The sequence below is a fragment of the Mya arenaria genome, chromosome 15 (genome assembly GCF_026914265.1).
Source record: "Mya arenaria isolate MELC-2E11 chromosome 15, ASM2691426v1".
Taxonomy (NCBI): domain Eukaryota; kingdom Metazoa; phylum Mollusca; class Bivalvia; order Myida; family Myidae; genus Mya; species Mya arenaria.
The window spans coordinates 34539271-34611359 of NC_069136.1; the positions used below are offsets into that span (position 1 = coordinate 34539271).

Genomic DNA, 72089 nt, shown 5'->3' on the forward strand with positions numbered 1-72089 from the left:
TGTAATTCTGGCTGTGACATTAGGACATTGTCATTTTGGCTATGACATTGACACTTTGGCTATGACATTTCGACATTGACACTTTGTCTTTGACATTATGACATTGACACTTTGGCTATGATATTTCGACATTGTCACTTTGGCTATGACATTTCGACATTGACACTTTGTCTTTGACATTATGACATTGACATTTTGACTATGATATTTCGACATTGTCACTTTGGCTAAGACATTATGACATTGACATTTTGACTATGATATTTCGACATTGTCACTTTGGCTATGATATTTCGACGTTAGGGATGTACTTGCTTCATGATCAATTTCGTCGAAAAAGACTGTGAATAATGACACCAAATTGAGAAACTACCTTATTTAATCTCAATACAAGGAATAAAATCTTACAATATATTATATTATTATTATCTTATATTATCTTGTATAACAATTGCATTTTTTTTAATTCAATAACTTTAATTTCAAATAAGGCAAATTCATTTCTAAAGCATCCTTTTTAAACAAGAGCAAGAAATAATAAAATTATGCATGAAAATCATGAAAACTTAACTGGCTGAAGATTTTACAGGAGTCGAACATGTAATACAATAATACATCACAGTTAATTGTAATACTCTATTTATTTATATTGAGGACATGTTATTGTTGATGTTTCTCTTATACTTAAGTAAATGCAAAAGTATTATTCTGGAAGTCGTTTCATTGAGAATCTGAGTTCGTATCTAAGTATGGTTTTCTGTCCTAGGTATGTTTCATTTTTGTTTAATCGATTATATTTAAAAACGTTTTTATTTTATAAACATATCAGTACAAGACAAATAAATGTCGTTGTTTCAAAAATACATTGTATAACTACAAGAATCTTATTCACAAACTGTTTACATAGAATGTTCAAATATAAAGTTATATCTACTTTCATAATAAATTATACAAAACACTTGTATTTATTTTTAATTTTAACAAATAAACTTTTATAATAATATTTTAAACAGTTTCATTTTTCTCACGCCTCTCACACAGTTTGTCACGGCCATTATCGAGCCATCGATGGAGACGGCAACGGCGTACGGTAACTTCATGTCGACGTCACATGACGCCAATATGTCCCCGTCGGGCGATATCTGGATGACGGAGTTTGTATTCATACTGCAGACAAACACAGAGTCATCTGGGCCAACACATGTGCCTCTCGGTTCCCGTATCCGGCAATCTTTACCCTCGCTGCCCTTGCCGGATACGGTGTTATACATGTAAACTGTGTGAGCAAACCTGTCAATAAGAACAAGCGTATCCCGGGATTGTATGTAGGTACATTTACTTTCTTCAATCTTATACGTCTTTCCAGGAAACTTCACGTTGTCAAAGTCGCTCTCCGTGCCGTTCACGTCAATCATCCTGGCAGGCCGCGGATTGTTCAAAGTGCTCACTAAGAACGTGCGGTCGTTCAGGGGACAGATGGAGTCGCAGTAGGTGGACGTGGTCAGCGTCTTCATGAGCGTGATCGTGTTGTCAATGTCTACTGTCAGCAGGCAGATGGTTCGGTTATTTAAGGTTACTGCAATAATGTTACCAGAGAAGGAAGACACGTAATAAGGATTTCCTTTAAATTTATAAAATGTGTCGAGCCTCTTCAATATGTCACTCAAGATAAAACATTTACAGTTGTAGCCATCCATGGTTTTCAACAGCTCTAGTCTTATCGCCGACTGTGTTTTTGGCCCTTGTGTTTTATCCAATGAAAATAATGCAACATCAGTGTTTTTTTTTTATTTTTAAAATGTTTTCGTTGATTGTTAGTCCCACTTTGACGGTGTAATCATTCTTTAACAAAGTGCTTAATGTTTGTGATGCCTTGTCTTGTGTTCTTTTGAGAATGTGGTTTAGAATGAATATTTCTGTTTCCGTTCCATTCTCGCGAACACTATCTGACATAGCCAAGTGCGTGTCAAGTTCTTTCTTCAGGTTTTCAGCCGCATTTCTCCTCGTATTTAGACGTTCGACTTCCTGTTTGTTATAGTTAGTCATTTCGCTGACAATTCGTGCCTTGGCTTTCTCAATTTTCATTAATAAGTCTTCCTTGTCAATATCAATTTCTTTTACGATTTCTTCCACTCGCAAAACGTTGTTCAACTGATCATCTTTATATTTCATTATAACTTCTGAGGCCGTAATAATGGATGCACGTATATTTTCCCTTTCATCATCTTTCACATTCTTAGCGACCTTTGCTATTTCGTGGATATAATCGCATCTACGTTGGCGAGAAAAGGCACATATTTCACAACACAAATCTTTGTGGTCTTCTCACTGAAACATGAACGCTCGTTTATGTTCGCAACACTGATCCAGTCCCTTCATATCGACATCTGGCTTGACACAGGCTTCGTGTGCAGCCACGATTTTATGTCCGTCTACGTTTTTTATGTGCACCTTGTGAACATCACAGCAGTCATCGCATATGTAAATTTTGCATGTTTTACAAAACACCGAAGCTTCCTCTGACCTGTCCCGATGACGACAGGGTTCACACTTATTCCCGACTTTTCCACCGACGGCGTCACTTTCACACACTAGAAGTGTATCATCAAATCCACCGGTAGCCATAGTTTTCTAGTTAAGTTATAGTCCTTTTCATGTATATGATACAAGCTTAAACATCCGTCCTCTTTTGAATTCGGAATGCTAATCTTATGTGAAATAGTTTTAACCAACACCAACATCCACCCACTTCCGATTTAGAAAAATTTAATATGTACAATGTTTCAAAAGGCCACACATTTGATAAGTGCATATCACATTATCTATTCAACGTTTAAACAAGCTCAGATTATGAAACTTTACAATCTGCGTGAAATGTATATAATATAGCATACAAGCATAAACGTATGATTGACCTCAGTAAATTAGTCTTCAGTAATTTTACATAGATTATTTAATGATTACCTTAAAATCATTTAGAGTTTACACCCCTTCTCTCCAAAAAACAATCGTTTACTTTTCGCTTGAACATTAACGTTATAAAGTATGCCCAAAGTGTTTCATTGCGTACATGGAACCGTCTAAAAACACATTAAACCAAATCAGTTTCGGAGGGGCGAAAGCGAAAAGGTAACGCCCGTAGGCACTTCAAATCCTGGATCCATCCCTGGTTATTCCATGACGAGTTTCTATGATCTGGGTCAATTAAAGATGACTAAAAATAAAGTGTTGTAGTATATTTGACTGATGTAATTGTTTTAGATTTCTTCACAATATGACCAAAGGGGCATACATTCATAAAATGCAGAAGAAACTCTCATCGATTCCAAAAACCTTATTTGAAATTTGTTTGCCGGGCAATTTAAGAAAAAGGAATTCTTTAAGCTGCACTCTTACAGATTGACAGTTTCGACATGTTTTAATTTTTTGTTTCAGAACCAGCTGTTTTTGGTATCAATGCCATCTATTCACTCATATAAGATGACCCACAATTGAACGTTTCTGAAAATTGGCTGAAATTTTTAGCTATAAAGCATCAAGTATCGACAATAACTATGGAAAATGCGATCTTATCTTTAGTCATGAGAGTGCTGCTTTAAAGTGTTTCTTTATATAATTGTAAGTTAAGCTAGAGACATCTGGTTTAGGGCGTATATTGATCCCTGTTACATACTTTTAACGTTATTATGTAGAGGACAACAAGACGATTCCTCAAAGCAATTATCAAACCTCTTGCCCTTTAAGGTACAATCAATAATTTGAAGTCCTTATATACATGTATGCAAGCTATTTTAAAATAGGGCGGGGCCAAAATGCCTACCAGGCGATAAAATGTACCAATAGTGTAAAACCTATTGGCCTTGTTTGGGAATAAATACTTTTAAGTGTTTCAGCTTATCAAATTATTTCAAATGTTCCTCCCGGCTAAGGTTTCAGGGCAACAATTGACACTAAAATCCTTCCGAATTGGATGATCACATTTTTGATGTGTTAAAGTTTAAGTTATGCAAGTCTATGTTAAACAAGTGACTCACCGGACAGTGACTACGCACATCTGCATTACTTAAAGGTAGTTTGGTATGGATCTATCAGACGATACTTCACAGAAAATACCATGCTCTGTGACTTGGATTTGGTCGAGAAGAATCCCAGGGGCAACTTTAAACCATAGGTACATTTGAAATAATTTTGTGAATAAATATAGTCGTTAGACTAGACTGGTTCATACAAAAAATAAAGCAAGAATATTTGTAATGTATTGGCCGTCATGACAACGAGAGTTCCTCATCAAATCAATTTACATTTTAAGAAATATGAAAGGGGATCACCAAGCGAATTCATGTGCAGTTCGGCGTAAAATACCTCTATGAATGGAAAAAAAAAACATGGGGAAGACGTTACTAATGTTTTTAGAACTTGTGTCCAACCCATTTGCTTTTTGTAATTTTTTGTAAATACCGATCATGTTGAAAGAAAAAAGGCAATAAAATATGTTTAAATCAAATCAATGGACGAACACTCTGTACGGATTTCAAAGACCTTTATTTGTCATGCATTGAGATGTCAAAGAAGACATTTTGTATAACATACATACAGACATAAATCATGTTTTTAAAGAATTATGAAAGTTTAATGACTTAATGTGACGAAATATATGTAATTTTGAAAACACACGAGCGAACCGGATTAAACTGGAGAACAAGTGAGAAAGGCGCCAAAATAAAGAAGGGCGGACAATTAAACATTCGGCGCTGAGAAAGAGTTCCCTCCCTTGATAATTATTAAATTTTCTCAAATTTGTTTTATGGTGCATTTATAAGATACCAGGTTATCCAAAATCATCAAAAAACATTATCGAATACCAATAACTACAAATAATAAAATTACTTTAACAATAAAACTGTAAGCATCAGTACTTCGTTTTTCCAAATAAATAAAATACCACATTTAAATAACATTTTTGACAATGAAAAGGGAATGAGATACAAACATCAAAACAGGCCTTATATAAGAACAGAATCGGGAACCCGTGACCTCCTTCTGTCAAGATATGTGTACAACCGACCAAATTACCGGGCCGATAACTCATCTTCTCAACACCAGCATAGGTAAAGGAACTATGACATACTAACGTATATTTCGTCCCCGAATTTCCAGGATGTAGATCAAGGTACACATGATCCCGACAAAACTTTGGTAGGATATTCAGTACATTTACAGTCACGGTCCCACGTTGAGCGCTAACTATCACCGGTTGAGAAAAAACGTATAGCAAGACCGGGACTCAATCAGGGACCATCCGCTGTCAAGGTGAGTGCGGTACCGAACTGCGCTACCGAGCCGATTAGGCATCTTCACAACACCTGAATAGGTAACGTTACCGTGATAATCGTGTAGTTCTGCCTTAAACCGAAATTGTTTCACTTCTATTAAAGCTGCCTCAATAATCGAAATGAAAATAATAACGCGACGAAACCAACATGTCCTTGAAATTAACTCGCATACGCGCCTTTTCGTGTGGTCCATATCAATCTTTTTCTGACTCACCGCCAACATCGTACGTAGCTCACATATCTGAAGTGTGTCTTTAACACTATGTTTATAAATTAAACACTTAAATATATGATGGTATTTTTTTATTAAAGAAACTAGCTACTTGATGTTTGTATATAAATATCATATGGCTGCATGTTTGACATTGATTTTGTCAACCCGAGGGTAAGATACCATCCGAGGCGTCAGCCGAGAGTGACATTCTGATTCGAGAGTTGACAATATCAATGTCATACATGCTGCCATATGATATTTATTTTATTATACTGAACAAAAAAAGTACAGAACAAGTTTTAAAATATTTTAATTCATTTACTTAAACAAGTTTAACAAGATTAACAAAATATAACATATACAAATAATTATATCTAGAACAAAATTGCATTGTTTACTTACTGACAGTTCATATCATCTGAGATTTAGTGTAAACATTGAATAGTGACGTCACTGTTGTATGTGTAAAACGGAGGCAATTACGTCATGATTTAGCTAAAATATTGAAGCAGTTATTCGCCCTTATATGACATTCAAAATATCACTGTGGTCAAACGACTTGACGGTGAATTTTCGCTTGGTCACCTGTCAAAATATCACTTTTTCGGGTAATGGGATTTTACAATTGTAGACAAAAGTGACGTATAATAAATGATTATATGCCTCCGCTCTACTGATATGTCTCCGCTGCTCATGTAGATTGAAAGGATAATATAGGATAATATGTCTCCGCTGTACATGTTGATAGCAGAGCATATGTCTCCGGTCTACTGATATGTCTCCGCTCTACATTTAGATTTATATAATAATATGTCTCCGCTCTACTTATATGTCAACGCTCTGCATTAAGTTTAAATTAAGTGTTTGGCCAACAGGTTCCAATGGAACCCAACAGAGGAAACTTGATTTTTTATGCCAACGATGATTTTTCTAGCTTACTGTCGCCTCGATATATTTCCTCGATATATTATGTTATTTGCCCTTATATGGCATTCAAAATATCACTACGGTCACATGACCTGACAGTGCATTTTCTCTTGGTCACGTCTCAAAAAGATTGAAAATGTTTCTGATAGTAAAAATATATCTCTTTTTCGGGTAATTGGATTTTACCATTGTAGACAAAAGAGGTATAATCAATTTAGATAACATTTTAACTAAGTGAGTTTATAAAAGAAATAAATTTGGAAAACGTCTTTTAAAACTCGATATGAGTTATAACCTTTCTTATTGATACGCATAAATTAACTTCCTCTTTATAAGTGACAATATCAACATTAGTTTTCTTCGGGTTTTTTCATTTTCTATAATCAATAAAACTGTGATGGCTTTCCTCGCGAACCAAATTTTTTTTTATCCCAGTTAAAATGATTTGATTAAACATCATATATCGGAATACCACGCCAACTCATGAATTATCATGAAAACTATAAACGCCCACACTTTAATTGTTTTTATTGATTTAAAACGTCAGTTGTTAGTTAGGTTTACTTATCCAATATTCTATTAGATTATCAGAACAAGCAGGTTTTGGTTTTTAAAGACGCATGAAAAAGGTTGATACATCATTTAGATTAATAGCTACGTGGCCACATATTCTCTAATAGCGTCAACATATCGCTTATATTTTATCTGTACCTAAATAAAATGCATTTTTTTTTTAATCATTATATTCACAATATATTCAAATCAGTTAAATACGATAATGCATGAAATTTAAAACAAACAAACAAAAAACAACAACAACATTTTACCATCAATATATTATGCGCCTTTAATATTGAGACATATTTAGTCCAAATTCGCTATGTCGAACTCTGAGATCTAGACGTTCTGGTTATTTCGAATTTGTTTCGATTGTGTTGGGTAAAGTAAGACAATATTCGTATTTCGGTTATATCGAATGTTCGCTATCTCAAAGTATTTCTTGAGGTCCCGACTACTTTGACTTAGCCAGTTTTGAGTGCATATACTATTGGATGTATGTTTCTCTTACTACAAATAAAGGCTCATATAAATGTAATTTTATGCTACTTTGTAGACATATCAGATCCCTCGAACTCCACACACTTTGACCAGACCAATTGCGTTCATTCCTCGATAATGACATCACTCCCGCAATTCATTCCTTAAATATCACTTTTCTAGAAATATTTAAATATGGAATGGTCAAATTTGAATATGTTCTTTGAAAACATGCACCACCATCATCATCATCATCATCATCATCATCATTTACATTCAACATCACCACCACTACCAAACCATTATAATCATCATCATCATCAGCAGCAGCAGCTGCAGTGTAGCATCATTATAAACATAGTTATAATCAGCAGCGGCAGAAGCACCACAACTACATCACCACCATCATCACCACCATCACCACCACAAAACACCACTGCGGTAGAGTTTTCTAATTCATGCATTGACCTTATCACTTGTGCATATGACATATATACTGTCTTTGACACTTCGAGTATGACATTTCGACATGGAAACTTGGGCTTTGACATTTCGACGTTTTCATTTTAGCTATGATATTACGATATTGAAACTTTGGCTATGACATTTCAACATTGAAATCTTGACAATGAAATTTCGACGTTACGATTATATAATTGTTTTCATTAATAAATCAATTTCATAGAGATAGACTGTATTTAATGACACCACATTGAGAAGCAACTTTCTTTAACCGCAACACAAGGAAATAACTCGAATAACATATACAATTTTATATTTCAAGTTCTTCATTATTAATAAAAGAAAACAATCTTCTAATTAGTATTAGGTAACTAAATAAACCCATATGCATGATACAAACAATATTAAATGTAAAAAGAGTGACTGCATTTCAAACAGATATCCTATTTACACTTAAGCAAGAAATAATAAAATCGAGAAGCATAAAACTCTTAATTGGCGGGTAGCTTTACAGGAGTCGAGTTATGGATATCAAAATGCTCACGATAACAACCGACACCATCAGCGGCATCAGCATCAGTAACTTCAGCAGCTGCAGAAGCAGCAGCAACAGCAGCAGCAGCAGCAGCAGCAGCAGCAGTAGTAGTAGTAGTAGTAGTAGTAGTAGTAGTAGTAGTAGTAGTAGTAGTAGTAGTAGTAATAGTAGTAGTAGCAGCAGCAGCAGCAGCAGTAGCAGTAGCATCATGATAATGCATAGAAAGTGATGCGAAAGGAGTTACCCGATTAACTGTTTTATATTGTAACAACGATACACTGTAAATGTTCTAGTTCTGTGTTTCTATAATGAGTAATATGATGATAGTATACTTGCACATGCAATGCAATAAAACATAATAGATGAAAACTATCTATTTCTATTGAGAACATGTATTATGTTTGCTAATGTTCCTCTTACGCTTCAGTAAATACAATATTCTGGAAGGCGTTTCATTAAGGAATTGTGTGCGTACCTAAGACCTAGATGTGGTTAATGTCTTTTAAATAAATTATTTAAAAAAAAAATCATATCAACACAATATACTTTAATTTATTTCAGAGCTTTAATAAAACACCTTTATTGCATTATTTTAAACAGTTTCAGTTTTCCCACTCCTTTCACATTGTTGCTCACGGCCATTCTCGACCCATCACTGGAGACGGCAATCGCATGCGGATACTTCATGTCGACGTCATATGACGTCAATGTTTCCCCGTCGGACGATATCCGGAAGACGGACTTCGTGTTCTCACTGCAGACAAACACGGAGTCACCGGGGCCCACACACGCGCCTCTGGGTTCTCGTATCCGGTCATCTATAACCTAACTACCCTTGCCGGTTACAGTGTTATACATGTAAACTGTGTGAGCAAACCTGTCAATAAGAACAAGCGTATCCCGGGATGGTATGTAGGTACATTGACTTTCACCAGCCTTATACGTCTTGCCAGGAAACTTTACGTTGTAAAAGTCGCTCTCCTTGCCGTCCACGTTAATCATCCTGGCAGACCGCGGATCGTTATAAGTGCTCACTACGAACGTGCGGTCGTTCAGGGGACAGATGGAGTCGCAGTAGGTGGACGTGGTCAGCGTCTTCATCAGCGTGATCGTGTTGTCACTGCCCACTGTCAAAATGCAGATGGTTCGGATATCTCCGGCACTGACGGTCACTGCAATATTCCTATAAGAGTAAGAAGTTACGTCCCTAGGAGATGTCTTAAATTTATAAAATGCGTCAAACCTCATCAACGTGTCACTCAAAATAAAACATTTGCAGTTGAAGTCATCCACGGCAACTACCCTCCCGTCCGGCAGGAAGTCCAGCCCAGTAACAAACGGCTCCGTTTTGTCGTCCCCTGTCTTCATGAGCTCCATGGTTTTCAACAGCTCCAGACTCACCGGCGTATGTTGGTTTGTTTGTGTCTCTTCTAAAGAGATTTTTGCTGAGTTCATTACATCGTCTCCATTCAAAGATTGTGTTTTTGGCTCTTGTGTTTTATATAATGAGAATAATGCGACATCAGTAGTTTTTATTTGTAAAACATTTTCGTGGATTTTTAGTCCCACCTTGACGGTGTAATCATTCTTCAATAAAGTTTTCAGTGTTTGTGCTGCCTTGTCTTGCGTCCTTTTCAGAATGTGGTTTAGAATGAATATTTCCGTTTCCGTTCCATTCACGTGAACGCTATCTGACATTACCAAGTGCCTGTTAAGTTCTTTCTTCAGGTTTTCAGCCGCATTTCTCCTCGTTTTAAGACGTTCGTCTTCCAATGTGTTATGGTTCGTCATTTCTCTGACAATTCGCGCCTTGGCTTCCTCAATTTTCGTCAATATGTCTTCCTTGTAAACATCAATTTTTTTAACGATTTCTTCCACTCGCGAAACGTTGTTTAATTGATCGTCTTTGCATTTCATTATAACTTCTGAGGCAGTAATAATGGATGCACGTATCTTGTCCCTTTCAACATTTTTCACATTCTTAGCGACCTTTGCTATTTCGTTGATATTATCGCATCTACGATGACGAGAGAAGGCACATATTTCACAACACAAATCTTTGTGGTCTTCACAGTGAAACATGAATACTCGTTTGTGTTCGCAACACTGATCCAGTCCCTTCATATCGACATCTGGCTTGACACAGGTTTCATGGGCAGCCACGATATGATGTTCATCTACGTTTGTTATGTATATCTTATGTCCATCACAGCAGTCATCGCATAGATATTCCTTGCATGTATTACAGAACAACGAAGCCACCTCTGACCTGTTCCGACGACGACAAGGTTCACACTTGCTCCCGATTCTTCCGCCGACGATGTCACTACCACATTCCTGTACGTGTTCATCCATTCCTCCGGTAGCCATGTTTTTATTGTTAAGTGTACAACCATTTATGTATAAAACTTGTATAAATCTTCCGTTCCTGTTTATCCGCTATGATTATACAAATACTACTTTCGTTTTAGTATAGTTCACTGTTCATTCACCTTAAGGTAAAATATTACCAATCGAAAGACTATTATCGATTAAGATATGTTGACTGTGCAGTGACGTTTCATGTACATGTACTATGTTTACAGGTCGGTTGTGAGAAAGCGTTAAATATCATGTACGTTAATAAGTATATGATCAATGAAATTTTCATTTGACGTAAAATTGGATCGCATTGACGTTAATATTATATGCATTATGTGTTGTATGACTTTGAAAATATTGTAAGCTGTACACGGAAAAGAAATGTACTTTTTTATGTGCGTAAAGCAATTCAATTGTTTTTATCATTAGTTTCATAACGCCCACATAATATGCATTTCCTTGAAAGTTTATTCAAGCAAGAACGTTAGCTTGCTAGATTTATACCAATTTCGAATCGAGATGTCGTGAACATGAACTATCTTGAACGCCCCCATAAACAGTATTGTATTGCTAACAAGGCCTATAAAATTGGAACTTGAATAACAATAAAATATATATTAGGATAGAGTATGAATATTTTTTTCAGAGAAATGGAAGGCTCAATGTATCACTTTCGAATCACAGCTGGGAATCGCAAGCCAGGAGTACTTAAAACATTCAGAACAATTTATTTACTATAACTAGTACATCGATTCACGCTTTGTAATCTTTCTCCAGAAAAAAACCCTCAAATCATTTAAAAATATATCATCTTTTTCGAGTCACGCATTGGAATATCACTCCAGGAACACACAAACAATTTATAATTATCTCACCGCTATCCAATAATGCCCGCTTATCCCGCGTTAAAATATATTTATATTTAAGTTTACGTTTGTGCAATGTTACCTTAAGAAAATAACAATTATATAAAAAAAAAACTACAGAGAGCAGTCCAGTTGTCAAAAAAAGAAGATTGCCCTGTAAAAAGGCCCAGAGTCAATGCCAAAGGATGATCCCAAGGTTGACAGGAAGCGTACAAAACAAGGCAGGAATGTCACGTAATGGAAATGTGTACATGTTTTTTTTACTTAAATAAAACAACATATAAGTAGTGTAATGTTATCAGCACACAAGAGCTTAGTATAATATGATGTTTTGGTTTGGTTTAAACAGCAATTTATCTGCTGCCATTGTAAACTAATTTAGACAGAAAGATTTGTTATCGCATTATAAATCATAAATGACACACATTTTAATTTACAATATCCTATGCTACCGTTCGATCAAAGCTACAGAAAACAGGAATGAATACTGGTCTGGGGACGACTGCAAAATCTGAAGATGAGGAATTAGACGACCAAAGCGCTGTAGGAGATCAAGCAATGTAACCATTTATGTTGAACTGATTCATACTATATTAGTCCGTCATGGTGGCATGCATGCAGTTTTGTAATTAATGTGACGCATACCAGTTTATAATACTTATGTGTACATATGTTTCATTGAATGAGATGTAAATCTATGATTAAAGGGTTGGTCATGAAGGCTTTTTTATATTAAGAAAAAGCAAACAGACTATGCCAAACTTTAAAGTTACCAAAGGGGAAAATTATCAGGATTTAGCAATAAATGCATTTGTTGGTATAACACAAAATGTTAATTACTCATATGATGTTTTGTCGGAGCAAGAGGGTTTTAATCAGATGAGGATGAAGAATTACCTGTGGCGACACAATCGAGGTCATTGAGGGCATTATCTTCATTTCCCCGAACAGTTACACGCATCTGTACGGGTATATACCCTTCCAAATCCTTTGTTTAATAGTAAAAAAGGAGGGAAAGGAGGCAGGCGCAGTTGGCTGAGAGCGCAGAATGAAAAACTAACAATCTACAAGATATCATACCCTAAATGTTTAATGCTGGATTTTTTTCCTTATATATTGTTCAATGAATTGATTCTTATATCTAGTCTTATTTTGTTGTTCATTTATACACTGACAGTTAAATAACACGTCAATATACTGTCAAAAAGCACATTAATCTCAACTTGTTTACTTCTGTTTATATTTTTATTCAGTTCATAATTCAAAGAATATTATTATTCAAGTACTTATTAACTTGACATATGTTGAGATTTGAAAATGTACTGTAATATATATTTAATTCATTTTAGTCTGAATATGTTGCACTTAATTTTACTGTTGAATATCTTTCAAGCCTTTTTGTGTTTTACTTTCATAATGTGATTCAAACACTTGTTTTATTAATGAAAATTGGTTATAACTGTAACATAGTAATGCTTTGTTGAACATTCATAATATAGTTTTGTGAAAATTATGAAGCAGATATTAAGATTTCAAATAGATTTAGAATTCCAATGTTTTCATAAAGAACATGATAAATCTGTGTACATTATGGCATGTATGTATCTTATAACGTGGACATTTTGATGATTCATTTGGCCATGTGGGATTATTATCCACATTCTGTTAAAACACTATTTGTTTGACTATTTGAAGCAATGATAATAACAAATTGTATTAAATATCAAATTGCTTGTTTTCTTATGTAGGAATTGAATATTGGCATAATGTTGGCCATACCTCGGCGTTAAACCCTTATGCCGACATCGGCCCCATGTTGAGCCGTGTTGCATATCCGGCATCGGCCCGATAAAAATACCAATGTCGATGAAATGTTCCATATCGGCCCGACAGCGGGCCAACATATGTGTGCAAGGATGTTCTTACCAGCACTGTACGTATTTTAAATGTATTGAAGGCAAATCAAGCTTTCAACAAGATCTGACCAAAGCTACCCTTATTGCAATTATATTGAAGGTCAATGTTGCTTTGAACATGTTCTGACCAACACTGCCCATATTGCAAGTATATTGAAGGTAAATGTAGCTTTGAACTTTTTCTGACCAACACTGCCTGTATTGCAAGTATGTTGAAGGTTAATGTAGCTTTGAACATGGTCTGATCAACACTGCCCGTATTGCAAGTATGTTGAAGGTAAATGTAGCTTTGAACATGCTCTGACCAACACTACCCGTATTGCAAGTATATTTAAGGTCAATGTAGCTTTGAACATGTTCTGACCAACACTGCCCGTATTGCAAGTATATTGAAGGTCAATGTAGCTTTGAAAACGTTCTGTCCAGCACTGCCCGTATTGCAAGTATGTTGAAGGTTAATGTAGCTTTGAACGTGGTCTGATCAACACTGCCCGTATTGCAAGTATGTTGAAGGTAAATGTAACTTTGAACATGCTCTGACCAACACTGCCCGTATTGCAAGTATAATGAAGGTCAATGTAGCTTTGAACATGTTCTGACCAACACTGCCCGTATTGCAAGTGTATTGTAGCTAGCTGTCGCTTTGAACTGGTTCTCACTAATACTGTCCTTATAGCAAGTATATTGAGGGTCAATGAAGCTTTGAACACGTTCTGGCGAACACTGTCCGTTTTGAAAATCTATTGAAGGTACATGAAGCTTTAAATATGTCCTGACCAACAATACCTGTATTGCAAGAATATTGGAGTTAATTGCAGCTTTGAACATGAACATATTCTGACCAACAGTGCCCCATTTAGGCTCATCGAAAATGTAGCAGTTATGTAGATACCGATGTGTCCGACAAGGCCTGTAGTTGAGTTCAACTGTAATATGCGGTGCAGTGCAACGATTACTTTTGTAAGACCCTTGATTACCTGTCAGTGCTCGCACATTTCATAACAAAACCCCTCGCACGCACGCAAAAGAGGCATTCATTTAGTCAAGTCAATTTGAATTTGCTGATATTCTTTTCGACGTTTTATAGATTGGATGCATAGTGAAACGATTGATACAGCAAACATCCGACTAGTATACATAGTCCCATTACCCTATAACGTATACCCTTATTTATATCTAAAAAAGCCTACATCAAAAATGGTACATAATTGATTTTAGATATCCCAAAGTAATTATTTCCCATCATATTACAAGTCGTCACTTCTTCAAAGGCTTTAATTGAATATATCCAAGCAATAAAAAAAGCTGAATCACGCCAAGAAATACAGGCGAAATTAACCACTTTGAGTTTCAGCTGCACATAAGACCCTAATTTGTCAAAAGCTGGATCATGTGTCTATTCACATTATCATTCCTAGATATTATTTTGTTTGGTCCGTTTTATTTGGAATGCCAATAACTCCTCTATTGGATAATTTGTAAATCTGGCCGTTTTAAAAGTCACATTATATTTAGGGAATGCTAAACTGTTGATTCTTAAATGTAAGATTAATTGCGTAATTTGTAATAAAAAAACACAACACAATTATAACCGTTTGAATTTTCTAAACAATAAACCAACCTTGTTTGCTAACGTTAGTTAAATTTTAGCTAGGTATTGATATTTAGAATTTTATAAAAATTGCCAATTTAGATACTGATGTTCTTATATCATTTTTTAAACAAAGAGTAATTGATGATATATTGCAAAGATGGCATGACAAAATGAATGACAATCGTGTGCTGACTTTATATGTTCATGTCAAAAGTTCACTTGATATTAAACCGTGCTTTGAAACTATTATTTCAGGGCACCTTAGAGTTGCCCTTACAAAACTAGGCCTGTCTGCTCAAAGACCACGAGTCCATACAGGAAGGTATGGCCACAATAAAATAGAAATATATTTGCGTGTAATCCACACTATGCTATATTTGTAATGCAAAGGTTACTGAAGATATGCTCCATTTTATCTCTATTTGTCCTTTTTACAAACAACTTAGAGTGAAATATATAAAGCATTACTGTTCACCTCGACGTAATTTGTATGAACTTTTACAGTTACTGTCACAAGAAACTAAATCTGAAACATTTATACTAAGCTACAAAGACATGTGCATTACATTTAATGCAGTGATATATTGTATCTAAGATTTATGCCACTATTTATTACTTATGTCTTGTAGATTGGTTTGTTCAAATGCATTTATATGGCACAAAAACTAAATTGTTAACGTGAACAAATAAACTGTTCTGTACTGTAAAAATTATTCCTTATTTCAACAGAAGACAATACAAGACGTTTTTTTAGGCAGGATTTGACAATTCATTGTACAACATTCTTATCAGATAAGAGGAAGCAAAGTTTTTCAATATCATTATACGGGTTGAACATGGCATTAACATTACTAGCTTCTTGAAGGAGTAACTGACGAATTTCAGCTAGTGTCGAATAATCAAGTAACACGTGCATTTTTATCTTCTATCCCAATATATCAGAATGGACATGTTCTATCACAAACATCTACTCTTTCATATAAACCTGTCTTTAGCATTACTGCTGCATTTTGCAGTCTATAACTAAACGGCAATAATAGATTTACATAGTGTTCAACTTTTCAATCAAATTTAAGTTTTTGGTATGATCTTAATTTGTTTCCATCGTGACCAGGTTAAGCCAAACAACAATTTACTGATACACGCCCCTCATCTACACACACTTCCATTGCAGCATTTGACAGCGTATTTAAAAGTATATTCTTGTACAACGGATTATTGCAGTATACAAATTCTTACAATACAACTTACACAGAATATTTTCACTCTTGAATTTCTGTTTCTACAGTTCCTTTCAGCAGATAAAAGACATCGTGAAATCTTGAAATCAAGTTTCGACTGGTTCCAATCCTATACAACAAGCAACAGTATATTTCGGTATCTAGTTTTCAGTTCCCGGAGAGAAAAAAAACACCACTAGGTTTCTACTGCTTCAAACGATACCTACTAATTAATTACCCTAATTAAAGTGTTTAAATTAATTTGAGACACATTTCTCACTTTACGACGGTAATAAGTTAAAGTTGTCCACCTCTTTACTCAACAACGTGGTAATTACGGATGTCCACGTGAAGTGATGATTACAATCTCGTGACAACTGACACAAGTAAACGTACTATATATTCAAGGGAGTTTTTTTTAAAACATCAAACATTAATATTTTAGCTTCAATATCACAATTCAACAGGAGTTCTCCCTGTATTTCATTAAATATTTATTTTGCAAAGAGCATAATCTTTATTTTTTCTATAAAATGGCTGACATGCGAAATTCCCCACGAGAGGTTGCTTCATATCTGAGAAAGGTTGGTGTTTTATTATCTGTACACACATGTCATGCCGATTTCATTGTTTTCAATGAAATAAATACAAACAGAACTGCACAATTTCATTTATATCAATCAGATTTATTGGCATATCGGCAAATTTGCCTTGGGTCATTTACAAATATTACCATAAATTATGGCCAAGAAGTACAAGTAACATGACAAACAATAAACATACAAGCAAACATAAATAAAATTAAATAAGTAATACAACATTAAGCAAAAAAATCTTTTGTATTTACATGATTAACATTATAATTTTACTGGTCTATATTAAAATACTCTACACGTTAAATTTTTATTTATTAAGAAGCAGCTAATTCTTGTAACTTTTCATTTCTTAGTTTCATAGCATAGAAAACAAATTTTGCAAGATCGTTAACCTGTTTACGGTTTCTATTTAACATAATGTGCCTGAGATGGCCAACTTGACCTTATACAATATTTAATTCTTAATTCTGAGTATGCACTGCAACATAAAAGAAATTGATATTCTGATTCTAAAACATTTAGCGTACAGAGTTTACATAATCTATCATGTCTATTTACATTATCATATCTACCAGGTTCTATATACAGTGAATGCGATGAAAGTCTAAATCGAGATAGTTCTTTTCTATATTTTTCGTTGGTTACAATATCTATGTAATATTCATGCACAAAGCTATTTTCATACATACAAAAATATCTCATCTTTGGTTGATTTGATAATGTATCATGCTTCATGCTTAAAGTCATCAAGTATATTTCCAAAACCGAGATTATTCAACAGCCTTTTAAGAGAGCTATAATACACATTTGCATTAGAATTTACAAAAACGTTCCTATGACTTTCAAACATCTGGTAAATTAATGAATCAGGGTTTCTCATTACATTAGTCCAAAAATTTTATGATCTTACTTAACATATAACTGACAACGGAAAACGTCCAAGTTCACAAAAAAAGCCACATTAGATGTTTGTGGTTTAACCCCTAATACAAGCTTACAAAACTTAAGATGTAGGTTATCTATTTCTTTATAACCATATACGCCCAATAATTCCGAACCATACGTGAGTATGGGCAACACGAGTGAATCAAAAAGAGCTAGCTTAGTTTTAACATCAAGAGGGACTCTACTAAAAACGGAAAGTAAGCTAGTATATGCTCTAAGAGCCTGCTCACTTAACTTTTTGCAGCAAAACACATGTTGCGCGTGTTTGTAAAATTGATACCTAAATAAGTGAAATCCTCAACTATTTCAATAACTTCGTCATTGATCATCCACTGGAAATTGCATTGACTTTTTCGTTTCTCAAAGATACATATCGAGGGCTCAACGCAATAGTGTCGTAACTCCATTTTTTTTTACAAAATGATGTTTTTGCATTTTTCACATGCTTTAACAGTTTTCCATCTGTCATAAAAATATTTTTGAAAAATATTGATTTTTAAGTACTTAAAATGAAAAGTTGTCCGAAAGTCGTATTTTAATTTGACTATTTACATTTATGCAACACTGTACTAACTTGAGTTACATAAAAGTGTTGCACTGAAAACTAGGCCAAGTTTGATTTAAAAAAATAAATATGCAACACTGTAGTAACTTAATGAATTTCATTAAAATGATGTCATAATCACGATGCCATAGTGCTGTGATTTCACTTTTCTCAGAAAAGAAAACAACAACAGTAAACATATACATGTACATGTTAAAAATGATGAAATGCAAATAATTTTGTAGATTTATTTGCGCCACATCTGAAGATAACAGTTTTTAGGTGTTTTTATTTGTTCTGTTTTTTTTAAATACTTATGAAATATTCCTTATCCTAGTTTTGTATTGTAACTTGTTCTTAAAGAAGTAAAATGATTACCTTAATATTTGATATACTTACTACAAGCCTCTGAATATAGCGTACTTAAAAGGGGGTTTCTGCCTCATAGCAATCTCCATCAGTATTTAGGTACCATCGTGAACAACCTCATTAAAACCCCAAAACATGCATCGACAGCGGTTTCTCAGTATCACTTGTTTATAACAGTAATCATTGAAACAGTGTATACATATACATACATAAAAACCTTTGCTATATTGTATCCTTTTTTATTTCCATATTGAAACCTTTGCTATGACATTTCGATATTGAAACCTTTGCTATGACATTCCCATATTGAAACCTTTGTTATGACATTTCGATATTGAAACCATTGCAAGACATTTCCATATTGAAACCTTTGCTATGACATTTCCATATTGAAACCTTTGTTATGACATTTCGATATTGAAACCATTGCAAGACATTTCCATATTGGAACATTTGCTATGACATTTCCAAATTGAATCATTTGCTATAACATTTCCATATTGGAATCTGTGCTATGACATTACCATATTGAAACCTTTGTTATGACATTTCATATTGAAACCTTTGCTATGACATTCCCAGATTGAAACCTTTGCTATGACATTTCCATATTGGAACATTTGCTATGACATTTCCAAATTGAATCATTTGCTATAACATTTCCATATTGGAATCTGTGCTATGACATTACCATATTGAAACCTTTGTTATGACATTTCCATATTGAAACCTTTGTTATGACATTACCATATTGAAACCTTTGTTATGACATTCCCATATTGAAACCTTAGCTATGACATTTCTGTATTCAATTCTTTGCTATGACATTTCTATATTGAATCCTTTACTATGACATTTCCATATTGAAACCTTTGCTTTGACATTTCGATATTGAAACCTTTGATATGACATTTTGATATTGAAACCTTTCCTATGACATTTCCAAATTGAATCCTTTGTTATGACATTTCCATATTGAAACCTTTGTTATGACATTTCGATATTGAAACCATTGCAAGACATTTCCATATTGAATCCTTTGTTATGACATTTCCATATTGAAACCTTTGCTATGACATTCCCAGATTGAAACCTTTGCTATGACATTTCCATATTGGAACATTTGCTATGACATTTCCAAATTGAATCATTTGCTATAACATTTCCATATTGGAATCTGTGCTATGACATTACCATATTGAAACCTTTGATATGACATTTCCATATTGAAACCTTTATTATGACATTTCCATTTTGAATCCTTTGCTATGACATTTCCATATTGAAACCTTTATTATGACATTTCGATATTGAATCCTTTGTTATGACATTTCCATATTGAAACATTTGTTATGACATTTCGACATTTGCACTCTAGCTATGACATTTCGACGTAACGATTATATATTTGTTTTCATTATCAAATGCATCGAATTAGACTCTATTTAATAACACCTCATTGAGAAGCAACTTATGTTTATTCGCAACGCAATAAAACAATTCTTATATTATTTACTTATCTTTTATTTCATTAACTTTAAAATCAATCGAAGCAACAAAATACATCCATATGCATGACACGAGCAATTGAGTAAAACAAAAAGTGACCATTATCCAAACAAACTTTCTTTATATACAAGAGCAAGGAATGAAAAAATCGTGAAGCATGAACAACTTAACAGGCGGGGTCTTTACAGGAGTCAAATTCAGGAGTAAAAAGAAGGAGCTTATCAGCAGTAAATTCAGGAGCAAACATGTTTATAAATAAAACAGTTATCGAGATTATCACGACCACCACCGACATCATCATCATCACCAGCAGCAGCAGCAACAGCAGCATAATGCATTGAATATGATTGGAAAGGACACGTTATTGAATGGTTGTTCGATTAACTGCTTTTGCATTATATTGTCACAACGAATAATTGTTGAAAATGTTCTCGTTTGTAATAACTGTTCTGTGAGGATAGGTACTAATAGTTTAATATTTTGCGTATATATACTAAATATACATAAAGTTTTAAACTATTAGAATATTCGAATATTCGATCGAAAAATTACCACATTTTCGAATATCAATTTTGCCAATCGTTTGCATTCCTAATATACAAGCTTAGAATATTGCCCTGTGCAATTTTGTTAAATAAATGATATAAAAGATGTTCATCGACATGACATTATTATTACTATCATAATAACATGATATTCAGCTATAAAGCTATAAGCAATGCACCTACTACCATGGTGATTGAAATAATACACGAACACGAAGCGCGAGTTTTACATAATTTTAGTAGCAACATCAGCAACGACTCGCACAGGTAAACTAATAGTATATGTACACATACAATACAATAATAATCGCAGTTTTATACTATTTATTTCTATTGAGGACATGTATTTTGTTTGTTGAAGTTCACCTGACGCTTCCGTAAATACAATACTCTGGAAGGCGTTTCATAAAAAATCTTAATCGTAAATTGTGTTCGTACCCAAGTATGGTTTCTGTCCTAGGATTGTTTTATAATTTTGCAATCAATAATATTTAGACATATACTTATTTTATAAACATATAACTACAAGACAAATAATCGTTGTTTTAAAAATACATCGTAATACTACACGAATCTTATTTACAAACTATTCACATACAATTTTAAAACAGAAAGTTATAATTATTTACTTTCATAACATATAATACATTACACTTGTATTTATTACTAATCTTGACAAAGTTTCGTTTATTGTTTTATTTTAAACAGTTTCAGTTTCATACCGCCTATCAAACAGTTGGTCACGGCCATTTTCGAGCCATCACTGGAGACGGAAACGGCGAACGGATATTCCATGTCGACGTCACATGACGCCAATATCTCCCCGTCGGACGATATCTGGATGACGGAGTTCGTGTTCTTAATGCAGACAAACACGGAGTCATCGGGACATACACAGGTGCCTCTGGGTTCTCGTATCCGGTCATTTTTTACCTCCGTGTTGTTGCCGGTCACGGTGTCGTACATGTAAACTGTGTGAGTATACCTGTCTGTAAGGACAAGAGTATCCCTGGATGGTACGTAGGAACAGAGACTTTCCCAATTTTTATAGATTTTTCTCGAAAACTTCACGTAATCAAAGTCGCTTTCATTGCCGTCTACGTCAATCATTCGTGCAGGGCTCTGGTCGTCATAAGTGCTCACTAAGAACGTTCGGTCGTTCAGGGGACAGATGGAGAAGCATTTGGTAGACGTGGTCAGCGTCTTCATCAGCGTGATCGTGTTGTCACTGCCCACTGTCAAAAGGCAGATGGAACGGATATCTCCGTCACTGACGGTTACTGCAATATTCTTATCACAGTAAGAAGTTACGTCACGAGGATTTGTCTTAAATTTATAAAATGTGTCGAACCTCTTTAATGTGTCACTCAAAATAAAACATTTACAGTTCATGTTATCCACGGCGACCATTTTCCCGTCCGGTAGGAAGTTTAGCCCAGTAAACAACGGCTGCATCTCGTCGTCTCCTCTCTTGAAGATGTTCATGGTTTTCAACAGCTCCAGACTCACCGCCCGTTGTTGAATCTTGTTCACATTTTTAGAGTTTTCTTGTGTTTCATTTAATGAGAATAATTTCACATCAGTAGTTTTTATTTTCAAAATGTTTTCGTTGATTTCTAGTCCCACTTTAACGGTGTAATCATTCTTCAACAAAGTGTTCAGAATTTGTGATGCTTTGTCTTGCATCCTTTTAAGAATGTGGTTAAGAATGAACATTTCCGTTTCCGTTCCATTCTCGCGAACGCTATCCGACATTGCCAAGTGCGTGTCAAGTTCCTTCTTCAGGTTTTCAGCCGCATTTCTTCTCGTATTTAGACGCTCATCTTCCTGTGCATTATGGTTAGTCATTTCGCTGACAATTCGCGCCTTTGCTTTCTTAATTTTCGTTAATAAGTCTTCTTTGTAAATATTAATTTCGTTAAAGATTTCTTCGTCTCTCGAAACGTTGTTCAATTGATCGTCCTCGCATTTCATTATAACTTCTGAGGCAGTGATAATGGACGCACGTATATTTTCCCTTTCATTACATTTCACATTCTTAGCCACCTTTGCTATTTCGTGGATATTATTGCATCTTCGATGACGAGAAAAAGGCACATATTTCATAACACAAATCTTCGTGGTCTGCACAGTGAAACATGAACACGCGTTTATGTTCTAAACACTGATCTAGTCCCTTCATATCGACATCTGGCTTGACACAGGCTTCATGGGCAGCCATGATATCATGTTCATCTGCGTTAGTCATGTGTCCCTTGTGTACATCAAAGCAGTCATCGCATAGATATACCTTACATGTATTACAGAACAACGAAGCCACCTCTGACCTGTCCCGACGACGACAAGGTTCACACTTGCTCCCGATTCTTCCACCGACGGCGTCACTACCACATTCCTGAATGTGTTCATGCTTGTTAGTTATCCACTTATGTATAAAACTTGTAAAAATTCTTCCGAACATGTTTATCAGCTGTGACTATACAAATATCAATCTACTTTCGTTTAAGTATAGTTCACTGTGCATTCGCTTCCAGGTAAAATATTATTACTCGAAAGATATCTACTTTCTATTCAGATATGTCCACTGTGCAATGACGTCTCATTTACATTTACAGTGTTTATAAAGGTCGCTTGTGCGATAGCGTTATTTATCATGTGAGTTTATATATGATATGATCAATAAAAGGATCAATCTGACGTAGAATTGTGACAAATTGAACATGTAAATATGTGTTTTATGCATTGTAAGACTTTCAAAAATATTTCTAGGTATAGTCGGAAAAGAAATTTAAATTCTATATATTAAATGAGGGTAACGCAATTCAAAATTGTATTCGTTAATTTCAATAACAACACAATATGCATGTCCTTGAAAGTTTATTCAAGTAAAATTAGCTTGCTTAAATTTCACCAGTTTCAAAACAATATGCTCCGATAAAGACCTACACAATTATAAGCATAGTTTATGAAGATGTTTTCAGGGAAATGTGAAGCTCATCTTTAGACAAGTATATTAAAAACGGGTAAAAACTATGAAATTGTTTTATCAGTTTCTTAAGCAGGGGTAGATCCGGGTTTGAAGGTTGTGTGTGTGTGGGCGGGGGGAGGGGGGGGGGTCACTATCGAATCACTGCTGGGAATGGCAATCCATGAGTACTAAAAACATGCAAATCTTTATTATCACCATCAAATCACGGCCGGTAATCGCGCTCCGGTTGTACTCTCAAATTTAAAAAAAAAATTAATTTCTATGGAATCACGCCTTGGAATCTCACTCCAGAAATACTGAAATCTTTAAAACATATATCATTATTATCGAATCACAAATTGGAAACTCACTCCTGGAACACTCAAAACCTTTAAAGCTAACTATACATTAGTAGGTCACGCCTTAGAATCTCACTCGAGGAACACTCAAAACATTCAAAGCTAGATCATTACTATCAAATCACGACTGTACATTGTGTTTTGCAACATATTAATCTATATTAAATTGTATGTTTATGCAATTTGAACTAAACAAAGTATCATGATTACAATGCAATCTAAAGGGAGAACCCCCGTAGCCAAACAATAACAATGAACCTCCTAAAAGGCCAAACGTCAAAACAGTACATTTGTACTACATATAAAGCAACACAGGCGTGGCATGTACAAAACCATACAATAATATCACATACAAGACAAGACAGTCATACCACATACAGACCAACACAATTATGCCGCATACAGAACAACACAGTTATGTCGCATACAAGAAAACACAGCCATACCATATCCAGAACAACACAGTCATGCCAGATACAAAATAGCACAGCTATACGACACATAAAACAACACAGTCATACCACATACATACCAACACAGCCATACCACATACAAAACAACACAGTCATGTCACATACAAAACAACATTGTTATGCCACATACAAAAGAGCACAAGTATATCACATACAAAACAACACAGTCATACCACATACAAAACAACAGCCTGATATCCCATACAAAACAGCACAATCTAATCACATACAAAACAACACAATCATACCACATACAAAACAACACAGTCATGCCACAAACAAAACAACACAGTCATACGACATACCTAACAAGACAGTCATACCACATGCAAAACAGCACATTCATACCACATACAAAACAACACTGTCATGTCACAAACAAAACAACACAGTCATACCACATACAAAACAACACAGTCATACCACATACAAAACAACACAGTCATACGACATACATAACAACACAGTCATACCACATACAGAACAACACTGTAATACCACAAACCAAACAATACGGTCATACCACATACAAACAACACAGCCATACAAAATACAGAACAATACTGTCATATCACATACAGAACAACACAGTCATTTTCACTTACTAAACAAAACTGTTATGCCACATACAAAACAACACAGTCATGCCACACACAGAACAACACAGTCATACCACAAACCAAACACCACAATCATGCCACATACAAAACAGCACAGCCATATCACATACAGAACAGCACAGTCATACCACATACATAACAACACAATCATGCCACACACAGAACAACACAGTCATACCACATACAAAACAACACAGTCATACCACATACAGAACAGCATAGTCATACCACATACAAAACAACCCAGCCTTACCACAAACAAAACAACACTGCCATCTCAGAAATGAATCGGAACATATTTATTTACATAATGATGGTCATCGCCTTGGAACAATCAGTGAAATGGGAATCCTGTATGGGTATGAATTAGTTGATCAATACTTATCCTCGCACTTTCATGATTCACATTAGAATATTTACACGTCAACTTCCACTCCTTTAATGAACTGCCTTTCGGCAATTACGAATATTTTCGACGAACGCAACATCTTTGGATATGTTCGGATAGCGAAACGTTGCTTATTTTTATAGATGTGAATTGAAAATCGTTGATCTTGTAATTGTTTGTATTGTGTCAGCAGGCAACGAGAACTTAATTTCACATGTTGTTAATATATGATAGGTTAAATGAATTGCTGTCATTAGCATTTCAATGTTACGTTTAAAAGTGATTTAAGTTTGAGCAAAACTGATCCTGTCACCGTCACAATTGAATATTGTACAATTCTGTGGCCCGTCCTAATGTTTAATGGGTCGAATACGGAAGTGGTCAAGAGTTATGCACATAATGTCAACTATGTGTCCTCAATATATACAATTATTCACGTTTTTAAAAATATATACATTATTGATTTCAGGAGATTGGTTCAAGTACCCGTGGTATTTCAGTATTCAGGTGGTTTAGTTTGGCGGGACACTAGCAACATGATTTCCTCGTGTTTTTGTTGGTTATATGGGGAAAACTATTCTGTTTTCGTCACTCGAGGTTTTGTATTTGGTGACATTAAAAGGTATTTTACGATGTCTGAAAGTGAAGATATAAATGTGATCATATTTCCCGCCCATCACATCCCTATTTTCAGGTTGAATTTGCTGTATCATGTGTTCTATTAATATGTATATTTATTTCATTTACAGAGTTCAACTGTGAGTGTCTTACATAAGTTAGTAACTTATTTGTTACGTTTATGATTTGAGCTTCACCGTATATTCACTTTCGTTCCAGTTGCATCATGATGTTTTCCAAGATTCCGTTAAAGTTGTTGCTGACTCTAGAGGCGACGTGGCCACGATTGACCAAGGTTACGATTCAGATGTGCTTAGACGCTATTACCAATCTTCCAGCATCGGAATACTGTCTTTTCCTGTGTACATGTTCACCAAATACATTACCAATTCCTAAACTGTTTGTGTTGTTGTATTTTGAGATTAATGAATAATTAGTTTACTCACGTATTGAGTGAGTAATCTACATTTCACCAAGATATTTTGAACCAAGGACAGATTTTGACTCGTGACCGTATGAATATCAATGTCGACGATAATGTCCCCTTTTACGAAATGAGTACAAATATTAACGAATACTGTACGGTTTATTACGCCTGTGATCCGCCTAGCATGGCTCTGTTACTCCACGGACATGGGCGTTGAGTAGTCGTATTGTGTATTTTAGGGACTTGAACTCTCGTCGTAGAATAGAACGGGGCCAGATATATTGATAGTCGTTCATATGTCGCTGTTACTCGCATTCCTGCCGTGGATAAACCGCAAGTCGTTCAAGCCATTTTCTTCCTATTCCTACCGATAAACGCCTCAGGTGCAAGGATCAACACTCCACTGGTCTTTTATTCACAAAGTATAATATAAAGTAGCAAATTCTTGGTTCATTCGTGACGGCATCAGCACGAAATTGTACTCCTGAAAAATTAATATCACCTCTTGTGTTTAAGCGCTGCAATAATTAAAATGCAATGTTTGGCTTCAACAATGACGATATAATCCCCCTATATATAAAAATAATTGTTATAGTTTTAAACTTACAAAAAATAAAAGAGAATCAGGCAAATTTCAAATTACCTGATTTAAGTATAAAATGAAACTATATACAACGAAGCAGGCAAAATAAAACTCACTGAATTTATTGTTTCAACGCACAAACCATTCAAGTAGAGTTTTTAAGTGTTTCATACTTTGTTTGTTTAAACTTGATTTCGCATTCGCCAAGCTTTGAAAGTTAAATGATCTAGATAAAACTTCATTTGAAAAGAACATCTCATGCGTCCTTCTTATTTCAGCACTGTCGGAGTTTAAGAAGCCGGAAGCAAAACAGACGCGCGCCCCATCTATAAACTCCTTATACTACGTTTAACAGTCGTTTTTAAACATAATGAAATCGAACCGCTGAATCACATCATAAAAAAATTGTCAGTAACCCCCGATACTTTTCTACAATATGGTTCGTTGAGTACCGTGGCAGATTTTCCTGAAACCGCCATTTTATTGGTACACACTCCATTAGCGTTACGAATTATTAATTGCTTAACTATGTTTACATGTTTAGGAGACGATACAATAAAAATCCTACATACCTCCAGCCCAAACAATTGCCAAAACTGGTGAAATGTAGAATCCACATGAAGAACATGTACGAAATGAAAACAGTTAAACATGACACAAGAAGGAGGCGGAAAAAGAGAATCGGGGACCATCCACACGTGTTCATTAACATTGAATATACCAACGGTCAATCTGATGGAAAGGCGCATGAATTCTTTGAACATGTTATACATATAGTAATTTATGTTCTAAATTATCATATATGAGTTATGTTTAGTAAAGAAAATGGTTGAAACTCATACCAAATCTGTATAATAGTAATGTGATATGAGCGTGCACATCTGGCATTAGAGTAAATAAAAGTAAAATTAAAGATGCTCTCTTACTCCAAAATATGATTACGTTGTATTCTTAATATGAATGTTTTAAAATAATGTGGTATTTTAATTCTTTTAAACCACATAATCCCATACGTCCAATGTAGTAACCCCGGAACATTAAAACATTGAACGCTTTTCGGATAATAAACACCTGCAATAAAAAAAGTGATACGCAATTAAACATTTTATCAATTTAAACTATAAACGTAATGTTATTCTTCCCACTCGGGCAATAATTAATCAAAAGCCATGTATTATTTTATAAATAATGCATAAGTGTCTAGACGTTGTGGCAACGTTACCACCAACGTTGTCATGACGTTAACTTTATTGGTTATATTGTCCCAACGATAGGAATGTAGAGATTCCTCAACGTTTTTACAACGTTATTTTGACAACCAAAGCACAACATTCATGAAACTTTGTAACAAGCATTGGGTGCGGTAAACAAAACAAAAACAAATCGTCTGTCAAATGCAATCGTTACAATAAAAGCACACACATAGCTGATATTGTATTACCTTGGTTTATCAAATCACGTTTCATTGTTTTATTGCTGGTTTGGTAGATGATTTATTCTAATAAAATTGCATTGATATTTATACCATTAACCAATATAAAACGCACATCATATCAGCTCATGATACCCTTATCTCATTGCGACTACACGTAATCATCGCTTTTTGGAAAATCCGTATTTATATTCCTGTTTGACATCTTTTCCATCGTGACCATTGCTCTTTGGAATATAATAATTAATCATTTAGATTGACAATGGGGAAAACTTATAAAAAAGGTTATCATTTTTAATCGTACATCAAAGTATTTAATTTCATTGGTTTAAATCGAGAACTAGTCCTATATGGGCATCTGTTTTAATAACAACGTAAAAAAACATGTACATATAAAAGGAACTTAATTCTTACAACACAGTTTGAATAATGATATTCGAATACATATTTGCATCAACTTCATTTATGAAAACCATGACTATTTTACAACACCAATAGTGTGGGTCCTAGTGACACAATCTGCGCAATTATTTTATTGCCTGGGGAGAATGTTTACAATTTGTCCCACATTATATATATATTAGGTTTGATCCCATTGGGATTCTAAACATATCTCTTTACAGCACGGACTTGGTCATCAATCGTAATCTTGAATAACAGTGTCGCGTCTACCAAAGCAAACAAATACATTTTCTTTACTCCACTGCGCAGGGTTATCAAATTGGGCTGACAGACTACTTATATTACAAACACGATCAGCTCATGATTAGACTATACCTAAAAATAGTTGTTTCCTTATGTTATCCTTGGTTATATTCCTGTTAAACACCTTCTTAATCGTCACCGTTGCCTTTTGGGATACAATCTTTATTTCTTTTCAGATATGGGAAAAGCACAGGGTAACCGTACCAGTAAATATTTTATTTTACTGATGCAAAGGGGAGGGGCGTAACCCTCCGACTTTTTTTATTTCCATATGTCATTCTCCGCTCCGACTGCCTTGTTACTTTATGCTTTCCATGTATTTTCTAGGTCGTTCCGTACGCAAAGAGAAACCCAAGTCAAAATGCAAGGGTGAAAAGAAAAAAAGGTAGGAATAGTTAAAACCAAAAGTATTATTTATAAATTGTTTCAGTGTAAGTGAGTCAAATCGTTAAACAATTAAACTCAAAAAGGACAGTCTAGTGATATAAGTATCTGCCTCTCATTCAAAAGGTTCGAGCCACACCAGAGACTTACCTTTGGCCTATAAATACGGACAGTTTAGGACAGGTTTCTACCAAGGGAACGGACCGAAGGTTGATTTATGTAAAAAAAAATAGATTGGCCACACACAAGTTGGACGTCATACGTTTACAGATTACAAACGAAGTTGAAGAAAAAAAGAGAAGAAATAGCAGCATGCATATTATGTTAAATAGTCCAAGTTTAAATGTTATTGAGCTTAACGATATTATAAATCCTTATTTATTTATATGTGTATATATATTCCTACTCGTGACCGTTGCCATGTCGAGAAATAGCGTTTAATCTAGTCTGATTGATTTTTTAGCTGTTTAAAAACAACGAAAGGCAAACAAATTGAGAGAGTTAGGCGCGGGGGTGGAAAGTCTGTGTCATAAAAGCAAAAAGGTAGGGACAGTAAGCACCATGATAATTATTAAAGTCAGACCACTAAGTCAACTTCTTAACAATAAGTAAAAAAGGTTGTCTAGTGGTTAAAGCTACTAAGCAGGAAACGGCCCGAAGGCGCGGGGGTGGAAAGTCTGTGTCGGAGAAGAAAAAAGGATCGACAGTAAGCACCATAATAATTATTATAGTCAGACTACTAAGTCAACTTGTTAACAATAAGTAAAAAGGTTGTCTAGTGGTAAAAGCTACTACGCAGGAAACGACCCGAAACGTGGTACATACATTTCAGCATATAGATCGAACACATTCGAATTAATAGAGCTATTTTTTAATCTGAAACAACAAATTAATTCTAGCATTCACATTTTTATGAATATTTCACATTTAAATGCTATTTGTACTAAGCGATACAACTAAATCATTTTTAATGGCCTATGACATAATGCACGTTTTAAAATAAACAATATTTATGTGGACATTACACATATGATATATTATTGAGTCATATTTCAGAGTCCTTCAAGTCGTATGCGCAACCATATAGAGCAACGTCGGGATCACAGTCCGATTCAGCTGATGTTTTACTGAGCGGAGTTAATCGTCCTTCGACTAGTCTGCTGAAACCGAACTGACCTAAATCGTTCTTCGGTTCTCGGTGAAGCCCTTAAAAACATACAAATTTATCCAGATACTGATTTGCCTTTCTCCAAAATAATTTTGAATACATGTATGTCAGACATTGGTATTTACATTGTATGCGTTAATTACAATGCATATACATATCGACATATTTCATTTCATATATTTATGACTATTTATCGCTGTACAATGTGTAAGTCAGAATTAAACTGAATTTTATATGGTCAATGCAATGATGTAGGTTGTTATGTGACTGCGTCGACCCAAATGGGAGTATCTGTGTTGTTTAATTGGCAAGCATAATTCACAGACAGAATGGTAATACTGGAATGAGCTACGTTGGTTCATTAACGTGTCGTATTGTATAACGTTGACACACGAGACTTACATTCACTGTCCCTCCAGACGATTAGACGTGTTAGTAGTGAGCTATGAAATAAAACAAGCCCTAGGATGAAAGACATTTGTTCTGTTACTAGACCAAGGATTCTCAAATTTTCCCTTTGTGCGTAAGTGGGCTGAATATTGTTTTTATCTCGGAAACAAAACAAACTCAGACGGGTAAACAGAAAGCTCTGATTATTTCGAGCAATACATATTTTCGAACATAACTCCCGTAACTGCTCCGGTTTGACTGAACTATCGTTGATTCTAATGGAAACGCTGTTACCTCAAATAACATTGGCCTTAGTAGTAAAAACCAACACTGAAGAAAAGTTCAACGACATCGAAAAACCAGTAAAATTACATGTGCCTTTATTGTGGTCGTTTACTCTCCAGCAATATACCTATTTTCTAACGATTTGTCAAAAGATAAACATCACTTTAAAACAGTTTCCATTCTGGATAATGATCCTTCGAACACTTTAAATGCATCAAAAGTATAAAAAAGCAGATTCTATTTAAGCGAGACTGTTTATTGTCCACAATGGCAAGTGCAAAAGTGCTAACCACGCCCGCTAGTGTATAAAGCAGCTGTCTCAGTTAAATCGAGACTTTTCATTGTCCGCAAGGAAAGCACTGACCACGCTCGCTTGTGTATAGACCAGCAGCATCGGTTTGATTGAGACTGTTCATTGTTCTCAAGGATAGGTGCAGCACTGACCACGCCCGCTAGTTTATGAAACAGCAGCCTCGATTTGATCGAGACTGTTCATTGTCCACAATGGTAAAGGCCGCACTGACCAAGACCGGTAGTGTATAAAACAGAAGCCTCGGTTTGATAAAGACTGTTTATTGCCCACAGTTGTAAGTGCAGCACTGATCACGCCCGCTACTGTATAAAATAGCAGCCTCGGTTTGATCGAGAATGTTCATTGACCTCAATGGTAAGTGCAGTACTGACCACGTCCGCTAGTGTTAAAAACAGCAGCCTCGGTTTAACTGAGACCGTTCATTGGCCCCAATGGTAAGTGCAGCAATGACCACTTCCGCTAGTGTTTAAAACAGCAGCCTCGGTTTAACTGAGACTGTCCATTGGCCCAATGCTAAGTGCAGCAATGACCGCGCTTTCTGGTTATGAAACAGCAGTTTTAGTTTAATCGAGACAGTCCACAATGGTAAGTGCAGCACTGACCGCTGGTGTATGAAACATGTGTATAAATAGCAGCCTCGGTTTTATCGACTGGTCATTGGTAAGTGCAGGCTAGCATTGGCTTTGGAAATTAAACAACATTTAAATTACATATGGCTACACACGTGATTTTAAGGATTATGTACAATTAAACTATCAGTTGCTATTAGTTTGTATAAGCCTGGGCCCCGTTTCAATAAGATATGTAAGTCGCTTAAGCACTACGGCCTGAAAGGCCTTGCAGCGTCGACCGTCGACCTGCTATTAGATTGTCCTCTCAAGTAAGCTGGAAATTGTGGTCGACGCTTTTCCCGCCATTTTGCAAGAGGACAATCATTTATAAATAAAACACCAAATGGTAGGTGTAAGGGGACGGACGGTGGTCCTTTTTCCCTATAATTGCTATGTTTAAAAGCGTTAAGTTACGGTCAGAAAGGAAATTTTATCGCAACGCAGTTTACGCAGAAAATGGTGTTACGCCTGGAAATTAACGGTCATAAGACTTACAATATGTATCTAAACGAGGCCCAGCACAGTTACTTTGCTAGTATCAATAAACGAGTAGCTAAGTTAAATCCAATGTTCCCTGAATACCTGGGGCCTGTTTCTCAAAAGAACTAGAACACATGAAAACATTTTCCCGCCTGAAATCCTATAGTCCGATTAATATGTTTAATATGTAATGAGGTGACCGAAAAAGATTATCTTAGTTTGTTAGATTAATCACTATTTAATGATTGAATTAATGCATACACTTAAATGTCCATTCCACCATGCACATTATGTTGAATATTCCAAATTTATTTGTTGTCAACGCTAAAATGATAAAAATACAATTTAAAAGGAGTATTTTATCGAGCAGGTTTTTAAAATAAACCCTGATTCATGGGACATAACACATACCATGATAGTCAATGGTCACATATTTAAAGGAACCATAAACCTGATGGGCTCCCGGAGTAACACAGGTCTGCCGCTGTGCCTGTTCCCTCTGCCTATATATTAAGAAAAAGGCGAAACGACATATACAAGCTGACATTTAAATAGTAACTTATTCCAAGAAACGTCAGATAAAAAAACTAATGGACACATGAAGCAAAGACAATTAAATGATGAAATTAACTAGTATTCTACTAAAGCAAATTAATAAATCTCTCCTCTTTCAATTCAGGAATGTCACAAGAACCTGACTTATTAGAAAACTACCTTAATAATGAAAGTAAAAGTGAACTTTTATATTAATGCTAGCCACACTTATAATAAGTTATTTAGAATATGTATTTTCATAATTATAATATTATAAGCTTTTTCAGAGCAAACGCCATTCTTAGTCAACGACAATTATACTTAAGTACGGCAGCGAAATAAGGTATCTTAGCTACACCTAGTTTGCATGGCGGTGTATAGAAAATGTTTTTGGTATATTCTGGTAGCCTAGACCTTTTAATACAATAATCCGATTGAAGACCTCGCGCACCCTTTGGTGATTTATTTCATATTAAAGATGGTGTCCAAGATGACCGCTGAGTGTTACGAAATCGACAATCTCATTTAATTGTGTGTTAATGATTTCCTCATTTTTTTTGCAAAACTATGATTGATTAATATGAACCAATAAATTCTTATTAAATTCATAACATATTTCAGCAGTCAAAACAAGCAAAACAGAATACTTGTTATGTTTTGTTGCAAATACCGTTTTTAATGAAAAGTTATTTTTTTAAACACTCAAAGCCCATTGGTACAGTAGCTCTTGCACATAATATAATCCCGACTTCAAATAAACCAAAATGGTGTGCATTGGTTATGATATTTTGTCAGAAATCAATATATGGATTAATATTTAAAGGTACTTGTTTCCAATGTTATATTTAGTGTTTTAAGACTTACTGCGATGTAGATTTTTCCATCATTTTTTTTCTTAAATATTTACTTATACATAAAATATACTCATATTTTCTCACAAACAACGCAGATTTCAACTATAGTTGATAGGTTAATGTTTGTCTGAAAATAAATAAAAAATATCAGCTCACATTTTGCTACGCATTGGGCACGTCTTTAAAAGTCGTTCAGGGGTTTCCTTAAGGTACGATTTAATACGTCAATTTTCTTGAATATTCTATCAATACCCAGCTACTCGACGATATATGACGATGCCTTCACGGTTTATCATGGCATTCTCATAGCAGAAAGGTACCGGAAGAACATCAGTCCAGATTTTGAACGATTCGATACGCTTTCTTGATCCTGTGAAAACATAATCATTCGAACATTATCGTAGTAGCAACACGTGCCAGCGTATCAGTAGCAGCGTTGTCGATCTTGAAAATAATCGTAGCTGATCATTTATTATTTTGTGTATTCAAGATAAATTTCATAGAAGCCCAATCTGAGGTCGCGTCTTAACCTTAGCCAAACGTTATACATCGTGTGAAACTGTCTTTGAGCAACTCCCTTCCGCGTAGCGAACTCTTACCCCAGTATATCGACCAAGCATGGCTCTGTTATGGAAGTTTTTCGTTAACCCCACGGTTAAAGACGTCGAGTAGTTGTAGTTTGTCATGTATAGTTGGGACTTACACTATCGTCGTGTTATGGACTGGGACCATTGTCGTGACATATAAATAGTCGTTCATACATTGCAGTTATCGCATTATCGTCGAGGTAAAACCTCCTGCAATTCATGACATGTTCCTTCTATTTCACCCGATGAACACCTCACTACAATTGTGTCGCTAGAGTGGCAACGATCGATCCTCTGCTGGTATTCTACTCACACAATCTCAATGTAAAGGAGCAAATCGTTAACCCAAAACTGACGGCATCAGCATGAATCTTCTGCAGTCCTTTCAGAACATGAACTACTAAGATTGCAGATAACTTTTAAAATATCTTTAGAAAGACTGTATTTCAAGGCCAATCGATGCGAAATCTGTATAGTGTGAGTCATGCTTAAATAGTCAACAAATTAAAATAAACATATGCCTGTCTTTATTTCTATCACCATACTATCTCAATGTTGCCATCTTACCATTGTTTATTACAAAATTATAATTACTTTAATATGTCATCTCTTAAAGGGGGTACAATGAAGCTTATTACATTTGGCTTTAATGATCAAAGCAAAACAAATGTGCAATGTCATATTAGAGCGTCTCGGTTACATAGATATGCAAAATCATTTCCTATACAAACCGCTGCAGGGTTCTTAACTTCGGCTGCCGGACTTTTATCATATACCCATTCAAACGCTTATCAGCTAATGATACCCTAATCCCATTGCGACAATACGTAAACAGCGCTTTTTAGAAAATCCTTATTATTTTTCTGTTTGACATATTTTCAATATTTTTATATAATTGACATGTTTCGTTGCTTGTTAAATTATAGTTTTAATCTAATCATATGGATTTATAGCTGTTTCCCAACTATGGGAAACACATCCAAACGAGGTAACTTTTCTTATTATAACTTTAAGTATTTTATTTTGCTGGTGCAGTGTTTTCATAACAAAACAAAACAGCATGAACAAAAAAGGAACACGAGTAATTTAACACAAGTTAAAGAACGATATTTGGATACAACCAGTTCTCCAACGACTAGGAATCATCAACGAGGGATCCCAATGCCGTATCACACAACCTGCGCATTAAAAAAAGTATGCTTTTAAAATAGGATAACAATGATACTGAGATTAGTTTACTCAGAATTTAGTTATATGTGGTAGAATGTTTATTTTATGTCCCAGAAGATACTTGTACTACATTCTTCTTTACGGTGATCAAAGTTATACATTTTCTGAAAACTGAAATTTTGTGGGATCCCATTGGGTTTCTACACACATCATTTTATACCACAGGCTTGATAATGAACATTGATGATTCATTTATAACTATAAAGTTAATGTAATGAATTCATACACGTTTTCTTGGGGGGAGGCTTGTGTTGAGTTTGGCCAATCATTAAAATACCGGGTTAAATATTAAAATCAATCTGCATTAGTGCGAGTAGTACAATTCCAGTTCAAACTAAGATATCGTGTAGTATCGACATTTAGCATTCTAAATGTTAGGGACTAGGATGTCAGGTTTAAATGATGAAACCGCTCCGACTACATTGTATAATTTTATATTTGAGTTTTCCGCTTCGATTACATTGCTTGTTTATAAGCGTTTTTATTTCTTTCAGATGCAGGTAGATCCGTACGAAAAAGGCTTCCTAAATCAGGGAGAAAGACTGATAAGAAAAGAAGAGGTAAACAGATTAAGCCAAAATGATTTTTAAACTATTGTAATAAAATGGATAATTGCTTTTTTTCCGTGTTAGATCGTAATATATTTAACCAAGTGAGCACCAACAATTTTATTCACGAGATGAAATATATTGCAATCTTACACTAATAAAAACTTAAAATAGGAGTTTAAAGTCATTTACTAGCAATTTTAAGAAAAACAAGCGCCACACATGCACACATAACGGCATTTATAAAATGACGTCGTTGAAATTTTGTCAGAGCCCTTTGGACGCTGACGTTTTTGATTTGGAACTGAATGCGGGATACAATTTCAAAACATGGAACAATATCAATTTGGTATTTTCACTGTTTCTAACTTTGAAATATCAATTCTATTTCACTGGCAAATCTATATAAACCACCGGAAAAATATGATAAATTGTTATTATAGCGTAAGTTTACAGCCTCTAATTGTCGAACATTTAAACCAAAAGGTTGGTCTAGTGTTATAAGTGTCTACCTCTCATTCAAAAGTCTCGAGCCATATCATGGACGTTTTCTTGGCTTCTAAATAACGTCAGCTTAGAAATGGTTTCTACCACGGAAACGGACTTAAGGTTCTGTAAGCTAATTGATGGTTCACACTCGAGCTGAAATAAATAAGTATACAGTTCCAAAAAGAGGGGAAAAGGAACAATATCACTATGCAGATTGTGTTAAATATTTGGCAAGTTGAATAGCTCATTTGTATTTAACGATATAATGATAAAATACGATGTTCATGAGCAATCCATTAAAGCCGGTTTTAAAACATATCATGTTTCAGACTCCACTGCACATATCATCTTAGCCAATGTTCAAATATTTCAGGGACCAACAAATCTGATGCGGTCCCGAAGCGACTCAGGTCTGGTATTGAACATGTTCCCTTTGCCGATATATCAAGACGAAGATCTAAACGGTATATTGAAATGTTTTGAATAGTTACTTTGTACCAGGGGTATAAAATGAAAAACAAATGTATGCATGAGGCAATGACAAATAAATGAAGAATTCTGCCAAAATTATATCCAATCCTATATACCTCACCCTTTCTCTCTGCAGTGCATGCGGTTACGGGAACAATAGTTTTTTTTTCCCTTTTGGCTTCTCAAATTAAAGTATATGTTTTTATTATTTTCATGTAGGACACACTTATATAAAATCATGTATCTTAATAATTATAATATGTATAAGTTTTATCGGAGCAAACACAAATTTAAGTCTACGATAAATATACTTCTATCATAAACACATATAAACGTGTATAAATCTTATCATGATACATACATTGAGACGACACTCAAAGATAGCTTTATGGGAAATCGTTATTTATATAGTATATACACTTTCACCAAATTGACCATTGCATTGTATTAAATAGTGTTCAAATATTCAAATTTGTTTTAGCTTTGTTCCAACTATTGAAAAGAAAACCGCAAAACGAGTTGTCCTTTCTGACCGTAAGTATTTTATTTACATGTACAGACTTTGTTGGATATACTGAATGCATTCCAAACATATTCAATTATATTTAAGATGCCCTAATGGAATCAGTTTTAAAACCATTGTTCAAAAGGGTATCAGCCAAAAGGAATTTGAGCATTTCAACACAGTTTAAAGAATGAGTCAACTTGCACCAATTCGTAAAAACACCAATATTGTTAAAAGCACTCGGAATTTCAGTGACATTACAAACACCTTGCGTATTAAAGAAGAAAAGCGCGTTCAAAAAGTATAAAATAGATACTGAGATGAATGTATACTTGTCGTTTAATTTTATCTGAGAGTATGTTTATTATTTGTCTCAGATTATATTTACTACATTCTTTCACGGGAATCAAAGTTGATAAATTTTCTGAATGGGATCTCGTTTGGTTACAAAACCTATATATTTGAATCACGTGTTTCGAAATAAACGTGGATAAGCATAAGCATAGATACGCTCCGAGTGAAAGTAATTTGTGATTTGCGATGTGTATGACAAAAAAATTAAATATCAAAATAAATTTTAAGATATATCTATGTTATTGCCAACAACTTTAACTCTAATTAAAACAATCACTTTGAAAAAAATCAAAATTCCAAACACTAAAGTTAGGGACTTCTCCAAAGAACGCTCTCTCTTGCACCAAGTCCCGGAAACGCTCCGACTACTTTGTTTATTAAAAATCAGATCATCAGTTCATATAACTGTTTTAGATGAAGGTCGTTCCGTACGCAAAGCACAGTTCGCGTTAAGGCACGAAAGGGACAAAACGACTGAGTCAAATTATAAAAACACGAAAAGGTTGTTTTGTGATACACTTGTCAGTCTCTCACTCGAGATGTTCGAGACATACTTTTTTGGCTTCTGTGAGGACACCTCGGTACTGGGGTGGTATTCAATACACGACATAAGTTGATCTTATGGTCACACATAATTGACTTAATTCACACAGTTGGTCAGTTATTGAAAATATTTACTCCGATTACCTACATCGTTCTTAGATCCAATTAGGACCAATAATGAATACCAGTCCAGACTTCTACTAAAACAACGGGCCCGAAAGCGATTCATATCAGCCTGTATATGGCTTACAATCGAACTGAACTGAATTAATACATAAATATAGTAAACAACAACCAAAAACTCATTCAGCCATGCACATTTTGATAATATAAGTTTCCATTGATTTTCGTGTTAATGAAGTCATATAAAACTCTCCGATTTTCAAGGTATATAAAATTAAAGAAGGTCTGAAAATCATCCATGATTCAGAAACATCAGACAAATCATAATAGTCAACGTCCACACATTTCAGGGGACAAAAAATCTGATGCGACCCAGAAAAGTCCACCGTTGCTTAAGTTTGTTTCCTCATTCGACAAAAGAAGAAGACAAGCCAAACGGAATACGTAAGAGCTGACATTGTTTAATAGTAACTTTGTATGCAAATCTAATGTACGCATCAAAAAGCACGTACATTAAAAAGATATATTGCAACTGTACTTAAAACTACTATTCTTTTTCTGGCATGAACACGAACCATTTTTTACCTGAATCATGAGGAAATCTCTTATGTAAGTGTAGGACACAATTATGTAATATATTTATAATCTTTGTTTGAGTACATACCAGTATTTTCATTTTAAATAATATCATATTTTGTGGTATAAGTATATGCAATTTCCCCATCATGACCATTGTATTGTTGGAATACAGTTATTAATTTGTTATTGATTGGATTTTAGCAGTTCAGTAACCACGCAAGGCAAAAAATCTCAACGGAAGGGAGGTTAGTATTTTATTTTACTGGTGCAGAATTTGTTTGATAAACATGACGTCTAAAAGGTTTAAGTTATAATCAGGACTAGGCAACCGTTTTGAAAACAAAGTTCTGAAAGCCATGAACGCACAGGAACATTAATATAACAACACCGTTTAAAATGATGTCCAGAGGCACATTTACATCGACTATCACGACAACACAAATATTTTTACAATAACAATTGAAGTATAACACAACATGTGCATGAAGTAAAAGACACGTTTAAATGGTATAACTTGTATAATGAGGAAGAACTTAATGAACTTGGTTGGAGGTTATGGTCCAAGGGTACTCTATCCCTTACGTCAAATCCCAGAACCACCCCTACTGCCTTGTTTATGTTTACATTTCACGTTGTTCTTATTGATTTAGGCCAGTCTCCCTCCTTTTCGACGTTTGCTGAGGCGTTCAAATCAGAGCACCAACAGCACAAGAAAAAGACAGGTAAGAACAGTTAAAACCAGAATTACTGCAAATAAATTGTTCAATTGTTAAGTTGGTGTACAATCAAAGCTCCAAAAGGTGGTATATTGGTCTTTATAAAGGGTTGAGTCGTACCAGGGAGGTTATCAAGACCTCTATATATGACCACACTGTACCGGTTACTACCAGAAACAAACCCGAGAGTGACGCTTATCAGCCTATAGATGGCACACAATCGCGTGGAAAGTAATTCAACCATGCACTTTGTGTTGAAGAATCCACGTATTTTATTATTTGTAGTTAACGATATTTCGAAAAATCATCCGATTTTCATAAAATATTACATAAAGCAGTTTATTAAATAATCAATGTTTCAGGCGACAACAAAACATTTAATGCTTGTCAACGTTCACACATTTCAGGGACTAAATCTGATGCGGTCCAGAAGAGTTCCCTGTTGCTTGAGTTTGTTTCCCCTGTCGAAGAAAGAAGAAGGCAAGTCAAACAGTATACATAAATTTGAAGCTGATAGTGTTTAAAAAGTAATTTAGAATGGAAAAATAATGCACGTTTCATGCAAGAGCACCTTCATAAAATTGTACACTGATATTTGCCTAAATACTACATTTTTGCCATGTACAGGACACAGATTTAGTTTTGTTTTCCTTAATCATGACAACAAAAGTTTGATATAGGTGTAGAACACAATAATATATATAGTTTGATCAGAAAGTATTGAGAATTACGAGGGGGAGTCAATAAGTTCGTGAACGACCCCTTTTTGTCGCTTATTGTACATCTTTTTTTTCTTGAATTGTTTTCAACATCATATTTCACATGTGATTTAATAAATATGGAAATTAATTACTAACTTATTTCATATTTTAAATATTTTATATTGATTTGTTATTACACACTGTCAACAACGCGGCGCACTTTGAAATGGCGCTGTATCTAACATAACAATGTTATATAAAGTACGTCATTTTTGCGGGAAAAGAGCGTGTGATTCAGGCGAGACTTTTACTGACGTCACTTTGACTTTGACGTATATACGAAGTTTTGACGTCATACCATAAACAACAACGGTGCGCTGACCTTTTAAAATACCCACACTAGGATTATCTTTAAGTAAATGACGTCAATGGATAACGTTGAGAAGCGAGCTGTCATTAAGCATGGCGTTAGAGTCGGAATGACGCCCACCGACACGCTCAAGTTCATGAATCAGGGAAACACCGGACAATCATGTAAGCGAAGTTTAGTTTACAAGTGGCACGGGAGATTTTCAAATGGGAGAGAGGACATCAACGATGACAAAAGAGTAGGAAGACCGGTAACCAGTGACTCATTGAAGCTAGCTGTTGCATCCGAGCTTTCTACCGACAGACGAAGAAGCATCGACGAACTTGCAGATATGTTTGATTTATCGCACGGCACAATGCATAAAATAATTACAAACGATCTGGGAATGAGGAAAGTCTCAGCACGATGGGTGCCGCGACTTTTGTCGGAAAATGAAAAAACGTGCGCGTGGAAACGTCACAGTGCTTTCTGGCACGTCACGCTAGAGAAGGCGACCATTTTTTAAATAAAATCGTCACGTGCGATGAAACATGGCTACACTTCTATGACCCTGAAACAAAAGCTGAGTCAATGGTATGGAAACGACCCTCTTCACCGCCACCAAAGAAAGCAAAGGTCATCAAGTCAGCGAAAAAAGTGATGTTCCTCGTCTTCATGGATCACCGGGGCATACTCCTGTCACATGCCATCCCCACTGACAAGACCGTCAACGCGGGTTATTATCAGAAGGTAAACAGTATTAAAAGTCTAAAAATATTGTTTTATTAGTTGGATTTAAATATTATATTTTAAATAAATGCTTATTTACAAAAATAATAAAGTGTTTCATGTTTGTTTCTTTTATGATTAATTCCCTAATTTTATTTTAATTTGTTCACAGGTTCTGCGCCGTGATCTCGTTCACGCCATCCAGAAGAAGCGCCCGGATCTTGAGATCGAGAATCTCATCTTTCACCAAGATAACGCCCCGGCCCACCGTGCACAGGAAACACTGATGACGATTGACTTTTTAGGATTTGAGCGTCTCAATCATTCGCCGTACTCACCTGACCTCGCCCCTATGGACTTCGCGATTTTTCCAAGACTGAAGGCCGATCTTCGCGGGAGACGTTTCGAATGTCTGGCAGAGCTCCGCAGCGCAGTCCAGTCATCGTTCGCGCCCCTGTCCGAGACATGGTTTACAGAGGTGCACCGGAAATGGGTCGTCCGCCATCAGAAATGTGTCCAAGAGAGTGGAGAGTATTTTGAGAAACAGTAACGCCCATAACGTAAACGTCATGACATTGTTCCGAAGTGCGCCGCGGTATTGCAGATGGGTATTTTGTATTTTTTATTTATATTAGTAATTGTTATTGTATTCACTTTTTTTTGTACATGTTTTGAAAACATATTTGTTATTGTGTATATTAAATTTCATTACACGCAAACGCGCATTTGTTTTTTTTAAAACGCTCGTTCACGAACTTATTGACTCCCCCTCGTATGTTTTTGTACATAAAACTAGAACTGAATATAGCATCAATTATTTGTTTATATCATGATATTGAACATATATTCACAATATAAAATCACCAGCTTTCAATATTTTGTAAGTCCGCCTTCCTGAGTAATACATGCTTCAATCCTCCTGGGCATACTCCCTCTCAACGAAGTTATCAAATAAGGGCTCATAGTGTCCCAGAAACTGACTACCTCTTGCTTCATAGCATCTATGGTAGTTATGTTTTTCTGGTTGATATTGTTCTTCATTAACCCCCAAATGTTCTCAGTAGGATTCAGATCAGGACAGCCACTCCAAAACGTTGACATTTTCCGCTAAATACCAGGATTGTGCATGTTTGGCAGTATGTTTTGGATCATTATCTTGGTGCAAAATCCATGCATGTCCATACAAAACCTGGGCTGTTGGAAGCAAATGTCCATGAAGAATGTCTGTATACCGCTCACTGGTAAGATTACCCTTGAGGACACACAGTGGCGTAACCCGAAAGAGACATACCCCACCCCACACATGGAACTTGGGACTGTGTTTTGGTCGCTGGTAAAGTGGAGATTTGTCGTCTTTAGTCCACATTTTCATGGCATTTTGGTAGAGCCAAACAGAGCTTTCATCAGAGAATATCACATTATTCCAGTTAAAGTCTCTGTGACGCAAACATCAATTCAACCTCTTCTGTTTTTGCTCTGGCCTCATGAGTGGGGATGACATTGCATTCTTTTTGTCCCAGCCTATGGAATGGAGCTCTTTCCTCATGGTCTCCTTGGATACTGGCACAGTCCCTCTGTGAATCATTTCACCTCTGATCTTGGAAATACTCCATCTCCTGTTTTGGGACTACACCCAACCTCCTCCGATCACCAACTGTCAAACTTCGAGGCCTTCCTGCTCCCTTCTTATGCTCTATTCCCTGTCCATTCTCAATATTTCTAAAAACCCTATATACAGTAGATAGAGAAATGTCTGCAGTTTCCGAAATGGTGCTTGTAGTTGTAATTCCATCACTCTAAAGCTCATTAACAATCTTTCTTTTCTCAGAAGTTCATTTCAACACTCAACTTTCAAGGACGTCTGCTCAAATGTAAAGGGAGATCACTCTAAAAGACTACTGGAAAATTTAAGGAAATAGTTTCATCCCCTTATATAAAAAGAAGTTAATTGATGTTGAGCACAAAACAAATATGTTGCCACATCAAAGTTGTTAATAAAATTCTCAATAATTTCTGGTCAAACTATACATTAAGATATTTTGAAGATTTTTTAGTAAACCCTTATAAATGCACATAAGTATGATATTTCTACCAGTCTGAAGGTGAACTTCATGGTACAGAAAACTCCTTAAAACAATTCGTTAAATTTGCTGTTGGGGAAATCCTTATTCATATATACGCAATCGTAAACAAATGATAGATGAATTATAGTAATAAACTTAGTCAGATTGTATTTCCAGCAGTTCAGGACCCAATCGGGCCAAAATGTTTCCGCAAGTTTCTTCTGATTGTAAGTATTTATTTTACTGATGCAGATTTAGTTATACAATTATTCTGAACAGTTTCACATTTAAGCAATAGCTTGACTCATACGGCCATCAGTGATAATAACAAACATGCACCAATTTAATGGAACCTGATTATTACAAACAGTTTTAAGATTAATATTCCGATACAGCTTGCATCAACTTGATTCGTGAAAAACACCAATACAGGTAAGGAAACCTCAGTACTGGTTACTATCAAGAAAATGGTATCTAAGAGTGATTGATTAGCATATACATGGCTCAGAATCATCGAGCTTTAGCCATGTAATGATTAAACTTCTACTTCTATGAACTATTACATATAGCTTGTTCTAAAATTAAAAAAAGGTTCAAAAGGACACCACGTATTTCATGTTAGTCAATGTTCACATATTTCAGGGACGCATGTAAACGATGCGGTTCTGGAGATACCTAAATTCAATGCTGAGCCTAGTCCATCTGGGGAAAGACGAATGGTCACACGGTATGCATTAAAGCTGATTAAATGGTAACTTATTGCGTGAAGTGTCAAATGAAAAACTAATGCACACATTAGGCAAATAATTAATAATAATGAAAAATAAATGGTATTCTTCTAATAACTTCCTTTTCTTTAGGCATGAATAGGAACAAAACATTATTATTTCCTTGGTCTTAATCATAAACGTAAAAACATACTTAAGTTTGATATTAATATAAACAATAATATCAAGTAGTTATAAACTTTTTGGGAACACACACATTTCTTTGTAGACGGCAACACTATTTATATAATATATTAAAGCCTTATTAATGCGTATACATCTAATCAACTCATGATAGAGACATCTATTGAGACAACATTCGTATTTATATATGTTAATATCTTCACCATCGTGACCATTGGATTGTTGAAATGTACTGTTTAATTTAATATTAGTCTGTTTGGTGTTTTAACAGTTCAGCAGCCAGGAAAATCAGAACGGGTGGACTATTTTGCGTTCCTGATGGTATGTTTTTTTATTTTACTGATGCAGATTTTGTTGGATATACATGTATTCTTAACAGTTTCAGTTTTAAGGAAGAACTAAGTCTTAAATGGGCACAATTTTTAATATCAAAGTACAAAAAGGCATTGACACAAAGGCACATAAGTATAACAATACCGTAAAAAGAATAGTATTAATTCGGATACATCTCTGCGTCACTTTTATTCATGAAAACCTCAAATATTTTTACAACAACTAGGACTTCAAGATAAATATTACACACCCTGAGCACTAAATGAAAGTACGCTTTTAAATGGTATATCATGTATATCGAGATAAACTTACTTTTCATATAAATAAGTTCGGGGGTATGTTTTTATAGGTCAAAGTTTATATACTCACCAAGGCGACCCGGGTTCGATTCCCGGGCGCATGTGAGTTTGATTTATGATCACCAAGTCGGACAAGTGGGTCTCCTCCGGTTAGTCAAGACTCCCTTACAACACAAGACCACAATCTCGCGACACATCGTGCCAACGAGAGTGATTAATAAATATTGCAAAAGCTTGTTTCACAATCGTTGTAGAATAAAAAAGTTTAAACTAAAAAATAAACTATTGTTTTCAAAGTTTATTCAAGTTTACTTGGCCGTACTTTGATAAGATTCAGTTTTTTTATATAAATTAGGATGTTCGTCTTTATAGCATGAACTTTGAAGTCCACTTTGATAAAATCGTTTAATAATGTAAATTATTATTTCATAAATTTCGCACGCGCTCAACGGGAGTATGAATAGGGGTCGGGCGCATACATCATATTTGATTGAGTATCTAGATATTTCTGGAAAAGTGTGATATTTTAAATTCAAGTTCAAACTATAATTTCGTAGAATATCAAAATTTCAAATTATTCTCACGGTTAAGGGCTACGGTTCAAGGGTACGCCCTCCCTTACGTCGTTTCTCTGAGCCGCTGACTACTTATTCATTTTAAGATTTGTTTATTGAATTGTTTTCGATCCAGATGATTTCTTTATGGTCGGGGCTGGGTGGCAAAAGCCATCGGACGCAAAGGACAAGAAAACAATAGGTATAAACAAGGCAATCCAGAATTGTTTATAATATTGATATATTGATAGTATACTGAGTCAATTCAAGTTGTAAAATAAACAATCACTTAAGGTGTGGTCTAGTAGTATAAGTGTCCGCTTCTCACTCAGGCGGTTCGAACCGTACCAGGGTCGATCTCATGGTTTCTCAATAGTGACTCCTCAGTATCCAGTAAACGGATCCGAGAGTGATTAATATCAGCCTACAGGTACTCTCAATCGAGCTGAAATAAAGAAACTACTAGTAAAGATAACAAAGAAACATTTAACAATGCATATCATGTTTAATTTTCCAAGAGTTATTGCTATTTGATTTTAACGCTATAATAATAAAAAGGAGCCAATGTTCCCATATTTCAGGGACCTCTGATGCGCACCCAGACGAACCGAGATCAGCCGTTCAGCCTGTTCCAGCTGACGAAATGCCTGACGGAGTAGATCAGCCGGCAGGCCTTCCAGATCCAAACTACCGTTCACTCGAACAAAAACTATCTTGAATACAGCTAATTCAGACTTTTATTAACATTTTTTAAGTTTGTTCAAACACAAACTGAACAATTGAAAAACGGCTCGATCTTACTAACAGCCTGAGAGTAGAGCGTGAATTTAAAGAAAAGGAAGATTTTATCAAGATTGGAAAACGGCCATATTATATTTCCAACAGAAATGGAAATTTTATTCAAATATGTGTTAATGTCGTTATAAATTGGCAATCAATATCATTTTTTTCAAATATGCTTAAAGTTTGTATGATATAAAAATATGATTGTTTTTTCAATTACGAAGATAAAGTCCAACTATCTTATACTTTTGCATGTCATTAAAATAAGTCACAACCTTAGGCGCACATTATGCTTAAAAACAAAGGAAAACACAATCAGGCGCACACTATGTTTTATGATAAATCACACACTGAGGTGCTAATAATGTTTTCAAATAAAAATCACACCTTGAGGCAAAAATATGGTTTTAAAATGAATCACACCCAGAGTAAAACATTATGTTTGAATATAGATAAAATCTCCAAGACGCATATTATGTAACCTGAGACGCACATTAAAATCGATGTCGGTTCTGATAACACCTCGATCTGTTTTCATCCTTCCAATTGGTATCACCAGGAATTATCTAATAAAGAGGCAGGCTCATACCCCCGCAAACTTCCATACATGTACAGTTTACATTCAATTCACTTAAATAGATTACACCTTAGACACAGGTTATGATTTCAACTCACTGGGAGAAGGCCAAAGTATTTCCATCTGTTTTCAACCCGTCTCCTGCTATCACCAGGAACCCACTAATGAAGAGATGGGCTCATACTCACACAAAGCATACATTCAGGTTCAGTTTATCTTCACTTATGAAATCGAACCTTGAGCCGCACATAATGTTTTAAGTCTGTTGTGACACTAAGTTAGTGTGAACATATGTAAACCAAGTGGCATACACGGTAATTCAACGACGTCACTGTCTCTTCCGTTTTGGTTGCTATGGTAATTGAAACGCGGTCAACGCCTAACACAATTGGCCTAAGTAGTAACAATACAAACATATAAGTAAAGTCCAATAACATCAAGGACCAGAATTATTTACATGTACCTACATTGTGGACGTTAACGCCCCTGCAATATCATTTTCGCCAGTTTTATAAATATATAAAACACATGGTCAAAACGATGTACATTCTGGATAAGAGCTCCCTTGATGCACTTAATGCATCCAAATTATAAACCAACAGCCTCGGTTTGATGAAGACTGTTCATTGTCCACAATGATACAATGCAGTACTGACCACACGTGCTTGTGTATCAAACAACAGCCTTGGTTTAATCGAGACTGTAAATTTAACGCAATGATAAGTGCAGCACTGACCACGCCCGCTAGTGTATAAAACTGTAACCTTTGTTTAAACGAGACTGTTAATTTACCGCAGTGGTAAGTGCGGTACTGATCTCGCCCGCTAGTGTATAAAACAGCAGCCTCGGTTTGATCGAGACTGTTCATTGACCGCAATGGTTAGTGCAGTACTGACCACGCCCGCTAGTGTATAAAACAGTAGCCTTGGTTTAAACGAGACTGTTAATTGACCGCAATGGTAAGTGCAGTACTGACCACGCCCGCTAGTGTATAAAATAGGAGCCTTGGTTTAAACGAGACTGTTCATTGACCGTAATGGTAAGTGCAGTACTGACCACGCCCGCAAGTGTATAAAACAGCAGCCTTGGTTTAATCGAGACCGTAAATTGACCGCATTGATAAGTACAGCACTGACCACTGCCGCTAGTGTATAAAACAGCAGCGTTGCTATATTCGAGACTGTTGTATGTCCACAATGGTAAGTGCAGTACTGACTACGCCCGCTAATGTATAAAACAGTAGCCTTGGTTTTAACGAGACTGCTAATTGACCGCAATGATAAGTGCGGTACTGACCACGCCCGCTAGTGTATAAAACAGCAGCCTTGGTTTAATCGAGCATGCAAATTGACCGCAATGATAAGTGCAGGACTGACCATGCCCGCTAGTATATAATATAGCAGCGTTGCTATGTTCGAGACTGTTGTATGTCCACAATGGTAAGTGCAGTACTGACCACGCCCGCTAGTGTTTAAAACAGTAGCCTTGGTTTAAACGAGACTGTTAATTGACCGCAATGATAAGTGCGGTATTGACCACGCCTGCTAGTGTATAAAACAGCAGCCTCGGTTTGATCGAGACTGTTCATTGACCGCAATGATAAGTGAAGTACTGACCAAGCCTGCTTGTGTTTAAAACAGCAGCCTCGGTGTGATTGAGACTGTTCATTTTCCACAATGGTTAGTGAAGTACTGACCACGCCCGCTAGTGTATGAAACAGCAGCCTCGGTTTGATCGAGACTGTTCACTGACCACAATTGTAAGTGCAGTGCTTACTAAGCCCGCTAGTGTAGTAAACAGCAGCCTTTGTTTGACCTAGACTGTTCATTGATCACACCGGTAAGTGCAGCACTGACCACGCCAGCTTGTGTATAAAACAGCACCTTTGCTTGACCGGGAATATTCATGGACCGTAATGATAAGTGCGGTACTGACCACGCCTGCTAGTGTATGAAATAGCAGCCTCGGTTTGATCGAGACTGTTGATTGACCACATTAGTAAGTGCAGTACTGACTACGCCAGGTAGTGTAGTAAAAATCACCTTTGTTTGATCGAGACTGTTGATTGACCACATTAGTAAGTGCAGTACTGACTACGCCCGCTAGTGAAGTAAACAGCACCTTTGTTTGATCGAGAATGTTAATTGACCACAATGGTAAGTGCAGTACTGACTACGCCAGCTAGTGTAGTAAAGAGCAGCCTTTGTTTGAGTGAGACTATTGATTGACCACAATAGTAAGTGCAGTACTGACTTCGCCCGCTAGTGTAGTAAACAGCAGCTTTGTTTGACCAAGACTGTTCATTGGCCATAATGGTAAGTGCAACACTGACCACGCCCTCTAGTGCATAAAACAGCAGCCTCGGTTTGATCGAGACTGTTGATTGACCACAATAGTAAGTGCAGTTCTGACTACGACCACTAGTGTATAAAACAGCAGCCTTTGTTTGACCGAGACTGTTGATTGACAACAATGGTAAGTGCAGTACTGATCACGCCCGCTAGTGAAGTAAACAGCAGGCTTTGTTTGTTCGAGACTGTTCATTGACCACAATGGTAAGTGCAGTACTGACTACGCCCGCTAGTGAAGTAAACAGCATGCTTTATTTGACCAAGACTGTTCATTGACCCCAATAGTAAGTGAAGTACTGACTACGCCCGCTAGTGTAGTAAACAGTAGCCTTTGTTTGACCGAGACTGTTCATTGACCACAATGGTCAGTGCAGTACTGAACACGCCCGCTAGTGTATAAAATAGCAGCTTCGGTTTGATCTTGTTTTGTTGTGTAAAGCTGCTTGTAAATATTGCTTGTTGTTGTTACATACAGAAGGGAACTAAAATAAGAAGTTAATCTACTTGGCAAGTCTATTTTATTTTTTTCTGCCAATCATATATATAAATGTATCAAATTATGCCTAAAATGAAGGATACATGTTCTTTATGTTCCTACTTTTAATTTCTCTGCTGTATCAATTTTAACAAAATCAAATATCATTTTTTATGTATGTACACCACTGTGTGGGAATGGACACCGGATATAGCTCGAAAAATGATCAATCAATAAGCATTTGATTCTGACACATGGTAAGTTTTTTGTTATTATTATTTTATTTTATAGTGATATTTATCAAATTCGAAGAGCTTCGAATAGATCGATCCTGTGCAATACACGACTATAATGGAAATGTGTCTCCTCTTTTCTATAATAGCAAAATTCTCGCCGAATGTTGCATGATCGCTCACAAATGTTCAGTAATGTGGTACGATTTCAAACATAAAACAACAAATAGAAAATAAGAATGAAAACTGAATCGAGCGATTTCATTATAATTACAGCATCTAATATTGTGTATGATATCAATACGATATGTTTTGTTGTTATGGAGATATTCATCCTTTATGATGACCTGAAGATGTACCGGGGATAGCTGAAGCAAATAAATAACTGCACAGGGGATAGCTATTAACTGTACTGAGGATAGTTACGATGTATTTATATTAACGAGACTGTGATGATGGTTACGTCTTCTTAACTCTATGCAAGCTCAGTGAAAATTGTCCAATGTTGTCCATATCGAGAAATTAGAGCAATAATGTTACTGTTATATGTATAGTATACCTTACATAAATGTGTCCCTTGTTTGTATATATAAATAATGATGATCGGTCCGTATGTCTTTGCATTCTAATGAAAATTCTGTTTTATATCATCAGCTGTCCATATCATAAATATAATATTGACCGGTGACGTCATACAACTAGTAAGTGCGGCTTGCTATTTTCACAACGACGTAGAAAAGTCGCAAGAAAACTGCATTAGCTTTGTTTAATAAAACACACCTACAGCGCTTTAAAAGTATTTAATGGTAATATAAAAGGTTCGGTATACTATAACAAATATTTACATTACACTTCGGGCACCAGTCAATTGTAACCACGGCCCCACAGGTCCTGGGGTATACCGGGGATAGCCGGGGAAAAGGGCCGTGTTTTTACTTTCCATGTGCCCCCGCAGGGCCGGGTGACCGCGGTGGTTTTGTCATAGCGCCAAATTTAGCGGAGATTGGGCATTATGTAGAGTCTCTGGGGTGCGGGGGGCATTTGGCCGGGGTTTAACCATCAGTTTGTTCCAGCAGGGCGGGGATTTTACCCGTGGTTGGCTGGACCGAAAGTCAAGGTCCCGGCTATTTTTGCAACGTTTTTGCACACTAAGTCATCTATAATAAATAATATATTGTGATCAAATTTTGTTCACTTGAAGCTGTTTCTAAGCTTGGATCGATGTTGCTATTACTTAGAACAGGAAATGGTCTCAGCTCGTTCACTTCACCGAGAAACTAAGTATTGTGACCAACCTTGAAATATAAGCAGCATGCATACACATGTATACGTTCATTTAGGAGGACATGTACCAAACTCATTGATAACTTAACTTTATTCAATAATTTGTCATTATATTGTACTCTCACTTTTGCAGATAATTTGAAAAATGGATTTGACGGATGCATCCATGGATTTGTCAGCGGTAACGGTGACTGAGGATAATGGAAAAAAGTTTGTGTGCAGCATATGTACCTATTCAACTGACTACAAAAGCAACCTGAAAAGGCATATGAATGTACAAAGAGACATACCAAGGACCAGCACTCCAAAATCTAAAGAAAAGGCGAATTAAATATCGAAGCCATTAAATATTATGTGTATTGTATATATACTGTTATTGTGTTACGATCATCTTGATCCATTTTTACATGCTATCCCCAGTACACATTGCTCAACTTTGAAACTATCCCCAGTACACAAAACGGCTATCCCCGGTACAGTATCGTGAACATTTGTAAGGGCATAACAGTTTAAAAGTTACATTGCCAGTTTTTATAATAAACATAGTTTAGCTTATGCTTGTAAAATCCTTCGATTCAGATTTCTTTATTTATTCGATATATTTCCTAAGATTACAATACTTGTCGAAATTCTGTGAGTTTTGAGGTGATCATCACAGATTTAAAGTAACATTTTTCATGGTCTGCTAATTTTTAAGCATTATAAAGCACCTCATAGGCCAAATTTAGCATTCAGCTATTATTTCAAACACGTGTTTCATTTGTGGATACGGTAGATAATCGTTAACACGGCAAGATCTTACCTCTGGTCTAGAAAAACAACAGCATATTGGTATGTTTACTTATCACTTTTTGAGCTATATCCGGTGTCCATTCCCACACAGTGTACACATTAACCGTAAACAAAGCAACATTCTACCATGGGCGCCATACATTGTCTTCGGACACTTGACGGACTGCATCATCGTTACTTCGGTAAAATGAAAAACAACCATCTGACCCCAAATATTCAAAACGATTTTGGGATTGACTGTCAGTCGAATGTCGAAATTGGGAAAATCAGAATCGCTACTCTCGAAACTCAAACCGGAAGTGATTGAATAATGTATGGTGACGTCGTCGTGGCCTTTTGTCATCCACGAGATCGGCGAACATTCTAGAATACTCATAGGAATATTGTACTTTGACTAGTTAATCCACTCAACCGTTCGTCCGATCTTCTCGGCGTTGACATGAGAGCGGCCTGTGGGTTTTGGCCTTGATGGCTATATGCATAAGGCGCCCGATCCTCTATATGCGGAAAACGATTCTCAACTTCCTCAATCCGTCCTTCAGCAGCCTCACTGCTAATCTGCTTATGTGCATAGACGCTCCTCAAATGTCCACTCACATTGATCGCAACTACCGGATCACAAGCGTCGTCTAAAGCTATGTATGTGACCGCCTCCCGTTTGCGATCCCGAAAACCGCTGTTGTAGGACGTTGCGGAGGAGGCTGTTTCTGTGGCTTAAGTGGTATCTGCTGATGCTGAAGTGCCTCGTGAGATGGAACGCGGTGAGCTCCAGGATGTCAGTTTTGTCAACAAGCGTCATTGGTGACACCTAAAATAGAATATAATCTTTAATTTTTAAAAACCTCACATTTCCAATCAATTTTGATAAACTTACATGATGAGGTTTTAGACTTATTCCACTTTTCTTATTGTTATATTTAGGTCATCTTAATTAGCAATGTAAATAAATAGGACGCATACAATGCATTTTGGCGAACTAAATTGGAATTGAAAGTGCTAGCAGATGTAACAGATGAAACACTAACAGTAAACTACATTAAATAAAATCATTACTATATGGATTTGTAATAGAAACAGTGCAATATCAGATTGTTTAATCGCTTTTAAAACATTTCATGTCGAGGCGGTACCTGTTGTCGAATGGTTTCCGTGACAAGGAGCTTGAGGCGGTCAATGCTTGCGTTCATCCTCTCACGGCCTTGACGCTCAACTAGGGGCTTGCGTACCTACAAAGGACACAAAATGAAATGAGAAATACATGTAGTTATATAATTTCATATAATGGAAGACATGATATGTTCATTTTCTGAAGGCCTTGTTGGTATAATTAGACGGCTTAGGCTATCGGTGATTATATTCTTTACTTTCAGAAACTTTGAATTTTCTTGAAAGTATTAATGAATATTTTTCTTTAATTTTATCATTCGTTTTTATTTGTGTTGATGAAACTTACACATGAGTTAATTTAACTTATTAAAACTTAATTATGTTATTTTGATTACGTTTAAAAGTAAGCTTTGAGATATCTCTTGTTGGGATTAACTTAGAAGAGACTAAAGCAAATATGCAAAGACGCATATTTCATTTTCAAGAACATGCTTTAGATAATAAACTGATATAAACAAATATATGATGCCATTCAGCAAAATTTTGATATGAAAGTAATTATGCTTTCTGTTTTATTCATGTAATAAAAAATACAAGTCCTAACATTAGGATAAAAAGGAAAAAGACACAAACAACAAACAAATTCTCAGGTATGAAGCAACGTCCCCTAAAGAATTTTGCACGTCTAGATCTATATGTTCTCCGTTCTTGCAAAATGTAAGGGTTTAATGAATCAACTCCTTGTATTTGTGATAGTAATTGTTAAGGGCTTATGTCTGACGGTTGGAGAGTTTTGCGTGTATATAAAGATTGGGTTTCACGTGTCATTTGGCACGAGATCGTAATTATATCTTCACGTGGACATCCTTAATTGACGCGATTTTTGAGTAAAGTGGTGTGCAACTTTAAGTAACTGTCAATCTAATTGTTATATTATTATTATTTGATATTTAATTTACCTCATGTGCCCATGCATTAATTGGAATGAGTGAATAAAGGAAATAAGGCTGACACTATTTGTTCATTATGTAATTTACTACCAGACCGCATTGTGTATTAATGGTAAATCGTTAATAAATGATATTTACTAAAACTAAGCTCATATTCATATCAAAACTGAAATATTGAAAAATAATCAGTGGCAAAACAGCGTATCGATGGTCAGTGCCCAAAAGTTAAGTATGTTTATGTAACGAGCGTTTTGATTGATCGAAGATGATATCAGAAAAATGATCTATTTATAGTTTTGCACTCGATTTTGCAAAGAATGAATCAGAGGTTTAACATTATCCAACCTTTGATTATGACAATGGACTTCGGCTGCCTTAAAGAAGACAAATAAACATATGGAAGGGCATAGAAGAAAAAATACATCTTCACTTACTGATTATACATCTTGCATTCTGAGGTGAACATCTTGCATTCTGATTTGTACATCTTGATTCCTTACATGTTCATCGTGCTTAATTGCATCCTTGTTGTTTGATAATATATTTATAGCAGTTGATATTTTAAACCTTATATCAAGTTTTTTGTGTTAAATTCGCGTAAAATATGATCAATCGATTAACAATTCCTAGCAAAATCTTCGTTCTGTTTGAGTGAAAGTTCTGAAACTCGAACAGAAATAAACGGAAGGTTTCGACATAATATGACAATCGGAACTCCTCGGCCAAAATAAATCTATCCCGTTTTCTGGAGATGGCTGAGTTGTTACGATTGTTAAAACCTATTTTTTAGAAACTCACAGAAATGACCGACACTGTAAGCTTTTTTTAAGCGTATGGCTATGTTGAATTCGTCCTGGCTTGCTGACATTTTTTATTCATGCTTAGGTTTGAGAAACTAAGCCAGCATAAAAGATAAGCCAAGAAGTAAGCTACACATGTATAAAGACAGTTAGACTTAAAGATACCTTAAACACGATTATAATGGAGAGTAATAAGTAAGAAAGCAGGATGTTCAAGTAAAAACGCAAGATGTTTTATTTGCTTTAATGTCCTTTAATAAAAAATAAACGCACATAAATGTCATCAGCTCGTCATACTCTTATCTCATTGCGACTAAAGGTAAACAATGCTTTTTGTAAAATCGTTATTTATATTCCTGTTGAACATTTTCTCAATCTTGACAATTGCTAGTTAAAATATAATCTTTAATCTAAACAATGCTTTTTGTAAAATCGTAATTTAAATTCCTGTTGAACATTTTCTCAATCTTGACAATTGCTAGTTAAAATATAATCTTTAATTTATTTAGATTGGATTCTAGCTGTTTCTAAATTATGGAAGAAACATCCAAACGAGGTGACCTTTCTAATCATACTAGTAAGTGTTTTATTGTACTGATGCAATATTCCTATATGATCTGATGTAATAACAACGTAAACAAACACAAGAACACAAAAGCACGTTAGTATTACAACACAGTTTTAAAGAATGATATTCGGAATCTAGGGATCGTCGTATAACACACACTGAACATTACACAAAAGTACGTTTTTAAATATTAAACATTACTACTGATCAGAATTTACTGATCAATTAATCATACTTGGGAGTATGTATATTGTTTGTTTAAGATTATTGTTTACTTCATTTCTTAACGTTAGTCAAATTTGATTCATTTTCTAAAACACATTTCGGTGGGATTTCGTTGGTTTTCTACACACGTCTGTTAATTGCACAATCTTTGCGATGAACATTGATGATTAATTTACTTTTATGAATATATTTGCAAAAAGCTACAGAAACATGCTCAGTAGCAAAAAGTTTAAACATAAACCCGGTTTAGTGGCAATGGGCAAACGCCAAAGACAAAGAACACAAAATCACAAACAAGAAACATAGAACAGCACAAAACTCTACAAACAGCACAGTGCATAAATACTATGTATATATATAAAAGTATATAAAACCCACATACGCTCGTTTTGAGGATGATTTGTTATGGCAAGTTGTAATACCAAGATAAATATCTAAAACCATTTGTAATAGTTTGATCAATTTAAATCCCTGGTAAAACTATATAGCAAACTATCGACATTTAACATTTAAAATGTTGAGAGCTACGGTCCCACGGGATGACCCCCTTCCTTCAAATCCAGTTACCACTCCGAGTGCCTTGTTTATTTTCATATTTCATTTTTTTCCGCTCCTACTGCAAATTTTAAAACTTTTATTGATCAAGGTTGTTCCGTTAACAAAGAGAAGTCTGCGTCAGAGCGCGAGAGGGGCAAGAAAAGAAAAGGTAGGAACCTTTAAACCCAGCATTTATGTTTAAATAAACAGACCCGAAAGTAATTATTATCACATTGTTGATGACCTACACTCGAGCTAAGATAAATAAGTATATAAACTTAAACATAATTTTATCATGCACATTGTGCAAAATTAACCACGTTTTCTTGCTATTTGCATTTAGAGAATAATGGTAACACATCCGATTTTCATGGACTTCAGACGACATCACACTTATCATGTTTGTCAAAGTTTACATATTTCAGGGTCCCACGAATCTGATGAGGTCCCGAAGAGATCTCGGTCGGGTGCTCAGGCCGGTCTTTCTTCCGAGAAAGGAAGAGAAAAGGCCACAAGGTATACATAAAGCTGAATGTGTTTTGATAGTAGCTTATTGCAAAAAGTGTCAAATAAATAAACGCAAATACACACTTGAAGCACAGGCGCATTAGTATTAATATGGAAACCTAACACTACTCTCCTGAAATTAATAATAATACAGTTTATTAGTTTTATCGGTTCAAAAACTCTTTTTTTTGTAGACGAAAGTTACTTTTTTTATCAAAAACTCGTGTAAACGCGTATACATTTTATCAGCTCATGATACAGACATCTCCTTATTTTGATATATATATCATTAAATGTATATTTATTCTCAATCTTCCTCATCATGCCGGTTGGAATGCTGAAATAGAATGTTTAACCTAATGATATCGGATTATTTTCAGTTCAGCAACCACGGAAACCAACTTGACTCAAAGATATGGCCGCTATCGGCGTAAGTTTTTTAATTTACAAGTTGGATGTTCTCATTTAATGCAAGATTTCAGTTTTAAAAAATGATAGGGGCACTTGTGCTAATAACAAAGTACAAGAAGGCTTGAACACAAAGGAACATGAAAGAATAAAACAGCTTAAAGAAATATATTCGGAGACATATTTGCATCAAAATGATTCGCGAAAAAAACTAATAGTGAGGGATCACGAACCCTGCGCGATGTATAATGAACACTTTTAAAAAGTATAACATGAATTCCAAGATGAACGTATTTTATTTGATAATGTATGGGATTATGTTTGTAAAAAGTTCCAGATTAAATATGGTACACTTTTTCAAAATGATCAAAGTTTTTACATTTTCTGGACTTTCGATGTTATTCAGTTGGCTTTCTACACATAACTCCCGATCGTTGTATTTATAGCACGGACTTGAAAGTCAACACTCATTTATCATTCAATAATGGAAATATATTTTTACAAGTTGGAATGGGATTTTGTGTGTGTGTTGGAGGGGGGTTGCGGGTAGTAACCAATCAAAATATCAGATTAAATAGCTAAATACATCTGCAATAGTACGATCTATTTAAGTTCTAGTTAAAACCTTGATTTTTTAAAATATCAGAATTTCAAAATCTAGTCATGGTTAGCAGCTACGGACTCAGGATATCCTTACGTCAAATCCAAGAGCTGCTCTGACTGCCTTGTTTATTTTAATACTTCACATATTTCAGATAGGTACGCTCCTTGGGTGCCCGAGGATAATAAAAGAAAGGGTAAAAAGTCGCAATAATTTTTATTATATTATTCAATTGTTATATTGATACAACATCGATTTAAGCTTTAAAATAATTAAACACAACAAGGTGTGCTAGTGGTATAAGTGTCCGCCTCTCACTCAGGATGTTCGAGCCATACCAGGGACGTTCTTATGCCTCTAAATAAGGACACCCCAGTACTGTTACTTACTCGGGTAATAAACCGGAGAGTGATTCATATCAGCTTAAAGATGGCCAACATCGAGCTGAAATGAATTTGGATATTAAACTAAACAAAGAACAAAAACAACTTTTCACCATGTATATTGTGTTGAATAATTGGAGTCGTATTGCTTGATTAGAAATTCCGATGATAAGGACTATTTAAACTCGTATCATGTATGTCAATGTTTCAATTTCAATGACATATTTCAGGGACACCTAGTGCGCTTCCAGACGGCCCCAGGTCGGGTGTTGAGCCTGTTCCCACTGACGATGAGCCAGACGGAGTAGAAAAACCTTTGTCTGGCCTTCCAGACGCCAACCTACGGAAACCCAAACGATAATCAATCGAAATCGTTTTGTTCCTTTGGTGAAGTATTTGAATAAGGTGAAATCACATCATATGAATTTGCTGAAAATAATTGTGAATACAGCTATGTCAGACATTCGTTAGATGCAATAATTTTGGTGGAAAATACAAACTGAACTAATAAAAAACGGCTAAATCTTGCTAACAGCCTAATGGCAGAGCCTGTATTAAGATATGATTGTTAAATAACATTTGAAAAAATAATGAAATAATATCAAAAGATCTGAAGAGCTGATTGAAATCTTATTCATTTAAGTGTTGATGTCGTTTTGAATGGGAAATAAATAAATTTTCCAATATGTTGTCAGATTATATGATATAAAAGCATTTTTTCGAAATAAAAATAATCTTATACTTAACCATGTGATTAAGGTAAATCACACACTGAGAAGCAGATCATGATTAAAATAAATCACACCCTAAATCGTGCTTATAATCACCTGAGAGGCACATTTAAACATCAACATTGTTTTTGGTGTGGAAGGAAGGATTTAATCTTACTAAACAAAATTTTAAACATAACCGTTTTCCAGCCATTTCCTATAATAATTCAATATACCAAGTATAGATAATAACAGCCTAAAAGTTAATCATCGATGACCTAGAAATGTTGTTTTCAAAGCGCCGCCTTCGTAAAGCGATGTCTCTCCTTGAAATGGGTCTTATTTGAAGATAGATTTATATTAAAGGAGGGGGTAAAATAGTTTTTACATTAAATTTCTTCAAGTATTTTTAAATGAGTGTCTGGACAAATGCATTATACAAAACAAACAAACTAGGGGAGAAAACTTTGTAAACATGTGTCCTAGTGTTATAAATCTTGCAAGGTGCAAAACTTTCAATCACTTCCTACATGTATGCATGATTTAAGATTTAATGATTTCGAACTATTTCAGGTACTTTTAAGTATCTTGACAAAGGATGAATTATGAAAAATAAACAATGGGAGATAGTTCTCTAATTAAGTGCCCCCAGAGTTATATTTCATGCTGGGTGAGCAACGTCACATCACATCTATTCCTTATATTACATTTTTGAAAAAACACAAAAACAAATGTACAGTATAAAAATGAATCAGGGGATATAACTCTGAGAGAATATGCTACAGAGTTATTATTCGATCAGGGTGTACAACTTTACTTTGCCGTTTATATCTATACAAAGTTTCAAACAATTGTTCGGAGTAGTTTGAATGTAAATGCCCGTACAAATTTTGAAGTTGTGACCAAACATGGCCGTGTTGCAATTATTTTTAAGGCTAATGTAGCTTTGAACATGTTCTGACCAAACATGCCTGAGTTGCAAGTATATTTAAAGGCATGATCTGACCAAATTTGCCCGTGTATAAAAGAATGTAAGATACAAACGAAACTTGAAAATACATCGAACTGGTGAAACTGAATATTCGGATGTTTAATTTACTGCATTACATCTATAAAAGCAGTTTCATAAATCTGTTTGCGATTTGTTTTCTTAAAGTGTTTTAATAAAGAAAGATGCATAGTTTGTTCTGTTTATCTTGCATTTCCTTCATACCTTGACCGGTGTAAAAAGTGTTTTGACCCACATATATTCACGACACCCGGTAATTATGTTTTCTCTTAGTGAAATATTGACTGCCTCTATAAAAAAATGACTCTCCACGATCGTGTCTATATATAAGTGACCCCACTCGAACAGGATCGAGTATGTTATATTGTAGTTTCAATGAATATATACTGTCATGATGTTTGGCCTTTAAAAAGACTTGTGCCTTCAAGTCTTAGTGCTCTAGCTGGTACTGCTGCTGCAACTGCCGTTGATGCTACTATTTTTCTGCTGCTGCTGCTGCTGCTGCTGCTGCTGCCTATCTTGTAACAGTGAACCATATGTAGTTCTACATGAAGGGACGTTGTTTTTATCAGTGTGATGACACTTCATTTATTTAATTAAAGTGATAAAGCCTCAAAGTAAAATGAATCCTGACGAAGATGTTTGACATCGACAGAAAAACGACTCCCCAGTATTTGTTTACTTTGTGTACAGAAGAAGAAATATTAAAACCTGAAAGACGATATAGTTTAAACCACGGGTCACATTTCTATAAAGAATAATGACCGGGGATCGTTATTCTATGGGAGTCAAAATACATTCTTACACCGGCCAAATCCTGATAGCATCTTTTGCAACAACACCGTTATAGAGTTGTTGAATTGTTAATCGAAGCTAAACGGGTTATGTTAATATATTTAGATGTTGCGGAAAATATAGTCGGTTAAATTTGCACTTGATGAATACAAACGTAAGTTTGTGGTCTTAGAATCTTAATAATGGTGTCAAGGAGATTTTATAAACAGAATCAAACATTTAATACTTATAGCCTTATAGTCAAGATTGAAATGATGTGCTTTAGGGTTTATTTGCCGGTAGCTTGGTTGGGACACGGACCCTTGTGCCCTGAAACTAAAGTTCACATACAACCGAGCTCATGATATGGTATTTCCTTCAATACTTTTGATATCTTAAGAGTAAAGGCTATTACACACGTGTTCATGATGTATCAGTTGATTATCGGAAGGTTAAATGCGCATATACACGAGCTTCATGCACGAGTCAAACATATACCTCAGCGTCCTTTTTTCAAAAGAGACCCACATTATTAAAAAAAAAACACATGACCTCCGGCTGTCAAGGTGTGTGTTCTACCGACCAAATTTCCGGGCCGATTACACATATTCTCAACACCAGTATAGGTAAAGGTACCGTAACATGTCAAGTTGGATTTCGTCCCCGAATTTCCAGGATAGAGATCAAGGTACACATGATCCCAGCAAAACTTGGGTAGGATATTCAGTTCATATACAGTAATGGTCCCTCTATAGGCGCCAAATGTCACCGAGTGACAAAAACGCACAACCATACCGTGGCTCCAACTCGCTGTCAAACTGGGCGCAGTACTAACTGAGCTACCGAGCAGCGCATTATTTTTTGCTATTATTTATACTCGCACTCGGGCAAGGCCAAATCGGCGAGTGCTCGGATAAGATAGTTAGTCATAATAGATTTTTGCACCAATTTCGACATTGACACTTTGGCTGTGACATTTCGACATTGACATTTTGGCTATGACATTTCGCCATTGACATTATGGCTTTGACATTTCGACAGTGACACTTTGACTGTCACTTTTCGACAGTGATACTTTGGCTTTGACATTTCGACATTGACACTTTGGCTGTGACATTTCGACAGTGACACTTTGGCTGTGACATTTCGACATTGACACTTTGGCTATGACATTTCCACATTGACACTTTGGCTATGACATTTCCACATTAACATGTTGGCTAAAACATTTCGACATTAACACGCAGGCTAAGACATTCCGACATTGAGATTTTGGCTAAGACATTTCGACATTGACACTTTGGCTATGACATTTCCACATTGACACGTTGACTAAGACATTTCGACATTGACACGTAGGCTAAGACATTTCGACATTGACATTTTGGCTAAGACATTTCGACATTGACGCTTTGGCTATGACAGTTCCACATTGACACGTTGGCTAAGAAATTTCGACATTGACACTTTGGCTATGACATTTCGACATTGGCACTTTGGCTATGACATTTCGACATTGACACTTTGGCTGTGACATTTCGACATTGGCTTTTTGGCTATGACATTTCGACATTGACACTTTGGCTGTGACATTTCGACATTTGCACTTTGGCTGTGACATTTCGACAGTGACACTTTGGCTGTGACATTTCGACATTGACACTTTGGCTATGATATTTCGACATTGACACTTTGGCTAAGACATGTCGACATTGACACGTAGGCTAAGACATTTCGACATTGACATTTTGGCTAAGACATTTCGACATTGACACTTTGGCTGTGAGATTGCGACATTGACACTCTTGCTAAGACATTTCGACATTGACACTTTGGCTATGACATTCCGACATTGGCATTTTGGCTATGACATTTCGACATTGGCACTTTGGCTGTGACATTTCGACATTGACACTTTGGCTGTGACATTTCGACATTGACTCTTTGGCTGTGACATTTCGACATTGACACTTTGGCTATGACATTTCCACATTGACACGTTGGCTAAGACATTTCGACATTGACACTTTGGCTATGAAATTTCGAAATTGGCGCTTTGGCTAAGACATTTCGACATGGACACTTTGGCTGTGACATTGCGACATTGACACTCTTGCTATGACATTTCCACATTGACACGTTGACTAAGACATTTCGACATTGACACTTTGGCTGTCATTTGACAATGGCACTTTCCTTTATCAATTCCATCGAATTAGAATATTTTTACGACACCACATTTAAGAAGCAACTTTCTTTTATCGCATCGCAAGGAAAAAAATCAAATAACATTTACATATTTTTATTTCAATATCTTCAATATGAATAAAAGCAAACATACTTCTCAATTATCTTAGGTAAACTAAATAAATCCATATACATCGCACAAAGAATAATGTAAAAAAGAGTGACGATAATTTAAACAAACAATTTTTTTATACTAAAGCAAGGAATAATACAATTGTGAAAAATGAAAATCTTTACTGCCGGGGAAAATTACAGGAGTCCAATTAAAGAGTAACATCAGGAGCTTATCAGGAGGGAAATCAGGAGCTTATCAGAAGTGAAATCAGAAGCTTATCAGGAGTGAAATCAGGAGCTTATAATTTAAAGATTGATAATTTACAAAAGTTTATGAATTTGGCACTGTGCACAATTGTTATATAAATAATATTAAAAATGTTCTTTGACATCACATTATTATTATTGACATTCTTATGATAATAACATGGTATTTCAGCTATGCACCCACTACCATGGTGAAAGAAATAATACACCGGCGGTAAGTGCGAGTTTAATATAATTTTAGTAGCATCATCAGCATCATCACCATCATGAACGACTCGCACATTAAAACTGATAGAATATCAACACATGCATTTCAAAAAACCCACATAAGTTTCATTATATTAATTCTGTTGAGCACATTTATTTGTTTTTCATCTTTTGTCAATCAATTATTTTTAGAAAAGTAATTATTTTTAGAAAAGTAATTATTTTATAAACGTATCAAAACAAGCTAAATAATGGTCGTTGTTTCAAACAAACATTGAAAAACTACAAGAATTCTATTCCCAAACTATTCACAAATAATGTTCAAACAGAAAGTTATATTTACTTTCATAATACATTATACAATACACTTTTATTTATTTTTGAGCCTGACGAATACACATTTAATGTATTATTTAAAACAGATTCAGTTTCAACTCGCTACCTGTACTGTTGCTCACGGCCATTCTCGAGCCATCCCTGGAGATAGCAACGGCGAGAGGATACTTCATGTGGACGTCACATGACGCCAAAATGTCCCCGTCAGGTGATATCTGGATGGCGAAATTTGTATTCTGACTGCTGACAAACACGGAGTCATCAGAGCCCACACACGCGCCTCTGCGTTCTCGTATCCGGTTATCTTTAACCTCGCTACCCTTGCCAGATACGGTGTTATACATGTAAACTGTGTGTGCAAACTCGTCAATAAGAACAAGCGTATCGCGGGATGGTATGTAGGTACATTTACTTTCACCACGGCGACCATTTTCCCGCCCGGCAGGAAGTCCAGCTCAGTAACAAAAGACTGCTCCTTGTCGTCTCCTGTCTTCACGAGCTCCAGTGTTTTCAACCGCTCCAGGCTAATCGGCCTTCGTTGGTTTATTTGATTCTCGTCTAAAGAGCATTTTGCTGTTTGGATTATATCGTGTCCATTTAATGATTGTGTTTTTAGGCTTTCTGTTTTATTCAATAATTATAACGCGACATCACTATTTTTTATTTTTAAACTATTTTCATTGATTTTTAGTCCCAAATTGACGGTGTAATCATTCTTCAACAAAGTGTTCAGAATTTGTGATGCTTTGTCTTGCATCCTTTTAAGAATGTGGTTAAGAATGAACATTTCCGTTTCCGTTCCATTCTCGCGAACGCTATCCGACATTGCCAAGTGCGTGTCAAGTTCTTTCTTCAGGTTTTCAGCCGCATTTCTTCTCTTATTTAGACGCTCATCTTCCTGTGTATTATGGTTAGTCATTTCGCTGACAATTCGCGCCTTTGCTTTCTTAATTTTCGTTAATAAGTCTTCTTTGTAAATATTAATTTCGTTAAAGATTTCTTCGACTCTCGAAACGTTGTTCAATTGATCCTCCTCGTATTTTATTATAACTTCTGAGGCAGTGATAATAGATGCGCGTATATTTTCCCTTTCATTACATTTCACATTCTTAGCCACCTTTGCTATTTCGTGGATATTATTGCATCTACGATGACGAGAAAAGGCACATATTTCACAGCACAAATATTCGTGGTCTTCACAGTGAAACATGAACACTCGTTTATGTTCACAGCACTGATCCAGTCCCTTCATATCGACACCTGGCTTGACACAGGCTTCATGGGCAGCCACGATATCATGTTCATCTACGTTTGTCATGTGTCCCTTGTGTACAACACAGCAGTCGTCGCATAGATATACCTTGCATGTATTACAAAACAACGAAGCTACCTCTGTCCTGACCCGACGACGACAAGGTTCACACTTGCTCCCGATTCTTCCACCGACGGCGTCACTACCACATTCCTGAATGTTTTCATGCTTGTTATCCACTTATGTATAAAACTTGTAAAAATTCTTCCGAACATGTTTATCAGCTGTGACTATACAAATATCAATCGACTTTCGTTTTAGTATAGTTCACTGCGCATTCGCTTCCAGGTAAAATATTATTAATCGAAAGATATCTACTTTCTATTCAGATATGTCCAATGTGCAATGACGTTTCATTTACATTTACAGTGTTTATAAAGGTCGGTTGTCAGCTAGCGTTATATATCCTGTACGTTAATATAATGATATGATCAATAAAAGAATCAATCTGACGTAGAATTGTGACAAATTAAACATGTAAATCTCGTGTATTATGTGTTGTATGACTTTCAAAATATTTCTAGCTATAGTCGAAAAAGAAATTTAAATCTTTATAAATGAGGGTAACGCAATTCAAAATTGTAATCGTTAATTTCATAGCAACACAATATGCATACATGTCCTTGAAAGTGTATTCAAGTAAAATTAGCTTGCTTAAATTACACCAATTTCAAAACAATATGCTCCGACCTACACAATTATAAGCATAGTTTATGAAAATGTGTTCAGGGAAATTTGAAGCTCAACTATGGACAAGTATATTAAAAACGGGTTAAAACTATGACATTGTTTTATCAGACTCTTAAGCAGGGGTAGATCCAGGTTTTGAAGGTTGTGTGTGTGGGGGAGGGGGGGGTCACTATCGAATCACGGCTAGAAATGGCAATTCATGAGTACTCAAAACGTGCAAAGCTTTATTATCACCATCAAATCACGGCCGGTAATCGCGCTCTGGTTGTACTCTCAACATTAAAAAAAAAACTTTAATTTCTATGGAATCACGCCTTGGAATCTCAATCCAGAAATACTGAAATCTTTTAAACATATCTCATTATTATCGAATCACAAATTGGAAACTCACTCCTGGAACACTCAAAACCTTTAAAGCTAACTATACATTAGTAGGTCACTCGAGGAACAATCAAAACATTCAAAGCTAGATCATTACTATCAAATTACGACTGTACATTGTGTTTTACAACATTTTAATCTATATAAAAGTGTATGTTTATGCAATATGAACTAATGTAAGAATCATGATTACAATGTAAACTAAAGGGAGAACCCCCATAGCCAAACAATAACAATGAACCTCCTAAAAGGCCAAACTTCAATGCCCAAGGGAGATCACAAGCTTGAGAGACAACGTACAAAACAGTACATTTGTACCACATTTAAAACAACACAAGCATGGCATGTACAAAACCATACAATAATATCACATACAAGACAAGACAGTCATACCACATACAGACCAACACAATTATGCCGCATACAGAACAACACAGTTATACCACATACAAGAAAACGTAGCCATACCACATCCAGACCAGCACAGTCATGCCAGACATACAAAAAACACAGACATACCGCATACATAACAGCACAGTCATACCACATACAAAACAACATTGTCATGTCACATACAAAACAACATTGTCATGCCACATACAAAAAAGCACAATTATATCACATACAAAACAACACAGTCAAACCGCATACAAAACAACTGCCTGATACCCCATACAAAACAGCACATTCATGTCACATACAGAACAACATAGCCATACCACATACATTACAACGCATTCATGCCATATACAAAACAACACAGTCATACCATAAACAGAACAACACAGTCTTACCACATAAAAAACAGCACAGTTATATCACATACAAAAACACAGTCATACCACATACAAAACAACACAGTCATACCACATACAAAACAACACAGTCATACCACATACAAAACAACACAGTCATACCACATACAGAACAACATAGCCATACCACATACAGAACACCATAGCCATACCACATACAAAACAACACAGTTATACCACATACAAAAACACAGTCATACCACATACAGAACAACACAGTTATGCCACATACAAAACAACACAGTCATGCCATATACAAAACAACACAGTCATACCATAAACAGAACAACACAGTCTTACCACATAAAAAACAGCACAATTATATCACATACAAAAACACAGTCATACCACATACAAAACAACACAGTCATACCACATACAAAACAACACAGTCATACCACATACAAAACAACATAGCCATAGTACATACAAAACAACACAGTCATGCCATATACAAAACAACACAGTCATACCATAAACAGAACAACATCGTCATACTATAAACAAAACAACACAGTTATACCACATACAAAACAACACTGTTATACAGCATACAAAACAACACAGGCATACCACATGCAGAATAACACTGTCATATCACAAACAAAACAACACCGTCATACGACATACATAACAACACAGTCATACCACATATAGAACAGCACAGTCATACGACATACAAAATGACACTGTCATATTACATACAAAACAATACAGTCATACGACATACATAACAACACAGTCATACGACATACAGAACAACACTGTTATACCACATACAGAACAAGACAGTCATACCACAAACCAAACAACACAGTCATGCCACATACAAACAACACAGCCATACCAAATACAGAACAACACAGTTATTTTCACTTACTAAACAAAACATTCATGCCACATACAAAACAACACAACCATGCCACACACAGAACAACACAGTCATACCACAAACCAAACAACACAATCATGCCACATACAGAACAACACAGTCATACCAGTAACAAAACAACCCAGCCTCACCACATTCAAAACAACACAGTCATGCCACATACAAAACAACACAGTCATGCCACATACAAAACAACACAGTCATACCACATACAAAACAGCACAATCATGCCACATACAAAACAACACAGTCTTGCCACATACACTGCCATCTTAGAAATGAATCAGAACATATTTATTAGCATAATGATGGTCATCGCCTTGGAACAGTCAGTGAAATGGGAATCCTGTATGGGTATTTTACGAATATTTTCGACGAACGCAACATCTTTGGATATGTTCGGATCGCGAAACATTGCTTATTTATATAGATGTGAATTGAAAATCGTTGATCTTGTTATTGTTTGTATTGTGTCAGCAGGCAACGAGAACTTAAATTCAAATGTTGTTAATATATGATAGGTTAAATGAATTGTTGTCATTAGCGTTTCAATGTTACGTTTAAAAGTGATTTAAGTTTGAGCAAAACCGATCCTGTCACAGTCACGATTAAACATTGTACGATTCTGTTGCCCGTCCTAATGTGTAATGGCTCGTATACAGAAGTGGTCAAGATTTATGCAAATAACGTCAACTATGTGTCCTCGGTATGCTACATTTCACCAAGATATTTTGAACCGAGGACAAATTTTGACTCGTGACCGTATGAATAGCAATGTCGACGATAATTTCCCCTATTACGAAAAGAGTACAAATATTAACGAATACTATACGGTTTATTACACCTGCGATCCGCCTAGCATGGCTCTTTTACTTCACGGACATGGGCGTTGACTAGTCGTATTGTGTTTTTTAGGGATTTGAACTCTCGTCGAAGAATGGAACGGGGCCAGATATATTGATAGTCGTTCATATGTCGCTGTTACTCGCATTCCTGCCGTGGTGAAGCCGCAAGTCGTTCAAGCAATTTTCTTCCTATTCCTACCGATAAACGCCTCAGGTGCAAGGATCAACCCTCCGCTGGTATTTTATTCACAAAGTATAATATAAAGAAGCAAATCGTTGGTTCATTCGTGACGGCATCAGCACGAAATTGTACTCCTGAAAAATTAATATCGCCTCTTGTGTTTGAGCGCTGTAATATTTAAAATGCAATGTTTGACTTCAACAATGACGATTTAAACATTTCAAAAATAAATGTTATAGTTTTAAACTTACAGAAAATAAAAGAAAATCAGGCAAATTTCAAATTACCTGATTTAAGTATAAAATGAAACTATATACAACGAAGCAGGCAAAAAATACCTCACTGAATTTATTGTTTCAACGCACAAACCATTCAAGTAGAGTTTTTAAGTGTTTCATAGGTTGTTTGTTTAAACTTCATTTCGCATTCGCCAAGCTTTGGAAGTTAAATGATCTAGATAAAACTTCCTTTTATTGGTACATACTCCATTAGCGGTTACGAGTTTTTTAATTGCTAAACTATGTTTACATGTTAAGGATACGATACAATAAACATCCTACATACCTCCAGCCCAAACAATTGCCAAAACTGGTGAAATGTTGAATCCACACGAAGAACATGTACGAAATGAAAACAGTTAAACATGACACAAAAAGGAAGCGGAAAAAGAGAATCGGGGACCATCCACACGTGTTCATTAACATTGAACATACCAACGGTCAATCTGATGGAAAGGCGCATGAAGTCTTTGAACATGTTATACATATAGTAATTTATGTTCTAAATTATCATAAATGAGTTATGTTTAGTCAAGAAAATGGTTGAAAACATACCAAATCTGTATAATACATTGTAGTAATATGTTATCAGCGTGCACATCTGGCATTAGAGTAAATAAAAGTAATATTAAAGATGATTTCTTACTCCAAAATATGATTACGTTGTATTCTTAATATGAATGTTTTAAAATAAAGTGGTATTTTAATCCTTTTAAACCGCAAAACACCATACGTCCAAAGTAGTAACCCGTGAACATTAATACATTGAACGCTTTTCGGATATTAAACACCTGCAATAAAAAAGTGATACGCAATTTAACATTTTATCTATTTTAAAACTATAAACGTTATGTTATTCTTCCCACTCGGGCAATAATTAATCAAAAGCATGTATTATTTTATAAATAATGCATAAGTGTTTAGACGTTGTGACAACGTTACCACCAACGTTGTCATGACGTAAACTTTATTGATTATATTGTCCCAACGTTAGGAATGTAGAGATTCCTCAACGTTGTTACAACGTTATTTTGACAACCAAAGCCCAGGATCCATACAACCTTGTAAGAAGCATTGGGTGCGGTAAGCAAAATAAAAACAAAACGTCTGTCAAATGCAATCTTAGCAATAAAAGCACACACATAGCTGATAATGTATTACCTTGTTACATCAAATCACGTTGCGCCAGTTGTTTTATTGTTTTATTGCTGGTTTGGTAGATGATTTATTCTAATACAACTCGGGTAAGACGCATATGTCAAACACGCTCGGCAAATAAGAGGGTGCGTAATTAAGAATGCTAGATTATTATTATTTAATTTTCTTCCCTCTTAGCAAACAGGTTTTTTTCTTATAAAAATCATTATAAAGTAATTCAATTTTACGGTATACCATATTCGATTAAAATTACAAATCGAGAGCTTTCACTCGTATGTTAATTTTTAATCTGAACTGCGTCTATTTAAGGGACCAGGACCAGGTTGTCAGAACGATTTTGTAATTGGGGAATCAGGAAAAAATGACCTTGAATTATTTATTCGATTACTCATCATTTTAAGAATAATTGGTGGGAAATATTTACATACTAATTGAGGCACTTACGTTTTAACATAGTTGCTACAACGTTATAATATAACATTAACATGACACAAAGTTTACACAAAGTTAAACTAACGTTATTTGTATACTGCACTACCAGCGACCACCTTAGTCGATATGATGAAATTAAAAAAAGTAGCGCGAGGCCATCAATTGAAATCTTGTATGGGTCGGTTAAGGCTCGCAATATAGGCAAACACATTTTCTATACACCGCTATGCCGGGGTGCATGAATACTTATACCATAAACAAATATAAAAC

General features: G+C 35.5%; 3 protein-coding genes and 2 pseudogenes across 9 annotated transcripts in view; 3 read left to right on the forward strand and 2 right to left on the reverse strand.

Moving 5' to 3' along the window:
* Window positions 1-8696: 8696 nt before the first annotated feature.
* On the reverse strand, window positions 8697-10934 carry LOC128220001 (uncharacterized; annotated as a pseudogene).
* Window positions 10935-21661: 10727 nt separating this feature from the next.
* LOC128219319 (uncharacterized) lies at window positions 21662-23222 on the reverse strand (annotated as a pseudogene).
* A 12816-nt stretch (window positions 23223-36038) lies between these two features.
* On the forward strand, window positions 36039-47632 carry LOC128220003 (uncharacterized). 4 transcript variants are annotated; one of them, XM_052928231.1, is made up of 13 exons: window positions 36039-36141; window positions 36878-36943; window positions 37794-37884; window positions 38373-38425; window positions 39767-39860; window positions 40197-40240; window positions 40646-40717; window positions 41119-41191; window positions 44731-44780; window positions 45196-45280; window positions 45736-45785; window positions 46787-46852; window positions 47232-47632. In XM_052928231.1, exons 1-13 carry the CDS (start codon window positions 36054-36056, stop codon window positions 47366-47368), a joined length of 969 nt encoding a protein of 322 aa, XP_052784191.1. In that variant the 5' UTR covers window positions 36039-36053; the 3' UTR covers window positions 47369-47632. The 4 variants fall into 4 exon arrangements, with proteins under 4 accessions (XP_052784191.1, XP_052784192.1, XP_052784193.1 ...); XM_052928232.1 differs by having other exon boundaries at window positions 44734-44780; XM_052928233.1 differs by having other exon boundaries at window positions 40200-40240.
* An 8796-nt stretch (window positions 47633-56428) lies between these two features.
* On the forward strand, window positions 56429-59592 carry LOC128219320 (uncharacterized). The gene is made up of 5 exons (XM_052927128.1): window positions 56429-56579; window positions 57442-57501; window positions 57758-57848; window positions 58220-58269; window positions 59462-59592. Exons 1-5 carry the CDS (start codon window positions 56537-56539, stop codon window positions 59590-59592), a joined length of 375 nt encoding a protein of 124 aa, XP_052783088.1. The 5' UTR covers window positions 56429-56536.
* A 12478-nt stretch (window positions 59593-72070) lies between these two features.
* LOC128218952 (uncharacterized) overlaps window positions 72071-72089 on the forward strand; it is a 7477-nt gene continuing 7458 nt past the window's right edge. For 2 of the 4 annotated variants that reach the window (XR_008258519.1, XM_052926729.1), the window contains exon 1: window positions 72079-72089. This exon is cut by the window's right edge and continues 173 nt beyond it. The gene's annotated coding sequence lies outside the window, so the exon portion shown is untranslated. The other 2 variants (XM_052926728.1, XM_052926730.1) reach the window with 2 other exon arrangements.

Bases quoted from the DNA above. Each gene is read 5' to 3' on its own strand.
- LOC128220003 (XM_052928231.1), top strand. From the start codon at position 36,054: ATGTTTCGTTGCTTGTTAAATTATAGTTTTAATCTAATCATATGGATT. The intron at 39,861-40,196 runs GTAAGAGCTGAC...ATTGGATTTTAG, and splicing joins AGACAAGCCAAACGGAATAC to CAGTTCAGTAACCACGCAAG. The intron at 40,718-41,118 runs GTAAGAACAGTT...CACACATTTCAG, and splicing joins ACAGCACAAGAAAAAGACAG to GGACTAAATCTGATGCGGTC.
- LOC128219320 (XM_052927128.1), top strand. From the start codon at position 56,537: ATGGAAGAAACATCCAAACGAGGTGACCTTTCTAATCATACTA. The intron at 57,502-57,757 runs GTAGGAACCTTT...TACATATTTCAG, and splicing joins GAGGGGCAAGAAAAGAAAAG to GGTCCCACGAATCTGATGAG. The intron at 57,849-58,219 runs GTATACATAAAG...GATTATTTTCAG, and splicing joins GGAAGAGAAAAGGCCACAAG to TTCAGCAACCACGGAAACCA.